Source organism: Gossypium hirsutum, chromosome D02 (genome assembly GCF_007990345.1).
Source record: "Gossypium hirsutum isolate 1008001.06 chromosome D02, Gossypium_hirsutum_v2.1, whole genome shotgun sequence".
NCBI lineage: Eukaryota > Viridiplantae > Streptophyta > Magnoliopsida > Malvales > Malvaceae > Gossypium > Gossypium hirsutum.
This window is the reverse complement of record NC_053438.1, coordinates 16,162,004-16,234,092: the sequence shown is the minus strand read 5'-3', so window position 1 is coordinate 16,234,092 and position 72,089 is coordinate 16,162,004. Positions and strand designations below refer to the sequence as shown.

Genomic DNA, 72,089 nt, shown 5'->3' with positions numbered 1-72,089 from the left:
AAAACATATTCCCATAAACTAGCCTATACATGCCATATTTACACAACTTCTATGAGTTCAAAAGTACCGACAAATCGACTAGATAGTGTGATGCTTATCTCCGATGTCATCTGAATCGAGCTAGCTAACGAACCTCTATAAAACACGAAGAAATAAATTCAGTAAGCATTAAAGCTTAGTAAGCCCGTATAATAGAATTAAACTTACCATATTGCATAATTTAAGCAATTAAATCAATATGTCCAACTCGAATATTCAAATGCCTATCACACATACACCTCAATAGGTTAGAGTCTTAAATATGCATATAACTAACATTTCATCCATGAATGATTCAATTTGGCATTCAACTCACATAGCATTTCATTCATACATTTCATAAAATCTCATTTCCAGTTCCATACGTCCTCATAACACATCTCATATTTCATCTATGCAATTCACATAGATCATATTCCATTTCATTCTCAATCATATAATCGGTAACAATATAGTACTCGTTGAACCTAATAAAACATCGAATGATACTCAGGTGATACACACTATGTGCATTAATCGGTAATCCGTCAATTCATTATCATTTTCGCTCTTTCAAGCCATGATCGGTAAACTCATTCCGAGCTGAAGAACGGTAAGCTCTATTGAGCTAAAACGGTAAGATTATAAGAGCTGATATATCGGTAAGCTCATACGAGCTGTGGTGAGTCCGCAACAAATGCAGGAGACCAAAACGGTAACCCTAGTGACATGTCACTCGTATCCTACGATTTTCTATAGTTCAAACGGGGCTCGGTATTACTCAATACATTTTAAATTAAGCAATTCTATATCGTTTATTTCAACCATTCAATTCACATATATATACCTATTCATTTCATACAATTGCAATTAAATGAAAGTTCGATTCTAATTATACGAACTTACCTCAAGTTGCTCAGATGGAAATTATCGACTATTCGTCCGCTTTTCCTTTTCCCCGATCTAATCTCAATCTCGGCTTATATTGATATATATTATCAAAATAAACTTATTTAATCAACTATTTATTCATTTTAGTCCAAAACACATATTAGGGCTATTTTACACATTTGCCCCTAAACTTTCACATTTTCTCAATTTAGTCCCTATTTCAAAACGACACAAAATACACATAATTTCATTAAAACCATGCTTGGAAGAATCTTCTCCAGGTCCCTAGCAGCCCATTAATTCCATTTTTTTCACATTTCAACCCCTCAATTTGCAAATTTCACAATTTAATCCCTATTTGACATTTTTGTCAAAAACCACTTTACAAAACATATTAATCTATCAACAACTATTCAAAACCATCAAGCTATCATCAATGGAAACTCACAAATTCATCAACCAATTCAAAAATTAGGACATGGGCTAGCTAGAATACAAAGCAACGATCTCAAAAACGTGAAAATTATCAAAAACCGAGCTCAAACCATACCTTAATCAAGCTATGTATGTGCCAAACCCTAGGTGTTCTTCAATGGAGTTTTTCTTCTTCAACATTTGGCCAAGGAAGAAAGATGAACAAAATTTTGGCTGTTTTTTTATTTATTTTATCTTTAATTTACTTATTTACTATTCTACCATTAAAAAATTAGTAATTACACCAAATGCCACTCCACTATCATCCACTAACTCATAAATGGCCTATTTACTAATTAAGGACCTTTACTTTAATGTTCTATAGCTATTAGACACATTTAGCTTATAGAACACAACTTTTACACTTTACACGATTTAGTCCTTTTTACCGAATTAAGCATTCAAACAGTAAAATTTCTTTATGAAACTTTCACACATATATATTCACATGCTGTAAATACCAAAAATAATATAAAAATAATTTTCTGACCTCAAATTTTTGGTTCCAAAATCACTGTTCCGATTTAACTAAAACCGAGCTGTTACATGTATAACATATATATTACTTGTAATGCTAATGTTTGCATGCATAATGTTTTGAATTGGGTGTTAAATGATTGTTTTGTTGTAAATTTGACAGCAATTGCTCAGGCAACGACTATAGCATCCTGTAGCTTGGACCCTACGATTAAGTCAAGCGAAGGATGTTACATGTGGCATCAAATTTTAAAAATAGCAGAACTTAACTAAACGAAGGTAACAATTATCATTTGGTGAGGACTTAAATTTCAAAATTTGAAAAGTACTGAGATTAAAAATGACCAAATTAAAGTATGGTGACTAAATCCATAACTTCATAAAGTATAGGGACTAATAGTGAATTTAACCTATGTAATTTGAAATTTTTATTAATTTCATTGGTTAAATTATGTTATTAGTCCTTGTATTATATGTAAGTTGCAGATTTAGTTTATATTCTAATTTGGTTGTTTTTAGTCTTTGTGTTTTTTGAATTTTGAAATTTTAGTTCCAATCGAACGTTAGCAATTAAATTTGATAAGTCAAATTCTGTCTGCTCTCCAATTTTGATCATTTTTAGGCCTACTCCTTTTTAATTTGAATTTTCAATATCGATTCAAGTAGTAGTTGTTATATCTATTAACTAAAATAATGTGATTTTTTTGCTAGTGTTATGTGGAAATAACAAGCTAACATGGCATTACACATGTGATAATATGTTTGTTGCACATAAGATTTTGGAAATTAAAAATGTTAACTTGGTGAATTAATGAGTACTATTTGGATTAGGATTAAAATTTTAAAATTCAAAAAATATAAAGACTAAAAATAGCCAAATTAGAGTGCAAATGTTCATAAATTGAGTTTAGTTCAGGCCTATGCATTATTTTAATACCATGTATAGTTGTACATATTAATTTTGTCCAGGCTTGCTTGGCTTGTCCATATTTTTTTTTATTTTGAAAATGTAATTATTTTTATTTAATATTTAGTAATATATATTTTACTAATACTATATATGTTTCTTTTATTGAATGTAAACATACATTATTTAACATTTATATTATAGTATATTTAATTTTTATATTATATAAATTATATAATATATAAAATAAAAACAACATAGCATAGCATAATAAAGACCAATAACCCTATTTCCTTACTTTATTGTATTTTATTATTTTTCTATAATATTTTTTTGAGTTGTCATTAATTTATTTATTTTTTTTGGTGAAAAAGAAATTACAACTCAATTATCAAACATTAAGAAAACTCATCACATAATTCTTATCGACCAACTGCAACCCTGGCTCCCAATCTCTCCTAAGCTTGACTATCCTGTCTGTAATACTATTCTCTTCTCTGGGAATATGTTGAAGATTCTAGTGGCTCAGAAGCTTAAAAAACAAAAGTATTCTCGTAATTAAAGCAGAATTAGAACCTTCACAAACTCCTTTATGAATAAGGTTAACAGCTTCAAGATTGTTTGTTCGAATGATGACTTTCCGAAAGCTGCGATCAAGAGTGATTTGCAACCCATCAAGAATGCCCCATAATTCCGAATCAATAACTTCGCAATTACCCAAATACCTTGTAAAGCCAACAATCCAAGTCCTATTATGGTCTCGCAGAAGTCCTCCACCTGCGGCAAACATATCAACATAATTAACTGAACCATCCGTGTTCAAATAGACCCAACCATTTGAAGAAACAAGAACGAAATCCTATCTTGAAATTTTAATGCCTTGCGAACCAGACAACGAAACATACTGTTTTGCCCAATATAGAGATGCTTTGACAACCTCATTAATACTACACGAAAGGCCTTGAAATGTGCGAAGGTTCTGATTCTTCCACATGCGCCAAATGATAATCCCGAAAAAACAAGCCCAATTGACTCCACCCATTAGGTTTACGGCTTGCTGATTTCGTAAATTAAGCTCCATCCATTTGTATAAAGACCCTGCAAAAAAATAGATTATTTATATGGAGGGATTAGCTGCATCCAAATATCCCTTGTCGTTGTGCAATCCCATAGAACATGAATGACACTCTCATAATTATGGCCACATGTACCACAAACAGTATCTGAACCCAATCCTCTTCTTATTATTTCAACATTTGTGAGCAAACGGTGCTTAATAGCAAGCCAAATGAACACTCTAACCCTTTGTGGTCCTTGATATTTCCATGGTAATTTCCAAACATCCTCTTTCATATTCCATGGGTCTTCTCAAAGTTTCTTATACGCACTTTTAATTGAGAAAGCGCCAAATGTACTCCCCCCCAAATAATTCTATCCATACCAGAATTTGGTTGAGGTGGCGAAACCCCTACAATCTGATGAATGATATCTTCAGATAACCAAAGACAGAAGAAATCTAAATTCCAATCCCCATTTTTTGTGACCATATCACTAAGGGAACAATCCATATCCAAGCTAGAATTACAATCTATCTTTTTGTACAATGGCCCAACATTAGGAACCCAAGAATCCTTCCAACAGTTAATATTACGTCCATCTCTAACTGACCAAAGCAGATTCTCACGTATGAGCGGCCAAATCTTCAATAAAGATCTCTACAAGAAAGAACATAGTCCCCTTGATAAAGATTCAAGTAATCCACCTTGAACCCCATACTTAGACCAAAGGACATTAACCCATAAAGAAGAATAATCAGTCAATAATTTAAATCTCAACTTCATCATGAAAGAAGTATTATGATCACGTAGAAACCTTATACCAAGACCACCATGCGATTTAGGTTTGTATATCAAATCCCAACTTACCAAAGCAATTTTTTATTACCATTAGTGGATCCCCAAATGAATTTTCTAACCATAACTTCGATCTCCTCACACAAACCTTTCGGGATCATCATCGATTGCATAAAGTAGCTCGAAATTGAAAGCAAGACCGCTTGAGCTAAAGTAATTCTACCTGCAAGAGAGAGTTGTCTAGCGTCCCAACTACAAAGTTTACTCCTCACCTTATCAATGACAAAGCGCAAAGTATTATTTGTAACCTTCTCATGAAAGAGGGAAATCCCTAAATACAAACTAAGATTCTGCACCACTTGGAACCCAAAAAATCCACTAATACGCCTCTGAATATCTTCATCCACCCCTTTAGAGAAAAACATATTTGACTTTTATAGATTAACATTATATCCCGAAATACTACAAAAAGTATCTAAAACTTCCGTGATAACCCGTGCCTGCTCCTCCTCCGCTTAGCTAAAAGAACAAAGTCATCTGTGAAAAAAAAATGAGAAAGGGACAAACCTGATCTAGTCAGCCGGATAGGTGACCATCTACCATTTGCCCTAGCTGCATGGATACCATGCCCTAGCCACTCCATACACAAAATGAAAAGGTACGGTGAAAGTGGGCATCCTTGACGAACTCCTCTTGCCAGCTTGAATTTCTGGGATGTCACTCCATTCCAAAGCACCTGCATAGTTGAACCAGAAATAGCTGACATAATGACATTACGAAGAAAGTTAGGAATACTTGCAGCCTGTAGAGAAGCATCAATGAAATCTCAACAAACACAATCATAGGCCTTTTCAAGATCAATTTTAATAGCCATCCATCTTTTATTCTTTTGCTTACTTTTCATAGAGTGTATGACTTCTTGTGCAATGATGATGTTATCATTTATGTTCCTTCCTGCGACAAATCTTGCTTGTTCAGGTTCTATGATCTTCAGAAAAACCACTTTAAATCTATTAGCAATAATCTTTATCACAAGCTTGTATAAGACCAAAAAAGACTGATAGGGCGAATCTACGAGAAACATTCCAGATGTTGCACTTTAGGTATAAAGACAATAAGTGAATTATTAAGGTCTGGATCAATGTTATCACCAGAGAAAACCCATTTAACCCACTCACAAATGGAAGGACCAACAAGCTCCTACTGACTCTGATACAATGTAACACCCCCTAACCCCAAACCATCACCGGAACAGGGTTACGAGGCATTACCGGACATATCAAACAATTTACACATAATTTAAAAATAAACAACCAACATATTAAAATAAATCATAATTCATATAAATTTTACTAATTGATTTCATTCATTCATTTTTATTTTATAAAAATTTTGGCAGCATTTCGGCTTATTTTTACATTAAACCCCCTGCAAAATTTCAAATATAAACAACCCAATTCTAGTATTTCAACCAAGGCATTTATATATATATACCAAAATACCATTTATCAAAGTGCACCCAAAATGAACATAACATATAATGTTTCCATTCTAAACTAAACATTTCCAACTCAAGCCATATCACATAGCTTGATCAAACCCCAAAATTCATACAAAAAAATTAACTATACATGCCATATTTACATTAATTACAAAAGGTCCTAAAGTACCGAAAATTGCTTGGATAGTGTGATAGCAAATCTACGACCTAGTCCAAAATCGAGCTAGCTTCCGAAGTCTATAGAACATAAGAAAATAAATGAAGTAAGCATTAAGCTTAGTAAGCCGTATAATATAGAATTAAACTTGCCAATTTAACATTTAAGCATTTAAAACAATTAAATTCAACTCATTTGTCCACAAAGTCTATTCACATCACCATCCACGAGTTAGTCATATAGCTAAATACATCATGTCATCCATATAATTCATATATTCATAAAACAAATAGTTCATGTAAATCATATAGCATTTATATCAATTCCATTCTATTCGTGTAACTTGTAATTCATCAGTAATAACAGAAATTTTTCCGTATCAATAGTAACTTATACATATCAATGGTAATTCATCCAAATAATTATATAACTTATTCATTTGATCAGTAACAGTAATTATGCCCGTTGAACCTATTAGAACATCGAGGGATACACGAGTGATACACTATAAGTGTATTTATCAGAAATTCATCAATTCGTTGTCATTTTCGCTCTTTCGAGCCATGATCGGTAAGCTCATCCCGAGCTGATAAACAGTAAGCTCTATTGAGCTGAGCCGGTAAGCTCCGTAGAGCTGAAACGGTAAGCTCATACAAGCTGTGGTGAGTCCGCAACAAATGCAGGAGCTCGACCAAACGGTAACCCTAGTGACAAGTCACTCGTATCCGATGATTTTCTAAAGTTCAAACGGGCTCAGTATTATCCAATTTCATCAATTAAGAAATGAAAAATCAATAGCTCAATTTCTCAATTCATATGCGTATTTATATATTTAATATAATTGAACACATACATTTAAATACTCAAAATTTAATATTCAATGCCTATTATTATACCAAATCTATATAACGTATATAGTATTTGTAACATTTCATTTGCATTCATGTAAACAGTAATATAATATCATATCGGTAATTTAAAATTCAAGTGGATCATTCATTCAACTTACATACATTCATTTTTGGACAATTACGAATATTTAATAATTCAATTCTAGCTACACGAACTTACCTCGTATTTGCTCGAATACTTTCGTCTACCCGTCTAACTTTTGTTTCCCCCGATCAAGTTCCGGTATTTGTTTATCTTGATCTATATAAATTCAAATTTAACTCATTTATTCACCAAATCAATCAATTCAATCCATATAAATATATTTTGGCATTTTTACAAAATAGCCTTCATATTTTCACATTTTGACACTTTAGTTCCTAATTCACAAATACACAAAATATACGAGATTTCTTTATACGTATTCTTAGCCGAATAATATATATCTTCTAATCAACCCATATTTTCATTTTTTTTTATTAAATCCCTAAAGCTCATTTTGTCAAAATTTACTTTATAAAACTTGTATATATTTCAATACTCATCAATAGTCTAGCATAATACTTCAAAATATACTAGTATTCAACAATGGCATATTTCAAAATCATCAAAATTTTCAAAAATTGAGGTACGGGCTAGCTAGAATACAAAGCAACGATCTCAAAAACGTATAAATTATTAAAAACGGAATAAAAACCATACCCTAATTGAGAATCTAAACTTGGCCGCATATAAAAGCCATAACTTTGGCTTTCTAACTTCAAGATCGTGCAGAAAGAAAATGACTCTACTTTCTGTTTTGTTTTTTTTACTTTAATACACTATTAATAACCATTTTACCAAATTAACATTAATGAAATAAAAGCATAATTCACATATTTTAAGGTCATTTATGACCATCACCACTATCATTGGTCCAATAACATAATAAGGACCTCTCATTCAACTTATCAGCAAATAAATACTCTTAACTTATAGCATGCTACTTTTACATTTTACGCGATTAAGTCCTTTTTATCAAATTAAGTATTTAAACAGTAAAATTTCTTAAAGAAATTTTTATACTATAATTCCATCATGCTGTAAAACTTATTAAAATAATATAATAAATATTTTTACTCGGTTAAGTGGTCCCGAAACCACTGTTCCGATTAGACTCAAAAACGAGCTATTACATATAAAATAACGTGTAATCCATCACTGCCAAGTGCTTTTAAAGGCGCCATATCAAAAAAGGGCCTTCTTAATCTCCTCATCAAAAACTAGCGTACTAAGGAATTGGATCTCTTCCTGTTCGAGAGACGGGAAGCCACCACACCCAAGACTGTCCGTTCTTCTTGATTGCTCGCCTTAAAGATTCTTATAAAAATTAACCGCTTCCTATTTCAAGTCATCCTCATCCATAACCCACTCTCTCATTTGATTTTTAAGGGCAACAATACGATTATGCTTCTTTCTCTATAAAGTTCGCCTATGAAAGAATCTTGTATTCTAATCCCCAAAAACTAACCAATCACACCTAGCCTTCTGCCTCAATAAATGCTCTTCTCGAATTTCTAACTTAACCTGATTTAAAAAAGTCGAGCTTCTTCGATCAATCTCCTTTTGAACATTATCCAGCTTTTTCTTCAAAAGATTCTTCTAATGCGTAATGTGACCATATACCTCCTTATTCCATAATTTCACTTGATCAATGAAAATAGCATGGGTAGTCGACATATCCCCTAGAAACTCCCAATTCTTTTTATCAAAATCTGAAAATCTTGATTGCTCAACCCAACCGGCCAAAAAATGAAAAGGCTTCCTTGAGAAAGGCTAAACATCAGGTATAAGAGTTAATTTAAGGGGTCTATGATCTGATTTAAGCTTTTGTAAATGCAGGACTTTAGACAAAGGAAACTTAAGGCTCCAAGCATCATTACAAATCGCTCTATCTAGTCTATCAAAAACTCCCCCTCTACTCCAAGTAAAGTTTGGACCACTAAACCCCAAATCATGCAGCCCCATGGAATCCATGAACTCACTAAAGAGAGCACATCTTTTCCCAATGACTTGACCACCTCTTTTTCACAAGCAGCAAGGATAGCGTTAAAGTTTCCAATAGCTAACCATGGAGTCTCATCCACCAACACAATATATTTAAGAGCTTCCCATAACTGCTTTCGCTTCTGACCATTAGGACTACCATACAAAAAATTACCAAAACCGGTTGCCGATAAGAATTTCCTAAAATTTTAAGTAAAATAAATTAGGAATGATTACCCAAAATATCCACAGAAATAGTATCTTTCCATCTTATCCAAATTCCACCAAAGAAACCCACAGCCTCCACACGGTGCGAAAAATCAAAATCGAGCGTAGCAATAACAAAATCAGCTTTGACACCACTTACCCCATGTTTCTAAAAGGCCAACCAAATCAGGCTTATGGTCTCTATTATACTCTAAAAAAACACGAGGAAATTTCAAACTAGCACAACCTTGACAATTCTAGCAAAAAATAGTAAAATTCATTTTTAAAATAAAAATCAAAAATTAAAAAATTAAAAATACCACCATATTATGCAGATGTGGAACCAAGGCCACCAATGTAATAGCCCGATTTTAGGCTTAGTCGGAACAGTGGTTTCGGGACCACAAATCCGACGAAAAAAAAATGTAATGGCTTGAATTTTCAGAGGTGTCGGAACGGTGATTCGAGATCACTAAATTCGACAAATTGGTAGAAAATATTATTAATTTAGTAAGTATAAGTTAAATATGAAGTTAGGAAAATTTTTGAAATAGTGAATAGTGCACTAGAAATAAATATTAAATAATTAGAATCGAAATGAGGTATCAAGACCTCGGGGATTTTAAACTGAGCCATAAATATTTTTATAAATATTTATGGAGTGTTAAAAAGTTAGTATTAAAGTTTCGTTAAGAAATTTTAAAGTTCCGATAATTAATTGAACAAAAAGGACTAAATTGTAACAAATGCAAAATTTTGGGAAATGATTAAATAGCTTAAATGATAAAAGGAAGAGGGCTTAAAAGGCAAATAGACCCAAGGTCTATTTGGGCTGGACGGCAGAGGCATGAAATCAGCAAGAAAGTAAGGAGAATTAAGGGCAAAATTGGAAAATTGCAAAATTTGCTTAATAAAGTTAGGACCCAAGTGGAATTATCTAGATTTCTCTTCATTTTTCTGAATTCTCATCAGCTAAAACACCATGGAAGGGCTTCTTCAAGCTGGTTCTTCATATTTTTATTACAAGTAAGTTCAATTCTTGACTATTTCTTGAAATTTTTGTATTTTTATGACTTTTACAACTAGGCCCACTTGTTAAATCCATTAGTTTTTGATTTTATGAAAGAAGTTGAAAGTTGATATGAATATGTGCTGGAAGTATATGATGATTTAGCATGAAATTAGAGCTTTAAATTGTTCATATGCTGATTTTATTGAAAGAATTGAATAGAAAGTGAATGTTTGGGACCTAATAGTAAAAGAGTTTGAAGATAGAGTTATATGTGGAAATTCTGAATTTCAATAGTTGTGTAACAACTTATAATGTCTAGTAAAGTACTAATTGAGAAAATTAGATTAATTGAGGGGTTAATTGAGAAAGGACCGAATTGTATAAACTGTGAAATTTGGGGCAAAATGGAAATCAACATTTTGCACTAAAGCAGTTTTGGACAGCAGCAGTAGTGTAACTTTGAAAAATCACCAAAAATTGTAGAGATTGAATTAGAGGATGAATAAAATATGAAACTAAAGCTTATTGAGTCTAGTTTCTTATAAAAGAAATGATGTGAGCAATGGAATTGTAAATCATGAGATATAATAGATTTTGTGAGACAAGGTCAGAATGAATTCGGGTTCCCCTGTTCTGACTTTGGAAAATCATTAAAAATTGTACAAAAATGATTATGAGTTATAGTTTATATGGTTAGAATCCTTAATGAGTCTATTTTTAGAAGAAACAAGCTAAAACATCATCCGAATTCTGTACAATGAGATAATTAATTTTTAGTGAAGAGTGGTCGGAACTGTCAGACAGCGAAACAGGGGAAAATTTAAAGAATAAACTGTACTATTTGGCTGAACCAAAAATTATGAAAATTTTATGGTATGAAGATATGTGAGTCTAGTTTCAGGGAAAATTAACGGATCTTAATTTGGAGCTCTGTAGCTCCGGATAAAAATAATTTAGTGACTCTGACTCGGATAAACAGCTTTGAATATACATGTTAGTGAATATTGAAATTATGATTAATGTTGTTTAAGTGTGTTATACACATTAAGGATGTGGAATGGAGAGGAGGAGGAGGAAAATTGGGAAATATATGAATGATTCGTGTATAAATGGTCATATGTTTGATTATAACTCATAAACGATGAAATATGAATGATGCTTATTTTTGTGCATTATTGGTCATGGTTTAAGCTCATGTGTGAAAATAAAGTTTCATAGTATGTGTGTATGGTATATTCAGTATATGATTTGGCATGAAATAATACCATGAATGGTTTATGAATTAACACATGTTGGTAAGCCTGATATATGAATAAATGATCAAATTGAGCGGAACGTCGGATTTGAGTACTTCTGATCAAATGACAAAGTGATAAGTGGTAGCTTTAGCTACACTTATCTGATCAAGTGACAAGTGGAAAGTGATAAGTAATAGCTTCGGCTATACTTATCTGATCAAGTGACAAAGTGATAAGTGATAGCTTCGGCTACACTTATCTGATCAAGTGACAAGTGAAAAGTGATAAGTGATAGCTTCGGCTATACTTATCTGATCAAGAGACAAAGTGATAAGTGATAGCTTTAGCTACACTTATCTGATCAAGAGACAAAGTGATAAGTGGCTACACTTATCTGATCAAGAAACAAAGTGATAAGTGGCTACACTTATCTGATCAAGAAACAAAGTGATAGGTGGCTACACTTATCTGATCAGGGACAAGTGATAAGTGATCATACGTAAGACCATAGTTATACTATGGCAAAGTGAAAGTGAAGTACTCAATTTTCCGTGACCGTTCCCTAATTTGATTAAGGATGGTAAGTGACAAATGGGCCCAAAAGAATTAAAGTAAATGGATAAGTGGTAGTGTATTTATATCAGGACGATGTTGTTATTCAAACTAAGGTGATATTTTCATTGCTAAATTGAGAATTTCATAAATGTGTTATTGAATGGTATAATCAATAAACATTGAGTTAAATGGTAAATACGTATTAGTTTTGAATTTGATGTCATTGAATTGTACGTGAATTAAATGGAAATTGCTAGTGATATGATTTAAATTATGAGCATGAGAAATTGCGAATTGAATGAAATGGAAATGAAGCATTAAATTGCATGAGTATGTATCGGGTCTCGCAGGCCCTAATTATTATGATTATAATATTTTGAGGATATATTGTGAAAAGTTATAGAAACATGTTAATTATTTTGAAAGTTTTAATTTTGATGAAATTTTATAACTCGGTTAAATACGTTTACAAGTGTATGTGTTTTGGTAATGCCTCGTACCCTATTCCGGTGTTGGATACGGGTAAGGGGTGTTACAACCAATCTGTCCATCAGCACTGCCACCAGTTTTAGGGGTGAGCATTTGATCAAATCGAATCGAAAATTTTCAAGTTAATCCAGTTTTCGAATCTCATTTTGTCATCCTAATTTTATTTGAAGTTTTCTTGAATCGAAGTCGAGTGAGATGGAACTCAAATCGAATCGAATATATTTGTTCGAGTTAAATTTTAAAAAATAATTTTGGGTCCTTGTAACCACTGTCACCCATCGTAATAAAATTTGTCCACCTTAATCAATTTTTTATTACCTTTCATCACCTCATAATTTATTTATTAATTTTTTATATATTGGTTAGCTTCTTTGCTTGCTTAGTTGTTTCAATTATCTTTAGATTCTTGTCACTATATATTTTGGAATTAAAAAATATATTAAATGTAAAAATATGATTTTTTAATAAAAGTTATTTTAAAAATAAAATGTGAAATTAATACCAATATAAAATTTTAACACGGATATTTTATGGCATAATTAATAATTCAATTTTAATATAAATATTCAATATGACTAAACAATTCAATAGTATAAATAATATAAAATGTGAAATTTAATTTAATAATATAAATAGTATATATAAATAAAATTATTACTATTTATGTTTAGTGTTTTTTTTGGATAATTTTAATTTTTTATTTGAGAGTAAAGGGTGAGAAGTAAAAGTTTAGGGGGAAAATAAAAAGTTTTGAGGAATAAAAGTTTGAGGGAAAGTAAATAGGGGGAAGTAAAATTTTGGAGGGAAAATATTAAAAAAAAATTGGAGGGGGGAGGGTTTGGGGTAGATGGGAGGTGGGATGGAAAGGGAATAAAAGTTTTAGGGGAAAAGTGGGAGGGAGTAAAAATTTTGGGGGAAAATAAAAGGTTTTGAGGGTTTTTGGGAGTAAAATTTTGAGAAAAATAAATGGGAGAGTAAAATTTTGGTGGGAAATGAATTTTGGGTAGATTTAGGGGTTGATAGGGGAGTAGGGGTGTGCAAAATTCGGGTAAAACCGAAAAAATTCGGTTACCAGACCGAATTCGGTTAACCGGTCGGTTAATCGAATTTTTTCGGTCGAGGGTTGGTTAATTATTTTTTAATTTTTCGGTTAACGGTTAATTCGGTTCAAAATCAGTCAGTTAACCGAATTTTTTCGGTTTAACCGAAAAAATTAATAAATAAAATTATAATATATAAATAGGCCCATTGTTCACCTAAACCCAATCCAAATCCAAGTATTCAACCCAACCCAATTACCCAACCCAATCATAAAAATTACAAATAATTTAATAAATAAAAATAAAATTCTAAAACTAAAACTAAAACTAAAGTCTAAAAGTCTAAAAATAATTTAATTATGTAGTGATTCAATTCGGTTAATTCAGTTAATTTGGGTAATCCGATTAATTCGGGTAATTCGGTTAATTCGGTTAATTTTTAACCAAAAATAAAAATTATATAATTTTCGGTTAATTCGGTTAACCGACCGAATTAACCGAAAACATTCCGATTCGGTTAATTTTTTTTGAAAAAATTTCGGTTCGGTTAACGGTTAAAAATTTTGAAAGGTCGATTAATTCGGTTAATGTTATTTCGGGTCGGTTAACTGGTCGATTAACCGAATGAACACCCCTATAGGGGAGGGGAGTAAAAGTTTTGGGGGAAAGTGGGAAGGAGTAAAAGTTTTGAGGGAAAAGTAAAAAGGTTTGGGAGTTTGGGGTAAAAATGTAAAATATTATAGTTTGATATTCGAATTATTCGAGTTATTCGAATTCGAAAACTCAACTCGATTCGAACTCGAAATTTAAAAAAAATATTCGAGTTGATTCGAATAACTCGATTAACTAGAATAACTGGATTAGTTTAACTCAAAATTCGAATTTTTTTTATTTTTTCGAGTTGAATCGAGTTTCGCTCACCTCTAACCAATTTCATCAGCTCCAAGCCCAACTTGAGAATTGATGAGATTAGCCATGGAGCTTATAGCTTTTGTCAAAGGAATTCGAGAAATTCGAGCGTTTTTTAATCTTCCTCCCTTTTCTTTGAACGTGTGATTAAGAGAAGCTCCACCACGATTATTGCCAACTTTATTCTCTGAACCACGCCCTCTGGAAACAGAAAAAGATTTATTAGTATTGACCAAAATATTTTTTTATTACCTTTGAACGATTTTGACACATTATTTTCATTAATAATAACAGTCAAATGGTGATTTAGGTCTAAAAGATTCGCATCTAATTTAACCACAGTCTCACTAGGGCCTTCGAACATGGATTATTGAGAATCAATTTATTCCCCTCATTTCCTAAAGAAACCGATTGCACTTCCACAAGTTCCTGTTCTAGTAAATCATTAGAAGACATCCCACCAAAGCATTGCTTATCCAAAATAATATTTTGTCCATTCACAAACGTGCTGTCCAGTCCACTAGGAGTTAACCCATCAGATGCTAAAGGACCAGCCTGCCCAGGCGTTTCCTTTCTTGGTCCACTAAGCTTCTCATTCGACGGCCCACTTATCCGTGCATCACCCATCTTTATTTGCGCTAAACCTGTAGACGGAAGGAGAGAAATAGATTTAGAAATGGAAAATTTATTTATCAAGTCCTTATCCTTTTGGGGAAACCCATCTGACCCTATAGGCCTTTTCCCCAACGATTTAAAACTAATACTCCCTCAATCTGACCCGTCTCAATATTTCCTGGTCCGCTAGAACTTGAGCCCAAGATAGGCCCAACCGAAGGCCTAAAGCCTGCCTCTGCCCCACGGTCCACTTTAGCAACATGACTTAAAACCCCTTTAGTACTAACCCTACCCAAAACCCCTTTAGTATTAACCCTAGCTCCATTATTTCTCATACCTAGGGGTGAGCAAAACTCGATTCGACTCGAAAAAATCGACAAAAATTTGAATTTCGAGTTAAACGAATCGAGTTATTCAAGTTAATCGAATTATTCGAATCAACTCAATTTTTTTTTTCGAATTTCGAGTTCGAATCGAGTTGAGTTTTCGAATTCGAATAACTCGAATAATTCGAATAATTCGAATATCAAACTATAATATTTTACATTTTTACCCAAAACTCCCAAACATTTTTACTTTTCCCTCAAAACTTTTACTCCTTCTCACTTTCCCCCCAAAACTTTTACTCCCCTCCCCCCTCAACCCCCCAATCTACCCAAAATCTATTTCCCACCAAAATTTTACTCTCCCATTTATTTTTTCTCAAAATTTTACTCCTCAAAACCCTCAAAACATTTTATTTTCCCCCAAAATTTTTACTCACTCCCACTTTTCCCCTAAAACTTTTATTCCCTTCCCATCCCACCTCCCATCTATCCCAAACCCTCCCCCCTCCAATTTTTTTTTAAATATTTTCCCTCCAAAATTTTACTCCCCCTATTTACTTTCCCTCAAACTTTTATTCCCAAAACTTTTTATTTTTCCCCTAAACTTTTACTTCTTTCCCTTTACTCCCAAATAAAAAATCAAAATATCCATAAAAAAATCACTAAACATAAATAGTAATAATTTTATTTATATCTACTATTTATATTTTTAAATTAAATTTCACATTTTATATTATTTATATTATTAATTTTTTAATCATATTGAATATTTATATTAAAATTGAATTATTAATTATGTCATAAAATATTCGTGTTAAAATTTTATATTGGTATCAATTTCACATTTTATTTTTAAAATAACTTTTATTAAAAAATCATATTTTTACATTAATATATTTTTTAATTCTAAAACATGACAAGAATCTGAAGATAATTGAAACAACTAAGCAAGCAAAGAAGCTAACCAGTATATAAAAAATTAATAAATAAATTATGAAGTGATGAAAGTTAATAAAAAATTTGATTAAGGTGGACAAATTTTATTACGATGGGTGGCAATGGTTACAAGGACCCAAAATTATTTTTTAAAATTTAACTCGAACAAATATATTCGATTCGATTCAATTCGAATTCCATCTCACTCGACTCGATTCGAGAAAACTTGAAATAAAGTTAGGATGATAAAATGAGATTCGAAAACTCGATTAACTCGAAAATTTTCGATTCGATTCGATTCGATTCGATCGAATGCTCACCCCTACTCATACCCACAGCCACACAACTATCATCCTTCTCCCCCAGAAAACCCCATAAGACTCTCCTAAGTTGCCACATGGGACATCTTCCGCAATCAACGACGAAAACCTAGACCCCAATGTTCCCAATTTTACTACCCCGTTAGCCCGAGAATCTCTTTGACCACGCCGTGATTTCCCCTCGACCAACATCCACAGCCCGTAGTCAACTTTTTTTCCTTCCCCACCCTCACCGACGTCTTCACCGGAAGACGTCACCGCCGCAACCACAGGGCTCCTCGAAGCCAGATTTACCCCCACCGATAGGCACAACTCTTTAACATGCCCATATTTTCTGCAACTGAAGCAAACCATCGAGAGTGCCTCATATTCAACCCGTTGCACCGCGCCACCAACCAAAACTTGAGAAACCAGTGGTTTATCAAGATTGATGAACACAACCAAGTGGGCAAATCTTCTTCTGGTTCTGTTATCAGTTTGTAAATCTAATTTGAAGACTTTCTCGATTAAACCTCCAATAGCTTCAATGATTTGTCTTTTGTACAGGTAACCCGGAAGACCCAGCAGTCAAATCCAGACCATTACCACGCTGGGGTAAGGTTGTGCTGGATTAAACGATTTCGTCCATGGTTGTACCATAAGATATTGACCAAATATGATCCATGGACCTAGATTAAGACTTTGTTATAATCGTCAATGTCCTAAAACTTAACCAAAAAATATCCATTAATGATATCCATTAGATGAAAAGATTTTGCAGGTTTCTAGAGATTAAGGATACAGTTGTGAAGCACGTTGTAGCCAATGTTGCGCCCTAACAGCTTGTGAATGACCGTCAACTCCATCTCTTTAAACAGTATGTCCTTAATACAATCCGAGAAGGCGATTGCCGGAATCCCATGGACGTATTCACATCTCCTTCCATTAAGACTTTGTTATAATCGTCAATGTCCTGAAACTTAACCAAAAAATATCCATTAATGATATCCATTAGATGAAAAGATTTTGCAGGTTTCTAGAGATTAAGGATACAGTTGTGAAGCACGTTGTAGCCAATGTTGCGCCCTAACAGCTTGTGAATGACCGTCAACTCCATCTCTTTAAACAGTATGTCCTTAATACAATCCGAGAAGGCGATTGCCGGAATCCCATGGACGTATTCACATCTCCTTCCATTAATTCAAAATCACTCTCATTCTTTTCGAAACTCCCTTCAAGATTCTCATTAGAGGAGGCAACACCTCCCCCAAAAAGTTCGTCTTTAAAAGACATAATCGGCTATTGATCAGAATCAACGACCATATTGGTGACTTCTTCATCGACCATTTCCTTGAATATTACTTTTTTAGTATTCCGATCACTGTCAGCACAAGGATCTCTAATAGTACCGTTGCCAAAATTTTGCGTCTCCATAAAAAAAGTCTTTAGTTGTTATTAATTTATTTATTTATTAATGGGTTAAAAATAAAATTAGTATTTGAACTTGTCTACTTCTTTCAATTGATATTTATGATTTTTTTATCTTAAATCGGTACCCGAACTTTTTTTAAGTTTAATATCGGTAAGTGTAGGACATGTGGCAAAATAAGATTGTGACATGTGGCATAAAAGATGTCATGGTAACATCATAATTTAAAAAAAAATTAAAAACTTTTTTTTGACCTTTTTTTCCTTTGAGAATATGTAAGAAAAACGATGAACAAAGTTCAAGAGATTTTGAACTACTGTTATGTTTCGATTCAATTTTTCTTATTTGACTTATACATTTGGAAGATAGAAAAGCTATTCTGGGGAGAAATTTTAAATGGTCAACTTTTTCCTCCTGCTATATCATTTCCTCTTATTTATTTTCACAAACATTAATGCACAATCTTCACCTCCTTTTTCTCTCTCCATTATACCCTCAAACCCCAACACCAAAATCCTCAAATTCACCTCATTAGCTTCCATTACAGCACCTGCAACAACCCCAAAACTCAAACTTAGTCCCCACTCAATGATCCAATTCGAAAACTAAAAATACCCCATTTTTTAAACATGTATTGAAAAGGGTTTTGATTAAACAAAAAGAACAACCAAAGAAGAAACAAAGAAGCTTTTGATTAAAAAAATTGAAAGTCTTTTAAATTTAAAAATCTAAGAAAAAGAGAAATGAAAAATATTTAAAAAGTCTGAGCAATGAAGGAGATGAAGTCATGATTAGGGGTGAGCATTCGATCGAATCGAATCGAATCGAAAATTTTCGAGTTAATCGAGTTTTCGAATCTCATTTTATCATCCTAACTTTATTTGAAGTTTTCTCGAATCGAGTCGAGTGAGATGGAATTCGAATCGAATCGAATCGAATCGAATATATTTGTTCGAGTTAAATTTTAAAAAATAATTTTGGGTCCCTGTAACCACTGTCACCCATCATAATAAAATTTGTCCACCTTAATGAAATTTTTTATTAACTTTCATCACCTCATAATTTATTTATTAATTTTTTATATATTGGTTAGCTTTTTTGCTTGCTTAGTTGTTTCAATTATCTTCAGATTCTTGTCACTATGTATTTTGGAATTAAAAAATATATTAAATGTAAAATATGATTTTTTTAATAAAAGATATTTTAAAAATAATATGTGAAATTGGTACCAATATAAAATTTTAACACGAATATTTTATGGCATAATTAATAATTCAATTTTAATATAAATATTCAATATGACTAAACAATTCAATAATATAAATAATATAAATAATATAAAATGTGAAATTTAATTTAATAATATAAATAGTAGATATAAATAAAATTATTACTATTTATGTTTAGTGAATTTTTTTTTGGATAATTTTGATTTTTTATTTGAGGGTAAAGGGTGAGAAGTAAAAGTTTAGGGGGAAAATAAAAAGTTTTGGCAAATAAAAATTTGAGGGAAAGTAAATAGGGGGAGTAAAATTTTAGAGGAAAAATATTAAAAAAAAATTGGAGGGGGGAGGGTTTGGGGTAGATGGGAGGTGGGAGGTGGGATGGGAAGGGAATAAAAGTTTTAGGGGAAAAGTGGGATGGAGTAAAAATTTTGGGAGAAAATAAAAGGTTTTGAGGGTTTTTTAGAGTAAAATTTTGAGAAAAAATAAATGGGAGAGTAAAATTTTGGTGGGAAATGGATTTTGGGTAGATTGGGGGGTTTGGAGGGGAGGGGAGTAAAAGTTTTGGGGGGAAAGTGGGAAGGAGTAAAAGTTTTGAGGGAAAAGTAAAAAGGTTTAGGAGTTTGGGGTAAAAATGTAAAATATTATAGTTTGATATTCGAATTATTCGAATTATTCGAGTTATTCGAATTTGGAAACTCAATTCGATTCGAACTCGAAATTCGAAAAAAAAATTCGAGTTGATTCGAATAACTCGATTAACTCGATTCGTTTAACTCGAAATTCAAATTTTTTTTCGATTTTTTCAAGTTGAATCGAGTTTTGCTCACCCCTAATCATGATGCATTTATGCCGCGTGTCACAATATTATTCTGCCAAGTATTCAAAATTTAACGGTATTAAATTTAGGTAGCAATTTAGTTGACAGGAAAAAAAAATCGGTACCAATCTAAAACAAAAATACCATAAGTACCAAGTAGACAAGTTTATATTCTAATTTTACGCTAATTTTAATAATAAGCAAAAATAATTAAAAAATAAAAAATAAACGAAGAGGAAGGGAAAAGAAGCAGTCCGCCTCCGCGCTCAAAACAAAAATCCAGCTCTGCCCCTTAACTTCAATAGATCTCAGCCCTTTCTCTTTTCCCAGCATGTGATTTTCCTTTTCCAAAAAGAAAAAAATTATTTTGTCAACTAATCAAATGGCTTCGATCCGTCGGACTCTTTCGCCGGCATATCATGACCGTTCGTATCAGAATGGCGCCGGGTTCTCCTCTCCCTCTAACAAGTTTTTACCCGACGGTAGCAGTAAACATTTCTCCTCCTCTTCGCATTTACCCTTTTTATTCAACGCCGTAAATATAGTGTACCGCAAAGGGTGGCGGCGGTCTTTCTGCAGGTGTCTCTTCTTTTTTGTAATAGGGTTTGTCTTCGGAATTGCTCCGTTCGGATACTCCGATACCGATGTCCGAGCCAAGGATTTTACTTTCCCCGAACTCAAACCGCCACATGCCAACCTCCGATTCGGCGATCAGATTGTTACTTCTGTTTCATTGAGCGTTAATACGAAATTGTTGGAACCGAAGGAATCGACCGATATAATCGAGCCGTTAAAGCAGTTAATCGTTGTCACGCCGACTTATAATCGGGGATTTCAAGCGTATTTCTTGAACAGGTTAGGGCAAGTTTTGAGGTTAGTGAAGCTGCCGTTGGTTTGGATTGTGGTGGAGGAGAAAGCGGCGTCGCATGAGACGGCCGAGATTTTGAGGAAAACCGGGGTTATGTATCGGCACGTGTTATGTGCGTTCAACTCTAGCAGCTTGAAGGATCCAAGGGTTCATCAAAGAAACGCCGCTTTGGAACATATCGAACGGCATAAGCTCGACGGGATCGTGTTTTTCGCCGACGACGACAATGTCTACACGCTCGAGTTGTTTGAAAGCTTGAGAACTATCAGGTAACTTTAACAAATTAATTTATTCTACAAAATTGGGGTAAAAAATAGGTTTTTGATATGTATTTCTTGGCGTGCAAATAATTGTTCGAGTTGATTCTATTAACAGCTTTGTTTTAATAGGCTATTAGTTAGAGATGGAGGCAGTGGAAAATTAAATTGATTTTGGTTATGTAGTTGGTCATTCACTATCTGTAAATGATTGCCATCACCTAATGTGTTAGGGCTTTTCGTTTGTGAATCAAATCAACCTGTTGTTTCTTTAGTATTTGAGCTACTAGATCTAGTTTCATTGACATCCGAGCAAATAGCTTGAGTTACTAGATCTAGTTTCATTGACATCACCTAATGTGTTAGTATCGGTTGCTTATGATATGTCAATTTAAAACTCTTAGCGTCTGATTAAAAGTTTTCCTTTTCTGAATGGTTAAAGAAGATGTTAATTTTTACATGTTTTTTCTTAGCTTAGAATGATGTAACTTGTTACTTGAAGATTATTGTAAATTGAATTCTGAGTCTATCTTGTTCGTCAGTAGGTTAGAGACTGCAGAGAGCTATTCAATGGTGTAATTATGAAGTAGTTTTTGTGTTCTCCTAATTTTGCTTACACACGGTCATACACCAATCCATAATCTTCATCATCTTCTTTTGTAGCCGTTTCGGAACTTGGCCTGTTGCCATGCTTGCACAAAGCAAAAACAAGGCAATTCTGGAAGGTCCAGTATGCAATGCAAGTCAAGTAATTGGATGGCACACAAATGATAAAAGTAAAAGACTCCGTAGGTTTTATGCTGATATGTCAGGATTTGCTTTCAACAGCTCTATATTGTGGGATTCAAAAAGATGGGCGTGCCCCTTCTCAAACCCAATTCGACAGTTAGACACAGTGAAGGAGGGTTTCCAAGTATGAGTTATGCCATTGTGTTTTATACTTTCACAGTTAAGCTATTATGTAATATCTCTTCCAATGTTGCAGCAAGATTCTTTGATTTGCTTATTGTTTTTTCTATACAGGAAAGCACATATATAGAGCAAGTGGTGGAAGATGAAAGTCAAATGGAAGGTATACCACATGGTTGTTCAAGGATTATGAACTGGCATCTCCATTTAGATACAGACAATCTTTTTTATCCCAAAGGCTGGTTACTAGAGAAGAATCTAGAGGTTATTTTGCCTATTAAGTGATGGAAGCTCATCTCTACAGTTCTTTTTATGCGGAGGGCTTAATTGGGTATGAGATTTTATTCTGCATTTAATGTAAATTCTTCCTTTCTGTAAGCTTAACTTATCAGACAGAGAACCCTTAACGGAAAATTGAAAGACAAAAATACTCATGAATAGATGGTGAAGATAAAACTAATGAAAACGAGTGTTAGATCAGTTATCTCTTGAGCTGTTGCCTCTTTTGAAGTTGATGCAAATCATATTTTTGCCTTGGATTTTATTTTTAGTATAGATATGTATATAGTGTCTGATTGGAGCTATTTTCTTGCCACAGTTCTGCCCATAGTTTCTGCTGGTGGCACAGTAGTTCAAACTTATCTGACCAGATTTGCCATCATCGTCGTCATCATATCGTAGCGTATGCAGATATTCATGTGACATTGGCAAAGAAACAAAAGGTTTGCAGTATTCTTTCTAGAGTTTTGAGTATGAATATTCTTCGGAACAAATTTTGTTCATGTAGAGTTCTGGTGTTTTGGGGGTTTAATTTGGTATTTTTCAGGAGCAGTTTACATACACCACAAAAGGTGGGGTTTGTTGTGGATCCATTGTTTATATACCCTGTACTTAAGCATCGTTGTATGGCGATATCATACTTGTCTGAAGGCAGCATTTTCCTTTAACCTCGTCCTTGTAGGCTCATGATTTCTCTTGTGTTGTTTTGAAGGTATTGTTTTCAGAATTGGGATGCTTGAACAGGTTACATGTTGAGAATTCATTCAATTATTTCAATATATATATATATAAAAAGCCTGGCTTTGCATAATATGGGTAAGAAACTAGAAAGTTATGTGTGGATTGAGGGTGCAAAAGAGTAGGCACTCACAATCGGATCAAATGTTTTATTTGAATGGTTGGTGCCGTACGGTCTTGAATTGTTTAGATGCATAATTAATTATTTGGCCATTTTATCTTTTATTTCACAAACAAACCACGGTAAAATATCACAAATCCCCTTCTACTATATTTTACTCTCGCTACTGAAAAATATGGGTAAATTAACTCCTCTAGGGTAGATGAGCAAAACAGTCCCCTTTAAAATTTAGTGTTTATATATAAGGTACAAGACAATTTTTGCTATTTTATTGGAAGTAAACTAGAAATTTTTTAGTCTAATAGGACTAAAGAGTTAAAAAAATCTTAGTAACAAATTAAAAAAGTTAATTAAGTCCTTTAAAAATTATAAATTATAAACAAATTTTTTATAAAATAAAAATACCGGTTCAATAAAATCTTAGGTTATAAGATTTAAAAAATTTACTTCCAATAAGAATAGGGGTCAAATTGAATAAATGTGTAAAGGTTGAAGGTTGAAGGGTAAATTTGTTATTATACTTTATATATATAAACACGAAATTGTAACATTTGGGGTTAATTTGTCTATTTTTTTCAGTAAAATGACTAAAATGCAATCTAAAATATATTATAAGGAATTTTGTGATTCTTTTACCAAAGAAAGCAACTATTTTTCATGAAAAAACATCCAATTAAGTTTATGATTAATTGTTAAAAAATTCTTATAAAATAATTAAAAATCAATTAAGTATCTAATTAAAAATAAATATTAATTGAGCTTCAATTTAGTCTTTAACATATTTTTTTTCATTGAAGTTTTTGACATGTAGTTAAATGATGATATGACTGATGTGTTATGTAAAAAATATATGACAAATATTGATATTTAAGGCTTAATCATATTTGTAATTATTTTATGAGGGTTTGATTTATTTTTAATTATTTAAATTTAAAAATTAATAAAATATGAACATGTGTCTGTTTTTTTTTACTTTATTAACATAATCGTTAAATTTTAATTCTGTTATTTGATTGTTTTAAATTATATAAAATTAGTTAAATTTCAATTTCAATTTTTATACTATATATAAATTAAAATTTAATCTTTATATTTAATTTTTGATGTAGTATCTTTATATTTATAAACTGATGAGACAATCTAAATTATTTATTCTAATTAAAATGTTGAAGTGAATTTTAAGAATTGTTAACACTATTGAATTTCACCAACAAGTATTGGGTATAATAGTAAGTCACATTGCATCCAAATATGAAATATAAGTTTGAACCTTGGAGATAATATTGTTGGAAAAGAAAGCTACAAATTTTGAACATGAACTATAAAATAGACATGAGAAATACAAAAAAAAAGTCATCGGATTTCTATATTAATTTCAATTCTACCAACTGGGTTTTTTTCAAAATAAAAAAGTCAATTCTATCGAGAACGTGAACCATAAAACGGACATTAAGTGAACGATATTAACAACTGAACTTAACAACGAATTTAACTTCTACTAAGTGAGTTCTTTTTATATTTTAGAATGTCACACTAGTAAATTTAACAAAAAAAATTAACAATATTAACAACTGAACTTAAATTTTTAAATTTCAAAATTATTTGGATCATAAAATGTTCATGAAGAATAAAAAAGAAACCATTAAATTTCTCTATTAAATTTAATTATACCAAATAATTTTTTCCTTTTAAAAATTTTAGAATGTCATTTTTTTAATTTTTAAAATATTACACAAATGTATTTAACCAAAAAAATTTAATGATATTAATTACTTGACTTGACTTGACTTTAATTTTTAATTTTTAAATTTGAAAATTGTTGAATTGGCCTAAAATTACCTAAAGATATTTGTATCATTATGTTTAAGGTATTTGATTGTTTTGGATATATTGTTAAATTCTTCATTTGATTGTTCATTAAAACTTTGCTATTTGTTAAATTCTTTTGAATACTTATAATTATTCCTATGTGATTCGTAGAACCGAGCATTAATTATTTGTAATTCAATTATCTTTTAAAATATATTTATAATTCAATTGATACAAGAAAATAGTATTTAATCATGAACATGAAGCAAAGCAAGGCCCGAATCGGGTAAGGATATCATAGTAAGTAGAGGTATTTATAGGCCAAATCAGGCGTAAACATAATAATAACTTTATACTTGCTCAAATCTAGTCCAACTCAAAATATGTCTAAAACTTATCCAAGTCAGCTCATATTTATAAAAGATTAGTTTAAGTCTATTTTAATCCCGCCCATATTTTTAAAAGAATAGTAATATTTATATTATTTTAATTTAATATTCAATAATTAATAATTTTATATAATTTTTATTTATTAAAATTTTTTATATAGTCATCTTAATATTATTTTAATGTTTACATTAGAATAATATTATATATTTAGTACATATTTATTTTTTTAACATGTTATAAATTACATAATATATAAAAATAACATAGTATTAAGTATTATAAACTTAAAAACTGGTTGGGTCATGATGGATTCAAACATTGAATGTTCAAACCCGAGCCTAACCCATATTTTAAATGAGCCTAATTTTTTTGTCTAATCTCGTTTTTCGAACCTAACATTTTTGCCCAAATCCTCTCGAATTTTGAATAAATGTTCAAACCTGAAAAGATAACCTCCCCATAATTTAAAGAGAGGCAGGAGTTTGGCAAGCACTGGTAGTTGCAGCTACTTGTTGCACGCTTTGGCTATAATACATGCATACATGTCATCAAAATGTACATGATTCGTCATCATTAGGTTAAACATAACACATTTGCTATGGTTTCCCAATCTTCTTGTTTCATAGATTCCATTTCTTTTTAATTTGGCTTGGTTAATTGAAAATTCCATTACTAGTCAAAAAATATTAAATAAATAAATAAATAAATTTTTCCAAAGGTATAGTTATTTGTTTGAGCCAGTCTTGAGCAAGAATTTTTCTCAAATACAAGCTCAAGTGACCTGAATTATTAATTAATAATAACATATATATGTATAAACATAAATATAAAAAATTATTTTATTATCTTTTAAATAGTAAAACTAGCTATCCAACTCAACTGAATTGTTTGATACATGAATTTAATAGCCAATAATCGAGTCTAATCAAACAAACATGAGCAGTCCATTTTCTTTTTTAAATCGCGAATCGATTTTGAGCTTCGAAAACGAAACGTGATCGAGCTTGAGCCGAACTTCAAGTCTCACACTTTGAATGAAAAGCTCATAGTTTCATACGGTTTGAATACAGTTCGGCTCAACCCCAGATAACATCCTTCATACTAAAAACAAACGTGCATATTTTGGCATTTCAATAAATTCTAAGATAGTTTGCCTCTAGAAGATTACGTTCAACTAATAAGACAGCAACCAGCTTAGGAAGTTCTTTAGAGCTGACAAACCTTGCATTGTGTGTAAAGATATCCGCTTTAGTCCTTATATTTCATTGCTTCTTTCTCAAAACCAATAGTCGGAAACTGTTTTGCGTACTCCTCCACTTCTTGTCGGAGCTTAGCGATTTCGGATTGAAAGTTTGTATCCGACTGTAAGGTTGCTACAAAATCCTTCAACTTTGTTCCTGGATTAATCATAGTTCAAGGGAAATATGTGAGCATACTTTCCTTTATTTCAACGTATAAAAATATTGCTGTATAGGTGACAGAGGAAACTGAAAAAATATACCTTCCGTCTGGGCCTTGATTTTCAAGGCTAATTTCACAGCAGCGTCAAAGAAGTCAGCTACCTTCTCGAAATCTTCCTCAATGAAACCCCTAGATGTGAGAGCTGGGGTTCCTGAATCACATTAAAAAAAAGAATTTAAAATCCAAGGGACCTAGCAAACCACCAAAAGAAACAGATGGCGTAATGACCAAAGGTGTGAAGGGTCCCATACCCATGCGGATACCACCAGGAACCATAGCAGACACATCCCCTGGAACAGTGTTTTTATTGGCTGCAATATGAACTGATTCCAATACCTTCTCAACTCTTGAGCCATCAATACCCTGTTGAACACCATTCCAAAAGCGAGGAAGTTATTATTGTTTTATAATTTTATACTTCCATTACCAATTAAATAGTTCAAAAGTGTTTGAAATTGGAAAAGAAAAATCATCACGATCTAAGTACGGACAACATAAAAGGTAAAAGAATTTTCAGTAAATCAGTTTGAGAGGAAAAAGAAGTCAAGAAGCTCATACCTTGTTTCGCAAATTGACCAAGACTAAATGGTTCTCAGTCCCACCAGATACTAGTTCATAGCCGTTCTCCAGCAACCTCTACAAAAGCCGAAAATATAGAATTGCAACATATCACAGTTAAATCACTCAAGAGTAAACACGATAATGCTATTCATAATGTTTCACTTAAGCCAAGTAGTGAACTTGCATCAATGGGAGCTGGATCATTCAGTTTACCTGAGAAAATTTCGAGCAATTACTGAGAACTTGCTCTTGGTAAGCCTTGTACTCGGGTGTTCTGACCTATAAGCACATATGTCAAACTCAAGAAACCTAAAGACTTCTGGTTAACTTGTATCAAGATATTGTATGGCCTGAGCTTGGCATAGTGTGTTTAACTTGCATATACACAAAAATTTTTTTATCAAAGAATACCTGCTTCAATGCAACTGCTAAACCAGCTATGGTGTGATTATGTGGTCCACCTTGAAGACCAGGAAAGACAGCTTGATTAATTTTGTCTTCCAAGTCATACATTACCTGTAGGATGGAACTCAAGAAATTAAATAAGTCACTCTTTCCTTATTTTCCACCCATCAAACTCATAAGAGAGAGAGAGAGAGAGAGAGAGAGAGAGAAACACACCAAAACTTAGAACATACTCACCTCTTTCCCTTGTTTGTTAATCTCTTTGACTCCCTTCCTGAAGAAAATCATAGCACCACGTGGACCACGAAGTGACTTGTGTGTTGTGGTTGTCACAACATCAGCATATTCAAAAGGAGATGGAATAACACCTGCAGCAACCAACCCGCTAATATGTGCCATGTCAGCCAACATAATTGCTTTCTGCTTATCACAGACCTGTCAATAAGCAATTAGAGTCTCTTAGTTTCTTAAAGGTGAGTCAAAATTTCCACTGATATATGACGTCTTCCAACTGCAAGTGAAGGGTGTTTACCTTGCGTATACGAGCATAGTCATAAAGGCGAGCATAAGCACTGGCACCAGCAACTATAAGTTTTGGTCTGAAAAGCACTGCACTTTTTTCTAGCTGCAAACATTTCAATTCATCTAAATCAACTATTCAAAAGAGACTCTCAAGTTTCACCTAAGTCAAGAAAATACTTGTATGCAAGAAAACTTTGTGCAAAGAGATTTTGACACAGATAAGACGTGTAGCTTCCACTCCACTGTTGAATTTCATTTATGAAATATATGCAAGTTCCATACATCAGAAAAATCCAAACAATTCATTGAAATTTATTTTAACTATAAGATATAATTATTTCCTTCGTCAAATTATGCTTAAAAGATACAGCATGTAATAAGTATTCACAAAATGTTCTAGCCATGAATCTCAAAAGGGTTGTGAGAAGTAAGAGAAACATTGATCAGAATGTGCATTCCAGGTTTTGAACTTGATAAAGTTGTCAGTTACACATGTCTAGATTATCCAAAATGCAGACACTCTGTTTCTGAAGATGCATGAAATTTAAGAAAGAGAAATTCACATCTCTACCAACATAGAAGAGAAGAGAAGCGCTACCTGATCATAATCAATATAACCTGTACTCTCGTTCAATCTATATGGCATTGTCTCAAAGAATATTGACACAGCAGATATCTTCTTAGTGTCAGTCTGCATGATGCAAAGAAGAATCAACACTTGAGTTTCAAACACTATAAACACCAGTTGATTGGCCATAAAGTAATGTTACCTGATATGCTATTTCTTTAGAAAATAAATGCAGATAGAAAAAAAAAAAACTAGAATTAACAAGAGAAGACAAAACTATAACCAAGTTCAGCATAAAAGCTTGTGATTGATGGAATTGATAAGCACCTGATAACCATGTGAAAGATGTCCACCATGGGGTAAATCTAGTGCCATAATTCGCTCATGAGGTTTCAACAATGCAGTATAAACCTGAAAGTTAGCAGGAGATCCGGAAAGTGACTGCACATTGACTGCATAATGAAACAGATACAGGATAAGTTATATGCTACCTAGAAAGTAAATATTCTGTACACAGAATCCTTCGCATGCTCAAAATAAAGGGTGAAAACAGATATTTAACTAAATATAGAAAAGGGTTTGCACGATCCATTCACCTCCCCACTTTGCAGGATCCAACCCAAAAGCCTCTAGTGCACGCGTTTGACACAAGGACTCAGCCATGTCAATGTATCTGATCAAATAGAATTAACAACATTAGACAGTGACTTTAACCAATTAATCTATGTTATTCAGACTGACTTAAAGAAAAATGAAGAATCAGAGCAACATAGTTATCAATAATTTATACTAAAAAGTAAAACCACATATAACATCTCTAGCAATGCATCTTATTTTCCAATTCAATCCCCTGAAAATTACAACCAGTCTGAAATCAATTTGTAGATGAACCCACATCCATTTTTAAACTGATATTAGCAGTGAAATAAAATTAACAATATGCAAAATCAAAGTAGATCGTCTTAACTCGTTTCCTCCGTAGTATCTAGCACCAGGATACCCTTCACTGTACTTGTTGGTCATGACAGAGCCCACTGCTTGCATTACCGATAGGGATGTAAAATTCTCTGATGGTATGAGTTCTAGTCCCTATTACACATTAAACAGAAAATAAGAAAAAAAAAACGATTTGATCTCTTAATCAATCAAATACCTGACTGAAGTTATAGAAAAGGAAATAGATTATAAAATAAAAATCAGAAATGCGAAAAAAAGGCTCGAGATTTGAATTAACAATAAAAACACCTTCCATTGCCTAGCTTTCTCCAGTTCGATTATGTTAGCAATTTCAGGATCGATTTCCTCTAGCGGAGCATTCAACTGATGTATCCACTGCACAACCAAACACGTTTTTCCTTTATTTATTTTATTTTTTTGCATAAATCACAATTAAAAAGATCAAAGATCTAAAGCTCCGTTGAAAATAATATTACTAATGACGCTTACATTAGCACGAGCTTTCTCTTTCTCTGCCGCAGCTGTTGACTGCAAATGAAAAAATAAATCAGAAAGAAAGAAAAAAAAATGAAATGAAGTTTAACTAAAGAAGGAATGGAACAAAAAAGAAGGAAAAAGTAGAGATGTAGAACCATATAATAGAGGGAGCTGCCACTGAAGAGAGGTCTGATTGGGGACTTGATGGAGGAAGACAATCTACGAAAGCTCATTGCCACCGCCATTACTCGCGTCTTGGCTCAGCTGTTCCAAGGGGGGAAAAAAAAGTGTTTGAGAGTGGGTTGGTGGAGGACTGAAAATGTTTGTTTGTGTTGGGATTATTATTGATATTATATGTGTAAGTATAGAAGTGCGGGCTGTAATATGTCAGATCCAAGTTTGTTCGGGCAGGACGGGGTTGGTTGGTTGGTTGCTTTGCTTCTGCGGTGTAACGTCACACTCTCAATCTATAGAATATGGGTTAATATGATATTTTTTTTCCCTTTTACTTCAAATTTACAATTATTCTTGTATTTAATTTTTTTTTCAAGTTTTTTTTTTATACTTGAATGTGATGATTAGATTAGTTTTATACCCGAATTTAGTTTTTCTTAAGATTTAAATACATAATACAATTTTATAGTATTATATCATCAAACTTTTATTATTGTGAAAAAAGTGTAAGTATCAAAATGAACTCAATTGTTATATTGAAGGATGAGCAAAACTCGATTCGATTTAAAAATTTTAAAAAAAAATTGAATTTTGAGTTAATTGAATCGAGTTATTCGGGTCAACTCAAATAACAAACCCTTCAATTCTTGTCAATTTTGGAAATATCTTAACAAAAATTAAAAAAAATCAAAATATTTTTTTAAAATTCAAAATATTTATAAAAATTTCAAAAAAAATTTTTTTTTTTAATTATAAAAAAATTCTAAACAATATATAAAGAAAGTTGAAATTTTAAAAAATGTTAATTAATGATTTAATTTTATCATACTAAATTATCTTCTTCTTCTTCAAACTTTTTCTAATATGGAGCTAATTATAATGTAACAAGATTTGAATGTAATATATTTAATTTTTTTAATTTAACCCAAACAATTTCACTCGACTCAATTTTAAAAAGAAATCAAATCGAGTTAGAATGATAAAATATGACTCGATTAACTCTAATTTTTTTCCACTCGATTCGATTAAACGCTCACTCCTAACTGCGAATTAAATTAACTCGAAATTTTTCAACTCAAAAACTCAAAATTATATTTTAAAAATTGAGAACGGTAGTAGTAGGTGACTGGATCTAAACGTTGTGGTTGGAAATCTATAAAAGGTGGCCAAACTAATCAGAGAACAAAGTCTGGTTCATTATCACAATATAGTTATTCCTTTTTAGTGTATTTGAAATGGAGCAATTAAATTGAATTTTGTATTTTTGGTATAATTCAAAACTTCCCATATCCTTATCCAAAACATTAAAAATCATGCAGCCCTTTTGCATATTTTATCTTACATGCTGCCTTACAGTTAAATATTACTTACAGAATACCATTTGTGATACAAATACACAAATTCTCTTCATTTTTCTTTAATATCTTTTTTCTTTTAAAATAGAATATTGGACGATTTGAGTAACCAAACCGTCTCTCTCCAACAAGCCCATTAGATGTCATCCTGTCTACCATCCCAAACTACTTCCAGCTTCTATTCTAAACAGTCTCCACCGTAGGGACAGAATCACACTCGACAACTACATTTAGCTGGTTGGGACATCATTACTCTCCTTAAACATAGGGGGTGTTAGATATACCCCAAAAAAAAATCAAGCCCTCTTCGCTAAGTTGGGTGGGAGACTGATGCATGAGGACTCAAACTCGTATAGCTAAACACTTTCTGAACCCCAACAATTCACAATTTGTAATGAATACTTCTAATCACTGAGCTCCTTGCCAAAGATTACTACTTTACTCACCTCAAGGATCAATTGGGTTGTTCGCAATGGTAGGATGGTCTGGATTAGGAACAGGCCCGCTTAACCAGGAGGAAGGTAGCTGGAATTTCAGCCAAGTTAGAGAAAATGGGAGGAATCTGGTAATACATTGTTTTTCTGTGTTTATCCCACGAGATTTCATGGCCGCTTCTCGCTTGCAAGTGTGTATTTATTAGCCCTAAAAGACTGAACCACAATTCTCATTTGTGGTAGCTCATTTGGAAAGCTAAGCTCTCTCTGAAACTTGAGATATTCCTTTGGAAATGTGGCCTCAATGTGGTCTCCACCAAGTCGTTCCTCTGACATAGGAAGCTAACGACGAAAGACTCGTGTCCTCAGTGTTTATCTGCTCAGGAAGATATACAACACCTATTTAAGGATTGTCAGTTAACTCCTCGTGTTTTGAGAGGGAATTTTTGCTTCTACCAAAGTCCCAATCATTTTTTATGTTGAATGGGTAGACTAGACAGTAGATAATAACTTTGCTAAGGTCTGGTCTGTAAAACCAAGGATCTATTAGAAGTTGTTATTTGCCTTTACCCTATGGAAAATTTGGATCACCCGCAACGCCCTAATACTTGGAGATGATTGCCCAAAAGAACATAGTCCTAAAAGAGTTTTTCGCTATCTCTAGCGGTAAATGAAATACATCTACCCGAGTTTGTTGCTGTGTCTTGAAAACCACCTCCAAAGAACTGGTTTAAACTTAATACCGATGAAGCTTCTCTAGAAAACCTTAATAGAGTGAGTGCTGAGGATCTCATAAAAAACCATTTTGGGAATTAAGTAATTGGAGGATATCTGCATATCCAAAGAACAACAAATGTTGAGGCCGAATTATAGGCATTGAAGGGCAGATTAAATTTGGCGAGGGACCTAAATATTACTCATAGAAATAGAAGTGAATGCCACTACCATTAAACATTTTACGTCTACTGATACAATTTCTAATATCCACTAATCTTTTTTGATCACCGAGTGCGTAGTGTGACTTCTAGGTCATTAAAGCAATAATTGTACAAATGCTTTAACATGTGTTGGAAGCAATTCTCAACTCGGTCTTTTAGCAGCTCATAGTTCACAAATTATTTTGTTTATGTAAGACTCTTTTAGTTGTTTAACCTCCATATTAGCTAGTGATATGCAAAAGAGTGTATTGTATCGAACAATTTAGTAATTTCCTTTTAATGACATCTAGTTCCTTTAATTGATTAAAAAAAACATACTACAAAGCCATTAGAAAAAGTACTTACCATTAGTATTATATTATTTACCAGGTTCACCTTTAGGAATGTGGTAGGGTAAAAAAAAAAAGGTTTTGACAAACAGGGAAGGAAAAATTACCAAAGGTAGAAATTTGAAGCTTCAGCTCATACATCCGGTGTAGGGTTCTCTTAAAACAGGTAATCTCATGCAAAAGTACAAAAACACAAGAAGGAATAGGAGGAGAAAACCTCGTATATTGATGAAGGCAACTATGATATCTGTACATACAAAGACAGTTCTTTTTAAAAAATTTACCATCCAAGACCTAGTCGACACAATGGTCATATTGGCAAAAATGATCAGTTCTCGGCAATTAGAGCCGAGCCATCACCATTTGAGAAAGAAACTACATTGCTTTGTGTAGTAGGGATAGCAGTTCCAGAATTTGAGTCATTTGTTTCACATTCTCCCTATATCATGAAATAAAAGGCAAAGCAAAGCCACGTTTATGTTTTACAAAGTGCAAGGGATAATAATTTAGATCAAGAAACCTAACAAGTTTAGGTGCTAAGGAACACACCTGTTGAACAGGAACTAGGGAGAGATCCTGAGTTTTCTTGGGAATATCCCTCAAAGTTCCCTGCATGAAGTACAATTCTTTCAAACTCGACATATGTAGCTTGCTGAATGTTCAGCAGATGAACTATCAAAACTAAAAAGCAAATAATAATAAATCTCATAAAGAGACAGCAGAGTGCAGACAGAACTTAGAGGCAAGAATCAAAATTGAATAGGTAAACAATGGGAGAGGGTTTAGTGGGAGGGAATGCATTGTGTCCCCTCTTACATCCCCAGACTTTTCCATACCCCATCCCAGACAGAAAAAAGAGTTCTTATCCCTGTCCTGTCAGTCTCCTTAAACGTTATAACAGCACAATACTTTTTGTGATAGAGAACTTGTGCACATGGCAATTAAACTTTTCAATCGGAATATTAATTGCAATCATCCCAATAGATAAAATCTTCAAGGAGCAATTTAAAGTGATTCACTCATCTAAAACTACCCAATATATGAAAACAACCGCGATTACACATGTAGCAGCAAATTTTCTCAATGGTAAACAAGAACCATGGACAAAATGAAGATATGTGAAGTGTAAATCACAGTAGAGACACCTACCTTGTTTGCCCAAAAAAGTCCACATGCGTTGCATAGAGACCTTGGACCAGATGGACCACGTCGCATCATTGGAGTGGACTTTGAGCTAATGCCACAGTGTGTACATCTGGACAAGTGAGAAAATGACATTACTCCATAACTACGATTATTATAGCATATATTGATATTTTACCAGGAAATGTAAATGTTATGCTAATTCCAGATTAAGAAGATGAATGAGAAATCGAGATGTATGAACAGAAGTAAAAATAAAACATATTTACCAGATCTTCGCAGAAAGAAAATGCAAAGAATAACAGACTAGAAGATGGTAGAAAACTCACATGCCATCAGCTAGGTTATCATCCTCCTGGGAAGAACCCCAGCTGTGAGCTCCTTCGGACTTCTTGGCAGATGTAAATTGACCCTTATTACGCTGCATCCTAATGCACTCAAAAAAATCAGAAGCAAGAACTTACTAAATATGGAATAAAGAAAAATTTGTCAACAAGGACAGATCATCTCTAATGAGTTTTCTAGGCCCCCATTTCGGTTTAATAAAGCACACTAAGATAAGATATTAAGAATTCAATTCCATCAACTAACTATATGCATGTTCTTTTTCTAAATTATGCTTTTAACCATTGGTAGAAATGTAAACTTCCCTAGAAGGATAAAAAGGGCATCCTCTCTCATTTGTCTGTGTTGTTCTATTACCTAGAGCAGCCAATTAAACCTGGAGGAAAAATAGTATTCTACACTATCGTTTGATTTCTTCAATATCTTTTCCCTTCAGTAAGACCCTTATTGCACTTCAATCATTTCTTGTACATAAGTATGTCAAACTGAAAAGATAGTTTAAAGTGACAACCAGTTAAAGTTAAACTTGCCTGACTGCTACAGTTCAGACTTCTTGTTTCCACTTTAGAAAATAAATCCCCAATATTTTTGGATACAAGAAGCTATTAGTGAATTGAAATTGCATTATTGTACAGCATCCTCACTATAGATGACGGAATTACAAATATGAGTTCATAAAGGTTCCAGAATTGAAAATTTATGCCAAAATCTTCCAATTTAAAAAGCACCGCATAAACTTATAATCGGTTTTAAAAAAAGTGACATGATTAGACATGCCAGATCAATGCTTATTCGGTTATTCCCTGTGGATATTATGCTCTATCACATTTTTCTGCTTGAATTGATAATTTTGTAGCAAAATGAAATATGCTAAGGTCAGTCACAAGCACCAAGAAATTAATTATTAAACTTGGTAATACCAAATGGGTTGAAAAATATCCTTACACAGTCCAGTGTTCTAAGACATATTCACTTGTAACACTGATTTGTTAGTCTATCAGTTATGTTTTTACTCCCTAGGTCCTTAAGAGTTTTTCTAACAATTTTATGGTATATTAGGCCTTATAAGAGTATAGGACTTTATAATATCTCATTAGCACAATTCCTAAAATCTTATCTAGCTGGGCTGCTACCAGTCTGCAATATCCTTATTTATCACAATTTAGAATTGGATGATAATTTATATTTATAGTCTACTAAAGCACAGCAAACTCTTTATAAAGATCCTTGGTTTATAACAATGAGCGAATAGATTCAGAAAAACAGATAAACTAATCTAAAGTTAATCATGTATTCGGTAATAATAAAGAAAAAATTGGCTCAGATTCAAATGCAATGATTATGTTAAATAACATATAAAACGGAACAACATAACTTGCAGAAATACAAAATTTATGGAAAAGGTCATATGCTTCACCCATCCAGCATAGCCAATCTATTTCTCAGAGTTTAATAAACCATAACCTTCTTAAAATCCTATTTCTCAGTAATTCCTCAAACCTCAAAAGCCCATTAATACTAGTTCTCAGGGTTAAGTTTCTAGCCTCAATTGCAAGAACAACATATTGAATATCAAAGTTGAAAATAACTGTATTTAGGGAAGGAAAATGCACACCTAAGAGCAACTTCTTGACGAACACTATACCGGACTTTCTTATCAAAGCATCGCTCTTTTCTCTTCTGACGAAATCTATCTAAAGAGGCTGCTCTATGCGGTTGGTTAGATCCTCTCGGAAAGTCCAAAACAACCTAAAAGGAACAAGGAATAGATAAACTAAAAATTAAAAAGAAAAATAAATTCAAATTCTAGATTAAACAAATTTAAGAGAATTACCCTTTGGTTCTGAGCTGACATTTCAACACCATGGGGACCTGAAGTCAGTTCACTTCCACCCAAAAGTAATAACACCGCATGGAACTGCAAACAGTACGACCAAAATGAAAATCATTACGATGTGCATTTCATTGGGGGGATAATATAGAAACACGAAAGGTCAAAAGTATGATATTGAAGTTGCATTTTTCGGTTTGATAACTTGAAGTAAGAGGAAAAGCAATCACATCTTTCTACAATTTAAGCCAACGATTTTTGGTTCTTCAAAAATCAAACCATTCAGCAAACCCTAATTGGCCTAACTGAGAAAAAGTTGTTAAGAGAAAAAGAAAAAATGTAATATACCTTCTCGGGAGTAATAGCATCGAAAACATAGACCTGGCCACGAAAGGAAAGAGTGAGTTGGCTGGCACCGTCGACACGTTGAACGATGGCTAAGTCAGAGGGGGTGGAAGTGACATAGAGGGGATCGGCGGAGACGTCATCGACTCCGACGCCGTCGTCAAGAGGATGAGCATCGTAACTAACGCTATCGGCCGGTGCTGAGGCAGAAACATCGTTGTCGGCGATCGAGGCAGGGATGTTCATGGGCTGAGACTGTCCGTACATTGAGGAAATTGAGGATGTGGAAGCATTACAGTGAAACAAAGGGGAAAAGGGGGGGGAATAATAGGGACAAAAAAAGAATTAACCCTAATTAATCCAATTAAGTAATTAATGATGAGGAATGAGAAAATAAAAGAAAAGTACTTGCGTTTTATTAGGTTTGTTGTGGGAGATATATGTGACGTCAGAAATGGTGTCTAAGTTAAAAAGAGGAGTGTTGTTGGTCCGACCGACACCAATGAGAAAGTGGGGCCAGAACGAGACGATGTCATTTTAAAGGCCTTTGCCCATTCTAATTTCCATGTCCCATTCGAGTGTGGTCTATCACAATGCCAAGCTCCTTTAAAATTTTTTTTCCAAAGCATGCAAATTTTATGAACTCTAAATCAATGTTAAATTAGGTAAATTTTATCTGAAAGAAATATGCTTGAAAAATAAGCGAGTATGCTGTATTTGGAGATAGAAAGGAAAATGCATCTTACAGAATATGCTGAATTTTTTTTTTTTTTGCGATTGGAAATTAAAAGTTTGTAAATATATTTTTTTCTGTGTTTGAGATAAACATTGTTATAGTTTTAAAGTATGCTTAAATTTACGATGATGTCGTGGAGCTGGGTGATCTACGAATTTCATCTACCATGTGAGTATGGAGCCATCAACCGAAGAGCCAAATCGAATTGTAACTCAAGGTCTCAATTGACAGTGATTATACGGTCTCGGGTTGAAGTGTAACTAGGTCTTCAAGTTTACAAAAGTTATGCTGTCAAATGATGGAGCATAACTAAGGCCCTAGTTGACAATGGTTATGCGGGCACAACAACTAGTTTTTCCTCGTCAGAGGAGGATGCTTTATAAAACCCATACAAAAGTCAAAAAAGAAAAATCTAGTGACGTTTTAGTATAATCAAGTAATTCATTTTATCCATCTCCACCGAAAACGATGAGCCCATTACTATAACCTGTGACAGAATTGGAGTATAACATGTTTTAGTAACAGGGTCACCGCCTTCGATTGAAATGGACAAAACGAATTACTTGATTATATTGGAAGGCACTTGTGTTTTTCGTCTTTGACTTTTTTATGAATTTTATAAAGCATCCACTTCCAACTAGGAGAAACTCGTTGTTGTGCCCGTATAACCACCATCAATTGGGGCCCTAGTGATGCTCCATCCTTTGACAATATAACCTTTATAAACTTGAAGCCTTAGTTACACTTCAACCCGAGACCGTATAATCACCGTCAACTTGGACCTTGAGTTGCAATGCGATCCCGACTTTTCAGGTGATGGCTCCATATTCACATGACAAGTGAAAATTGTAGGTTATCGAGCTCCACGACATCACCGTGAACCCAAACACAACTTAAAACTATGACTAAGTTTTCCTTAAAGAAAAAAGAGAAATAAATTTGTAAACTCGAAAATTTCAACACGCAAGAAAAAGAAAAAAAATAATTTAAACGAGATAGAGATATGATGGAGTAAAGGGATAGGAACGGTCATTTATATAGGTGATGGGGTAGGAATAAAAAAAGGAAAATTTTAATTTTATCTAAGGAATCCCAAGTTGCAGTGTATGAAATTTATCCCAAGAATCCGAGGTTGTAGTGGGCTCAGAGGCAGAAGCAATCAAGTTAGGGTTAGAGTGAAAACATTTATTACAACGTAAATTAAAATTTAACAAACTAAAGAATTAAGCATTTGAGAAATATTACAAATAACATAATCATCGGTGTCTTGAATGTGTGCTATAACCGAGTGTTCGTCAGGTACGACTAAGGTTCTGTCGAACAATTTAGGTTGGCGACTCCTCATCTTCTTCGTCTTCATCTTCACGTGCACCTCGATGTTGATTTCCATATTCATTTCCTTCGTGGTTAACTATGTCTGGGTTCTGGCCGCCCATTTTACATCCCTCTTGTATGAATAGGTAGTTGCGAGGATGACCCACCTCGGTAGAACAACGATGTTGGGGGTGTTTGTGACACTATCGACAGATAACTATATGGTGTCTCATAACCTGATTGCAGTGATTAAGGTGGCAATTGTCTGCAATACCGAACATGTTGGTGTTGTTGGCGACATTAGCATGTAATATGGTGTTATTGGTGGCAGTCGTGTGAATATACACTTGGAGAAAATGTTGATACAATGACTGATGGTGCGTGCTGTGGTGCTTGTGTATAATAAACTGGGTTAGAAACAAAAATATATTAACTATATTGACTGGGAGGTTGCACAATAATTGAGTCCTCGTATGGAGCTGAAGCAGATGTTGATCCTCCCGGGGCATGTTCTCCCTACCTAGAATTGACGGGCTCTTGTCTTGGCCTCCTACGATGACATTGCCTACTCCTTTCTGCAATCGACAGTAGATACGACTTGCTGTTATGCCTAAACCAATCCATGTAATCCAGAGATGTCGCCAACTCCGGTGTGAGAAATGGTTTACGCGTTGGCAAATAATCGTACGTACATTGCCACATCTTGATATGCTTATTGTGGAATATTAGCCAATCTTCCTTTAGTCTCCCCCAGAAGTCAATCTTGTACAGGTCATCGAGCTCCTAGGGTGGTGGCGAAATATGTTGCATACACCCAAACTGCTGCATCACTCGGTCGAATTTGTGCATCTTGACCGTTGCAAAAAATTATCAGTGGCACTTTAACATGCCAAATGTTGTAGTTGGCCAAATATTTGGTCGGGATGCATTCTTGAATTTTTGGATCCGCATATGGCATTTATACAAACTGTAGTATGAATTTATAAATTTTAGCATGTGCATTTAATTTCAAATGATGGGATCAATATTATAGAACTTAGAAATCCATAAACTAACCTCCTCTTTGATTTGTTGATCTAAATCTAGTCGGATATCCTCGAGCTCGATCAGTATACCTGTATGTCTCGTGAGATTGTTCCACCTATTCAAATAATATGTTATTTCACAATTATAACAGTGAAAAATTATAACGATAATGATATTATCAAATGAATTTTACCTTATTACAAGTGAGAATTCATAAGCGAGGACTACTCGGGGTGTAAAAATGGTATTCGATACCATGCCCACGATTGAAAAAGGAGCATGCAACAGTTGATTTTAACTTTTTCTGGTTTCATCACTCGACACATTTATCGGTACAATGTCACCAACACCTATGATCCCCAACTAAGTCGTCCCATTTCTTTCAAGTCGGCTAGTAGTAGTAGCCACCTTAAATGTACCAGATTTCGAAATTTATTTGACATAAATAGAGCCCTGATCAACCTTAAGAGGAATTCGCTCGCGAATTATTCTTTTTCAACGTCACTCGTGGAAGCCTTGATAGCTTTGAAGTTGTCCTCCAACCATCCCATCTTGATCCGACTATTCCTAAATTTGTTCAACACCTTCCTTAGTAGTTGCTCACATGTTACACTCTAATCGACACTCGCCATTGGCCCCGTAACGACTTCCCCATTGATCAGTAGACCAAGTTGTAAACTAACGTCCTCGAATGTAATTGTACACTAATCGTAAGGAAGATGGAATCTGTGTGTCTCCGGTCTCCATCTTTCCACTAAAGCACTTATAAGTGAGGGATCCAATTTAGTCCCCCCGAGCATGCGAGCCACGTATAAGAATCTCGCGTCTCGCAAGTGTCCATAAATGACATCTGATGCACCTCAACTAAATTTGTGTATGTACGTCTCTAAAATTCAATCTTCGGCCTAAGTATATAAACATAAAAAAATTAATAATGTTAACAACATAATAATTAACTATTTAAAATTAAATAATTTAATAATATTTTCTTACCATTTGTAATTGAACGCTGAAGATGTGCTTGCTTTCCAAATGAATAAACTAATTTGCCATTTTACAAATTACAAGGATTAAAATATAATAAAAAAGAATAAGACTCAGATAAATATTTTTTAAAAAATAATTGAGAATTGAGTATTGAATTGAAAAGAAGAAAGTTTGGAGAGATTTATATAAGAAAATTTATGATTGCTGGGGATATTCTAACTGTTGAAAAAGTTATTATTAGAAGGAAAATGCGTCAAGACACATTTTCTTTTCTCTCCAAATTCAGCATATACAAATATATTGCAAAAAGAACACATATACAAAAAAAAGTTCAAATTCAGCATATTTCTGTAAATCAACCCTAAAATGTCAATAAAAAACTTCAACAAAAATATAAAGATACATTTCTTAAATTATTGCAAATATACATTTTTGGGTACAATAATTTTTTGTTCTATGGATAAAATTAATAAGTAGTTCTTTTTCGTTATTAATTTATCCTTAACTTTTTTTAAAGATATCCAAATATGCATGCCGCTTCTTTACTTGTAAAGTTTAAATTCTAATCGTGATTAATGAAAAATATATGACATAAATACTTAATGATAACAAAGTACACCTTTTTTTCTCCATAATGGGTCGTGTCTCCTTTATATCAACAGCAAGAAACCTCAAAAAAAAAAAAAAATCTCTATACTATTAAAAAAATCAAATAAAATCAAATTGATGTCAAATTGAAATAAAACTTACAAGTTACTATTTAAAAAAATCATTTACTACTTAACAAAACTAATATTTTTGAAGTTTGATTTTGTAAATGAAAATTTTTATTTAAAATTAAACTGCAATTAAAAAAAAATTCAGAACATTTTTTATACAATAAATGACAACCCTGTTATAATCTAAACTTATTTAATTCTTTTTAGTGGTACAAGGACTAAATTAATCCACTTAATAACAAAAGGACAAATTTAATCCAGCCCCTATAATACAGGGACCTCCCAAGTACTTTAACCAAAAGAAAACATATCATAAAACGTCCCAAAATAGATCTGGCAAAGATTAAACATGATAGCGTCACAACACAGAACGATAACATGAACAAGATACCAGTATACAGAACGCCGCCGCAACACAATATAAAATTACTACCGTATCACAATTTATATGAATATATTAAATACTCTAAAAACAATAATGTCACGACACAATACAAAAAAACCGACATGGATTTATGAATTATCTATTCATTCAAAGGTGGTGACGAAAATTATTCATTCAGAACCAGGCACTGTTGCATACATGTACAAAGTTTGGGTTGAGATTTTGGATATTTTTCTATTTATAAAAGCAAAAAAAAAAAAAAGTATATATATGAGCTGAGAGAGTTGGTAATACAAAAGAATTGAAACCTAACCTAGTTCAGAATAATATTGTACACATATTCTGTCTCAGCTCCTTGTTATGATCTAAAAAAGACAATTGAATTTCTAAAAAGTTTGCACATCTTACCTTCCTATTTCTTAATGTTACAAAATGGGTAAGAATCCTGTATGTTGGAAAATAAAATGCTGTTCAAAGACTAATCAGTATTCTTCATCATGTGCTAAATATATAGATCAGCATGGCCCCAGTACCTGGAAATGGAATGGATAGGCTTTTCAAATGCATTCCTGTTAAAAATTGGAAAAGGAAGGCAAATGAAGAAGATGAAAACAGAACATAAAATGCCAGACATTTGTTGAAAGAAAAGTAGGATATTGAGCTCAAATTCTGCAACTAAATGCTTTTAAGTTATTTTTTCAGGCTGAGATTTAGCAAAGCTGAGTCTCCTAACCACCATTGCCGATGTCTAATACTGATAAGCAGTGAAACCCTATTACAAATTCCAACATGTCCTAAAATACCTAGAAATATTCAAGTAAAATAATCACTTAAATTTGTTACGGCATTTTCTGAATGCGTGCAAATATATAGCATTAGTTCTGTTCATTTGAGGTCCAAGGTACGAATCTGGACTGTGTACACACATGTATAGTATCAATATGAACATAGAAAATGAAAGAAACGACACATAAACCATATTAAGCAGATTTTGATCTTACATGCTGAAAATAGTCATCACTACATGCATGTAGTAGATTAGTATTTTTAAAGAATGAAGCTTATGCTAAGAATTATATTAAAATGAAAGAAATGACTAGAAAAAAAAACATCGGTGACCAGAATACCTGAGATCAGTAACACCAATCAAACCGTAATTGTCAAACCAGTCATTCCAATCCTGAATCATTGCTTAGCCTGCTAAAGAAACTTTGGTTTTTGGATTCCGGGAGACGCTAGCTTTACGGTGTTGAGGGTTTTCTATAGAATACACAAGAAGACTTCCATCTTTTGTCCCGGCCAAGAAGCATTCTTGTGGAGTTACAGTTAGGGAGGTTATTATCTTCCCTATCCCATTATATCTTTGAACAACCTCAAGTGTGCTCATAGAGCGAACAACAATCTGTCCTTGGTCACCAGCACAAACCAAAAACTCGCCACACCCACTGAGTTCAACACAGTTAAGACGCCCATTGGATTCTGAAGAGGCAATATGTTTTCCATTAATAGAATAGAGGTGTAAACTGAGATCACCATCAGAATAAAGTACAGTCTGTCCATGCCGAGAAGCCACAAGTTTCGACAATGCACTTCGAGATGGATGTAGTAAAGATCGGACATATCTTCCATCTCTCAAGGTATGGAAAACACAAGTTCCATCTTTTGACCCGCTAATAACTATATCAAGCTCCACACTGACATACAGGCATGTAATTATATCATCATGACCACACAGAATATGGAAGGGAGTTTCAGCAATGACACAATCTGTCTGCATATTCCGAACTCTCTTTTCTGGGATTCTGACACGGAGAACTTCCCACACCATGACTGTAGTGTCGTGACTTCCAGTAGCAAGAATGCTTCCATCAGCTGTAACTGCAGTAGGTTAATTAATCCTAGTGAAACCAGACTCCAAGAAGCACTAGTAACACAAACTAACAATTCACAAGGAAAAAAACATTTAGCAGATACAGATCATCCTCATCTAGACTCATAAGATGATACAACTCAAGTTTTATGTTCATGTCTGTCCCTTTGTTTCCTTTTACGCATCAATACCCTATGAACCTTTGAATTACACAACCATCTTAGCACCACTACTTGAATTTTTTTTTTTAAATTTCTCATTATTGCAAATGTGACCCACTTTAAGAAGAAACGTTTTTACATAAAGAAAAAAAATGATTACTTTCAGCAGATTGCAATTATTATTAGGAACTCGAGGTTCAAAAATAGAATCCAGCTTTACATTCCTTTTGTCAGCAGATTTACGAGATTCCTTTATAAGTAAATACCTGCAACACAGCTGACAACATCTTTGTGATGTCGTACGCTCTGAACCATTCTTCCATCACTCAAAGATATGACTTGAAAGCTGTTTTCCCAATTGCCACATGATATCAGAAAGTTCTCAGCTGGTGTTTGCATTATCGCAAAGCATTGTGCTCCCAGTTCAACATTTTCTGCCAGAGGGCTCCCAATTTTACGAGGGGAGATAATATCAGAACCCACTCCAAAGAAGGGATCCTGCGGATTTTGAAAAGTTAAACAAAAATACATCAAAGGTAATTTGAAGGACATCCAAAAGATCTTTAAAAAAAAAAAAAACTTATAACTAAGAACTAACCTGAGAACCTGAGAAGGTGAAATTTCCACCAGACTGAAGTTGGGTTGTCAACCACATCTTAACAGATAAAGTAAGACCCTGGTTCACAATGACAATGACCGAGTCCAATAATCCAACATACAAAACAGCTGATGGTGGATAACTTATACAGGAAAGAACAGATGTCAAATTGATAGAAGCAGGTGCAAAATACAAAGGATGAGCAATTGGAATTGGAGGCCCTCTTCTTGGGTGCCGTTTGCGGAAAATCTGGATTGGTGTCTGACCGAAATTTGCAATTTGATCTTCAATTGCTGATTTCTGCAGCTCATCATCCATAGAGTCCAGATCAACAGCACCTTCATAAGTTAAATAATAGAAGACATTTGCAGCCTGCAACCCAGGTATATTTTAAATGAGACAGTTTAGAGTTAAAAGAATAGAAAAGGAAAATCAATATTTGGTTGTCGAAAGATGTCTTTGCACAGAATACCTCCACTGCTGGTTTTCCGCGCTGCTTGTAACCAAATACCAAATCAATCCAGTGGTGGAGATTTGAGCTAACATACTCACTTTCAAGGGCCTCTCTATTTTTAATAACGAATAATTCAGTTGACCCCTACAAAAAGACAAGCAGAAGTAAATTTCTTAGCAGGCTATCTAGGGTTAAACTAAATGCTCAGCAAAATACAATTCCAACTCATATATTAACAAGGATTCTTCAGCTCAGCAAGTCAAGGAGTCAATGGGAGCTTAACTCCCAGAAAAAAGAGTCTTAAAAAAGTATACAAAGAAATATATGAAAACACACACATATACAAAGTTACTAAAGAAATCTTAAAAGTATAAAGCAAGTCTAGTTCACAAATTCTCATCAAATTAAGAAGCATAACTCCTAGAAAGTTCACCCCTCATCTCATAGGACTAAGGATGCGCTTGGTTAGGTGGATAAGTATGAAAGGAGGGAGTGGAAAAGTGGAAAGAAAATACAATTGGAGTGTGCTTGGTAGAGAAGAAAGTTGAGAGGAAAGAAAATAGGAGAGATGATGGTTTTCTATCCTAATATAGAAAAACCAATCCTTCCAAATTGGAATGATAAGAGAGAAAATGAGAGAGAGGGAGAGAGAGAGAGAGATGTATGCTAGCTCAAAATTATGCATTTTTCAAATGCTTTATTTTCTTTCCTTTTATTTTTCAACTCTACCAAGCAACGGATGGACAGAAAACTACTTTTTCTTTCAAAATTTCCATCTTCCCTATCAAGCACGTCTAGGGAAAAAAAATTATTTTCTATCTTTCTATTTTTCTACCCCTTCAATTTTCCATCTTTCCAATCTTCTTTCAACTCTACCAAGCAAAGCCTAAGGGAAACATGACAATGTTTTCCAACCATCATCCACTATTTTTACAACACCCTATTGTGGTAGATATTCAATTTTGTAAGGTTACATATTAATTCGTGTTGCAGTCTGAAAATAAAAATAATGCTAACTGATCTTAAATAATTCTATCTTATCTTCCCTAGGAATTTTCATTCATTTGTTTCTGTATGATTTCGTATAAATCAGGCAAGGTTTTCTTCTTCTATTCATTTTCCAATGGTCTTTCTGTCCTTCTGGGAAATGAGCCACATCTTTGTAAATCTTTGCAAAGCACCTTTCATTGCAAGATTCACCATTATCCCAACTTACTCACAGTCATTGTTAACCTACTCATCTCCATTATCATGTCAACAAAAATTATAACATAAATCGTTTCCTATTAAAAAAAGGTAAAAAATATGCTCATTCTGCTTATCTTCTTATGTGGCTTTTTACTCTTGCAAAAGTATTGCCAGACACACCTAATATATAATCTTGCGCATCTTTTCTATTTTTTTTTCCCCATAAATAATCTCACAAATAGATTTATTCAAAATTCAATCAATAGAAACATATTTCATTATGGAATATCTACAAATGCATTAGAGCCTTGATAATTGTTACTTTTACAATATTTCTCATGATAGGCCCTGTACGAACAATAAAACTCTGTACCCATACAGTTAGAATCACAATCCTAATCAAGGGTGTTAGTGAATTTGAAATGATACAAACTATTGGACAACCTGAGCAAGAAAAAGGAGTTACTGGAAAAACAAGCCCGTGAAACATTCTAAAATGAAACTGTTAGATTTTTATTGCAGAAGTCTCTATCTCCTTGACAGAATTTATAGACATTCTCCTGTGTAACCAAGCATCATATGTATTTATTCCTCTTAAGACAAATCAAATAACCTTTCTGACTACTAAATAATTCTCGAGCAAATGAAGGACAACTATAAACTCCAAAAAGTTCTTGAAGCCGAAACAGCCTAGTCAGAAACTTGGTGCTATATAATTTATGAAACTTGACATCCTCAATGGGAATTCACATACCTTAGCCCAGGGAGGGAGAGAAACATCATTTATGGGTTCACCATCTTGTTTCACCCCAAGATGATAAGAGTTCGAATTGATAAGAAACTCGGGCATGTAATAGAACTCAGGAATCAACTCCTTCACGTCACTTGTATTAGATAGGCAATTTCTATATGTGCTTTCAATGCTTTGAAAAAGACGATCTGCATGGTCAAATTTACCACCCTGACGAAAAATGATAAATTAGTGGAGCTGGTAAACCAAGAATCAACGCAATTTAAGTGATAAACGAGGAAAGAAACCAAATTGCATATAGGACACATTGAATGAGAAAAGTAAATTATTCATAAGTCTGTATTTGAACCATATTTAATGCATTCATACCTATGACTACTAGTATACACTGATCAGACTTTGTGTGACACTACTGCAATGACTTTACACTTTTCAGATTTAGTATGACATTACTGCCATGACTTATCAATTAATAGCTAAAATTCACCCATAACTCTACCATTCATCATACCCTTGAAAAACTAAATCCTAATATTATCTCATAATATTTATTCATAAAACTACTGCTGTGCTTTTTCCAGGCAAAAACCTAATATTATAAGTTTCCACCTGTGTTAAGCATTAAGGTTAAAGGGTATCTTAGTCATTTGTACTACTTAATGTTCTCCTTTAAATAGAGAGACTACCATATTGGTCGATTCCTGCAGTTGAACGTTTCAAGTAATGATAATTTAAGTGTACTCAACTCCCCTCCATACGAGAGTAAATAAAAGATATATTGCTACTTGCTACCTGTCCCAAAAAAGCGCACTTTTCAAAGATCACACTGAAAAAAGTGCTTCTGACACTGTTTTACAGAAGTTTATCAGCTAAACATCATTGCACCAAAGAAACAGTCCGATCACCAGATATTCCTTCCTCCTCTTACATCATATAACATTATCAGATGAGGAGGTCGATTTACATACCGCACATCATAAGATACCTAAATTTGTGATGCCGTGAAGAAGATACCTGTAAATTACGGTGAAGAGACGTAAAAGGTTCTAACCGAAGGAGGTAATAAAGCACAATCCCCATGCTTGAGTAATGAGACCCATAATAGAAACTGCACCAGGAAGTACAAGCACAGCAGCCCATAAGACAAAATTAATTAATCAAACTCTAAAGGAGAGAACTACTTAATGTACTGAAACCAGGATTTTACCTGGGTATATCGGGATCGCAGAAGTTCCGATACCTGTCTTCAAACACCTGAATCAAGAAGCATTATAATGAAATATTAGGAAAGAAAAAGAAAACAGTGATGTAGAGGATTAGTATTTAAGTACGCCATTCATTAAAAAAAAGGCAAAATTAACTGACCTCAAACCGTTTCGAGTCCAGTGCTCCAACAGGCTTGGAGAGATCCCTAAAAGTCGATGACTTGTTAAAATCAAGAAACTCAGATGAGTAATCAGCCAAAATCCAAGGAAAGACAGGATACTGAGTCAAATCATTATATGATCTTCCTGCAAGTGTGTTGAGAATCATCAAATACTCAAAATTCGTTATATCCCTTCTCCTCCAGCTCTCCCTTGCAGTTTCTGCCATTTCCAATGCCACACGTCTATCAACAAATGAAATAGGGTCATTCCTGTCCCTACTACTTCCTCTTCGTAACAACAGCTCATTTCTGGTAGAGACTATCAGGGTTCCAATCTCCTTCGCATCCTTCTGTGATGCGAAGTTTATAAATAAGGGAGCAATAGAATCACTGAAGAAAATCTCGATAGCAGTATATCTAAGCAAATACCGAGTCCAATGAACAGCTTTAATCTATGGCCAGCAAAGTAAACAAGAAGAAATTAAATTAATGATAAGATATACAAGCAATGCAGCACAAATGAAACAATTATGGTTCCCTACCTTTCCAATACTCCATCTCCTATAACGCTTTACATTTTTCAATTGTTCTTTATGCAAATTTTCGGCCTCTACATTGTCAGAAGTCCCCTTCTCAGAATTTATATCAAGAGGAACGGACCACTTAGTAGACTTTGGCTTTAGATCACCCCTCTCAAAATGGCCTGATGCATTTAAGTTCTTGAAAACTGAAGATCCTACAGTACCTTCAACCATAAACTCGCCAAAGAAATGCAAGACATCTTTCATGACTGCCAATTGACCTGCCAATTTTCTTTTTGGTGTCACAAGCACACATGGAAGTGACATAACAACCTGCAACATCAAACCACAAATTAACAATGAATTCCAGATGTTTTACCGAGAAAAACACACAGATTGACTGTTCTTATACCACCAATAAGACGTACCTCATTAATTTCAGTTTCAGGTGAAGGTGCTGAAAACTCTTTTCTATCTTGAACAATATCCATCTGATCATTGATGGTTTTAACTACTTCCACACTGTGACTGTCTGAAGGATCCTCAAGAATAACCGACTGTACACTTGGTTCAGCACCACTTTCAACAAGTTCAGAGCTCCCCTCATCAGTAATCCTGCGTACACCTTGGAGCAGAAACTGCTTCATTTGCTCAGGAATGTGCCCAACAAAACTAGATTTGCTCTCGCTACTGGGAAGAGAAGCCTCATTACTAGGGGAAGTGGAAGGAGGATGACACATCTTTTCATCAAAATGATAATTCCGTCTTAACTTTAGTCTACGGCGCCATGTATCTTCCGTCTTGTCAAGTTTCCAGTGTATCACAGATCCATTTGGAAATGGATTGGCAGACCAAGGACCTCTTTCATCGATTAAAGTTCGTAACATGTGCATCCATTTTTCCTGTTAAGCAAAATTTATTATTTACACACATGAGCACAAGATTCAAAAGTAATAAAAGGAATGAAAGCAAAAGAAACAATGACAATGAACCTATTAAAGAAACTATGGACCAAAAGAAAGAGCATGTTCCAAAACAGAAAAAATCATTTAACATACAGCAACATTTTGCTGCTGCTCCTCTTGCGCAAGCAGGAATGCAGCCCTTCTCCTCTCATCTGAAGCAAGAATAGTGTGTAAGCTACTTTGTATCTCATCCTCAAATGCCGTCTGGTTATGAATTTCTAAAGAAGAATTTTCTCCCATCGTAGCACGTAGCTCCTGCAACTGTCTGCTACGGTCGTGTTCTAACGTTTTTACATACTTAGACTCGTCAGAAACCTGAATCATGAAACTAGAGAACTGAATGGGGGATAACCTGGAAAAGGGGGCAGCAGAATATGGCAAAGCCAGTTGAAAAAAATATCACATAAAAAAAGCAACAGATTCAGTGTTAGCATTATATTTGCCTGCCTTTCTGCAATGGCAGCATCAATAAAACATGCAATGCACATATTTGATATCTCCGTGAGGGTTATTGGCATTGACCCTTGGAGATATGTCAAAAGAGTTTTCTCAATTCAGAGAACCAAAATGTTCATAAGAGTAAACAACAAAGCAGAGTTTTACACCATTTCATATCTCATTTTATTTCTTCCATCAAAGTGAGACTTAATAGAAATAGTTTGAAAAATCAAAATATCACTTGAAACCATGTGGGTATCATATGGGTTGAATTATCAAAATATCAATTGAAACCGGGTTTTTATCTCTAGTGTAACTACGGTCTACATAAACAACACAAACTTTGGAAAAATAGACTGAGAACCATTCGTAATCTACTGGAACTTTAGTACAGCAAAACATTCATGGAACTTCCTAATTCCAGAATATTGTCAACCATTTGAAATATAAGATCAGAAAATAAATATAAGATGTGATTTCCATCTGACTGAAACAGGTAGTAAACAACAAATCTTAGTGAAACAAAAGATGATAAATTTGAAGTTCAGAACAAACCGCCGAAAGCAGTCGATCCTTCTGAATTAGATTGTGAATGGAGCCTGTTTCTTTTGAGTAGCTGCTTGAATCAAATGAGTCATCCCGGGCAACCATGCTAGTAGCAAGCATTGACTTTCCAGAGTTTATAGTTTCTCGAATCACGTGTGCTATTACATGGAAACGACCACCATTATCTAACATTCCATACTGGGATCGTACAACGAGCAAAGACCTGAGCACCATGTTATTTTATTGTTACACTTCATGGAACAAGCATAAGGCAACAGAAAGCACTAATCCATATCCTTTCTTAAAACTCAAGATAAACGGTTGTATGACACACAAGATATTGAAACTTGGGCATTAAAAAAATACCAGATGAAGAGCTGCAATCGACTCTTGCTTTGCTCATCATCAGTGGCCAAAAAGCAAGGCAACAGTGAGGTGAATTGTTGAACACAGCGCAAGGCTCTTTCCAGGGAGGATCTACAGAGGTATAGGATTAAAAGTCGAAAGACAATTCTTGGACACCTTTCCCCCCTTAAAGCCATGGCTTTATCAACATTTTTATTTGGTTTTCCACTCAATGCATTGCCAATGCCTCCAGATACAACAGCAGCCATTTCTGCAGCAGGAATATTAAGAGATTCTACCAAGCCACGTGCTCGTTGGCCAAGAGATGGACCAACAGATGCTGAATTTCTGAGTCTTGTCTTGCTTGGACCCATTCCATTCATCTCACTAATAACAACCCATATATTGTCAACTAAGTTCCACCAATTATCAGTAGGTATGTCCTCTCCACTTGTCACTGCCTGCCCGTAAGATTCCATATTTCTGAGAATGGAAGATTCACAACAAGATGAAGTTACTTTCTACTGGACAACTTATATGATGGAAAAATACCGTCTCCATAAATCTCCATATGAGGTTGAGTTCAATTATAAAGCTTCTAGTAAAAATAACAGTGCAATGTTTCAAACACCATTTTGGATGGTGTACAAAAGGAAAAAAGCAACAACTACTATTCCAACAAGTACATACTCAAGGAAAGCATGAACATTGTACTGTAAGACAAATATCCAATTGTTATAAAGTTTGAGCCAACTTGATATTCATCATTCTGTTTCATGAAAGAAACAAATGCCAACTACTAGTACCCTAAATCATCACAAGAAAATTCTAAGCTTATAAGAACTTTTTAAAAATTGTATAAAGTAAAAACTTGCTTCTACTTCTCCTAATTATATTAATTGATATTCCCATAGAGTGAAAATTCTATAGCGAATGGTGGATTTTATATTAAGATAATTATGCAGAGCCATATATATACATCCTGCAGAAAACAAGGGGGTAAATCTTTTTCACCAGAAAACCACTAGTCATTCCTTACTAAAATGAAAATAGTTCATTGTCCTGAACTAGAAAAGCAAAACAAGACTTATTTGCTTTTGACCAGAGAAAGAAAATAAAAGATAAAAGAACAATGCCAAAGGATTTATGAAAAGATTAGAAGAGTAGAATAGCCCATCATCTCTAACTTTGAAGTTAAGAAAAGATAGAAGATAAAAAAAAGCCAATATCATACAAAATAAAAGGAAACCTCAACGCAGTGACTAGACAAACAGAGTGGACCATAGTTGGAAGAAATCATTTAATTTCAATCACCCACACAGATTTCATCACAATTACGACACAAACAGATAATACAAAACATATTAGTTTCAGAGATAATGAGTGAAAATCAAGCTAGCAGTACCCAGATACTTTGTCATCAAATTCTCCTTGCAAGACCTCATGCAACAAAGAGTCATATTCTTTCTGGCTTTCAACCTCTAAAGAACCCAGATAAGAATCAGAGCTATTAGCAGGAAACTGTAAGAAACAGAGAAAAAAATAATATCAATCTTTAGTCTGAAAAAGAAAAAGAAAATACATAAGTAGGAAAGACAAGACAAGTCATAAAGCATACTTCACTGTAGTAACATGTTTGTATGTGAGAATGTGGACGCACAAAGATAAATCTTGCTTGGTCTTTCATGGAAGGACAACTATTTTTAAATTCTCAAATGTTTGAATGCCTAAATATCTAATAAAGGATAACATAATCTTCATCTTATATGGAAATGCACATAATTAAATTGGGTATGTTAGGAATTTGACAAAGAGAATTGGAAGAAAAAAATTCCCATGACAGGGCAAATAAACCAAGGATAAATATAATATAGACACATTCTCAAGTAAGTAGGTACCGGAAGCTTATTGCCAACTGCAGAGATAAGCATCTCATCAACAAGTTGCAGAAGATATAATGTATTGTCTCGACAAGGCTGTGAACTAAAAATATTCTCCTCAGAAGATAAATCTACCAGCCTTTGAAGCAAGTTTTCATAAATGTCACAGAGCAAGCATCGGAATGATATGCCAACCTACCAAGGACAAGCATTAAAGCAAATTATCCATTAATGGAGAAAAAAATCACAAAAATAAAGTAGACTAGAATAGATATGTAAAAGAAAATAAGGAGTTTGACATACTTGCTCACAGTGCAGAAGTAGAAAATTCACAGTCTCCTCTAATTGCTGCCAGCCACCTTTCATAAATTGTATATAGTGACAAAGAACAACTGAGAAAACCCTCATCACAAGATTTTTCTCATTTATCTCATAGTCACCTTGATGTCTTGAATCAGACATATAGTTTTTTACAACGTCAAGTTTCACAGAAGCTGTTAACCAAGCATTCCAACCATATTCCTAAAGGCAAATTTTCAACAATTAGATGGCACTTTTAAAAGCATACACGGCATACATATGATATCAAAAATCAATTGTATGCAGTAGTGCAGTACCATTAACGTTTCTATATTCAGAGGATTTGAATCAAGAAGGTCAAGTAGATCACAAATTATTTTCATTCTTGCAGATGCATCTCCACAGCTGGATAGGTATCTAAAAATCAAAAGCAAAATCTGAGGAAGGAGAAAGTGAGAATTATTCCCTCTGCTCTTCTGCTTGTCAACAAGGCTATTTTTCTGTAACACCTGTAAACAAACATTTTTAAGAAACAGGTAAGGTGGAAAATTATCAAAATAAAGAGAATAACAGAAAATTAGCTAACAAAACAAGGAGGGAAATCCATGATTGGTAGACCACCTGTCTCGGGCTAGCGCCACCTAGAAGAACATCAAACAAAGTGGCACACAAATTATCCGTCAGTGGAAAGTTAAACAACCTATCAGATATAGCGAAGAAGAGAAGTTGCATCCTTGAACTGGTCTTTTTGCTGTTTTCAGAAAGACTCTTTGATCTTCCAACAGCAAGATTGAAAAACCTTGGCCCCTTCTTCTCTGATGGCAAACCAACCAAAAGTCTCCCTAGAAACTGCAAGCTAAGCAATCTGATAGGCTCATGTTCCCTACAAAAAACAAATTGTACGGTGACTAAAGAGAAATTCACTCTAAACCTTTGATTTAAAGCAGATCACTTTTACCAATTCTAGTTAAAACAATTCAACATTCATAGGAAGAGAAACAGATCAACATATGAAAATTATAAGCAAATTAGTGGAGTAAAATTATACTTAAGCACGCATTTGGTTCAGAAACTGGATCATTTTCTGGCAACTGAATGCTTCTCTAAATACACATTTGGAGTAAAAAAATGGTTAAAGTTTTCTATCAAAAGACCAGTACACGATGTTGTCTCAGACCATGGCAGAAAAACAGAAACATATTTCAAAAAGAATGTCCTGTTTTAAAGTTGAAAATAAGAGGAACAAAATTCTAGGATTCCAGAGAAACATAAGCTAGGATAGACAGCAGAACCACTGTCCCAACCATAAAATGTCCAGGAGACAAATTAAATTTTCAGATTTCTCCTCAGAGAAGGACATTATTTAAGAAAACTCAACGTTAGTAGAGAAGCATAAAGATAAAGTTATACATTTTATGAAGATTAAAGTAAATTAAAGGAATATACAACAAAAGTGAAACTATTACAATAAGAATGCCGGAAGTCATTATTCAATGAAACAAAGGTCGTTGTTGTCTCTGATGACAATAAGTTTCCACATTTCACTCTTTCAATACATAAGGCCTACCTCTTTAGGAGATTGACAAAAATGTGACAGCCACCTAATAGATTTACTTGTTCGATGAAGGACTCAAGCAATGGTTTTTGAGAAATAGCACGTATAACCATATGCAAAACATCCTCAATGCATGTCATATCATGGCTTGTTTCAAAGAATGATACAAGAGCTTTTATATCCGCTGAAGCAATGTTTTGCCTGCATACAACATGCAACAGTATTGTAAGAAAACTGAGAAAATAGGATAATCTGCTATGCATCTCCATGAAAAATGAAGCAGCTGATCCAATACTTCACATCTGGCAACATCAGATGCCCTCACCCAGTTGACAATGCGTACCTGAGACTCATTTCGCCAAGACTTAATAAAAGAAGGTGAATTTTATGTATTTCTTCTCTACCAGGTCTTTCTCCAATAACTTGTTTAGTAATAGGATGTAGAAGTTGTTGGCCTCCAATGGAAACCCGAGATTTCACGCTATCCCAGTAACACTGTTGTATTATGTCAATAACACGTGGAAGCTGGCATAAACTTTTAAGCAGCCTCAGATCTTTATCAAATTGTTCAATGAGAAACATGTACAGCTCACGCTGCACCATGTAAGCTGTGTATAGCCAGATATGGGGATTAAGAAAAATGGATGATATGGCTTCTTTCATTAGCAGCTCTGACAATCCTAAAGAGGAAAACGAAAACATCAAAAGAAATTAGATACATCCTTAAATGGGTATAAAAATAACAATAAAGATCAAAAGAAAATTTGCTATGAATAATTCCTACATAAAAACAACTCGATATAGTTCATTATGCATACCAGAGGATGATGATACAACATTGAACAAACTCTTCAATGCAGAGAGTGTTTCCATATTGAGTTGCTGAGGTGGAAGTGATTGCAATAAAAATCCCAGTACTGAAAATCCAGAAAGAAGATGCATTTGCTGCTGATTCGCTAAATTCTCATCTAAGACAGAAGCAATCAGCTCAATAACTTCAGCAGTCAAACGTTCTTTGGCAACCGGAAAGAGTAGTGTACGTTCTAAAACTCCAGTTTCACCATTTTCATGTCTATCGGACTGAGTGATAAGAGGGAAAAACACAGATATCCCTCCAACACAGTAAATTATCTCTTGGAGCAAGCGTCTAGAGCATAACTGTGTACCAACCATTATAGTAGCTTCAAATAGAGTCTTATCTGATACAGGATCCAATGCAGGTGAGACATTAAACAATATCTTGCCATTACTCGCCTGAAAAGAGGAATCAACACCTCGATTCAGCTAACAAAAAAACAAAATTACCTTTTAGGCATGCATGTGTGTGCTTCTGTGGACATATTTCCAATAAAGGGAGAGAAAAGAACCTGTGCATTGAGTCCAAATACGATTTTGGATGCAAGACCATCTTTTGTTCCAAGAATTCCACTAGGCATAGGGTTATCACCAAATGCAGTAGTTTCACTATCTAGGAATGAGTACATATAGCTGGGTCCAAGGGAATGTACAGCCTTGACTTGCTCAGAAGAAATGGCATCACCAAACAAATAAAGTGGACCAATCTGTCCAAGAAAAGGAAATGAATCCTGAATGGTCTCTACAGGATCATCTTCTTCATGTCGAGGCAAGACAATTTTTGTACCAATAGAGCAGCTAGTCAATATCTCACTCACTTTTGCATATCTGAGACATTAAATGACGGGATCAAGAGGGAACTTAACTGTGTTGAGGAAAATATTAATCTTGAAGTTATTACCTATAAAACGTAAAATGCAAACACAGAATGATTAAAGGTGGCATGTTACCTGCATCTTTCAGAGGATACAAGATCACCGTCAAGATAACATCTCAATAGGCTACCCCCAGAAAAGGCTCTTCCTATGGTATGAGTAATACAAAGAAAGTGCCATTTCTTCCTGACTAGATTAACATGCATCTCAAGACTCTGTTCTTTCAGGTTGATAGTCTGAAGGACACGAGAAAAACATTAATAGGTGCATGAAATTGGAAGTAACACCAAAGACAGAGGAAAACAAAGTAAAACAAAAACAAGCTGTTTTCAGGTATCTTTGCGTTTCAGTGTTTGGGGGAGGGGGAAGGGGGCCTGCTTTTCTATCTAATAGTGAATAAACATGTAATGTGTTTGGGAAGAAACTTCCTAGAGATAAATATACTGCATATCTTTTACCTTATAAATAAGCTTATCTTCAGCTAGTGTTGCTAAGCATCCTCTTCCATTTTCAGTTAGAAATTTGAAAAGGCCCATTGTTCCATTCATGGGGAAGTTCTCCACCCTAAGCCAACATGAAAAAGAAAAACCCTTGTTGAGAGGCCATTGCACGGGTGTTTTAATTATGATACCCTACAAAAGGAAATTACAATATGAATACCAGGTTCCAATTATAGTCATATGGCAACAATTGAATGGAACAAGTTCCAAAAATAACTAAAAGGAATATGGATATCAGAAGAAATTGTTCAGAAATTCTCCCTAAGACACTAAAAGGACTTACAGAATCATCCCCATTGAGATCAAAGAAGGCAGTTGGTCCCTTCTCATTTAGCATTGACAAAATACAGGTCAATAATAATGAGCAGTACTGCTGTTGAGTCCCCACTTTCTCACTTCGAAGGAGAGCAAAGATCTTGCGCATATCCTTCCCAGATATGCTATGGCCGCCAATAACCTGAATCAGTTGTGCAATTTTCAAAATGACACTGTCATCACATTCTTGGACAAACCAATCAAGAAGAAAATTAAGCATTCCTGCCGCAACACATGAAGCTCGATTGGAAAGGGAATCCTTAAGCAGCTGCTGGAAAACACTGAGACCATAGTGCCTCAAAGACTCACTGCTCTGGCCAATCACAAAAATAGCAAATAATGACATCAATATTCAAAAGGATATTGAGTAAGAATCAGCTATAACAGATTCTGGGAAAACTTGGTATCATCAAATAGAGTAGAGAATTACTAACCTTCTGAAGAACACTCAAATACAGTATAACCACATCTTCATTCTGAATCAAAATGGATCAGGAAAATAACCAATTTAGGGACAACAATTTAACAATCACAATGAGTAAAATGACAAAAGATCATGAAATCCATTCACATGACCAGACAAAGGATGTGATGGCGGATCAAAGAGACTTCTCAGGGCATTAATTCACCTTTATTTGAGGGCTTCCATTAATTTCAAACTTTCCATCGACAAGCATATCAAAAAGTGCATTTAAAAGTGCTTCACTTGGATGCCATTGACAGAAGTCTAACAACAAACTTTGCAATGTCTGATAACCCCTGCCAACAAGAGCTCTAAATGCTGCCTGTAAAATTAATTATTGAATTAAAAATGGAAAATAAGAGTAACAAAAGCATAATTGCAAAGACACATTAACATTCTTAAGACAGCAATGATATAGGAAATGTCGACCTAATTTTAGATTGGTGTGCTTTAAAAGCATGACAGAAGTAACACCAGTTTCCTAAAATGACCCAGAACAACAAATTGTGATTACAATGATCTAAACACCATGAACAATTAAAATCCTTAAACATAAAAAATTGAACTCAATTCACCACCACTTCTAGATGTTTCAACTGTTCTAATGACATGAAAAATTAGTTCTAGTTCTAATATTTACTACGCAGCCATTTATCATCTCAAGTTCAAACAAGCAATTTCTTGCTACACAGACCAAAGCTCAAGGATTCCAACACATGAATCCATATTAATTTCACAATAAAGTTTGAGTGCAAATATCACACAAGACAAAAAGACTGCAGTCATGCAAACCGGACACTGCCTTCCTGAGATAAACATGCATGTTGTTGAACATTAAGCTACATTTTCAGAAAAGCCATACCAACACCAGCTACAAAGTTTTTTAGTGTTCTCATGTACTAAAACAGAAAAATATAACACAATAAGAGTTTGAGTGCAAATATTACACAAGACAAAAGGACTGCAGTAATGCAAACTGGACACTGCCTTCCTGAGATAAACATGAATTAAGTTGAACATTAAGCTATGTTTTCGGAAAAGTCATACCAACACCAGCTACTAAGTTTTTTGGTGTTCTCATGTGCTATGGCATAGAAAATAATGGTGGCCACACTAAGAACATAAAATCTCAAGTTCAAATGATGGCATACAAAAATAAAGACAAAATAGTACTGAAGCAAAATCCTTCATCAAGAAAGACTAAATCTTTGCAACCTTCAGGATAAACATGGATAAAGCATTTAACTACTCCAGAAAAACCATTGACTCTGGAAACAGAAAAAAAAAATTATAAAAGGAATGAAAATTACCTTTGAGGCATCATTCTTTGCAAGCAGGCAAGTAAGAGTTTGTAAAACAACCAAAACCAACCTCTCTTCGTTTGCTTCATCAAGATTGCCATTTAACAAAGAGACTACATGCAAAAAGCATTCTCCATCTCGAAATAAAACCTGGTAATGCTGATGAAACATGAAATGCATAAGATATTTGTATAAAACTCAATGGCCAAGCTTCCAAATACGCAGACCTTGGGAAAAGGCAAGTCAAGGTGAGCAGTTCATGGAACATACCAGTGGATCAGTCTGGAGTATATCTATCATTCCAATCAATAGCTTAATAGACAATTCAGCAAAGCATTTTTCACGCTCCTTTATAACAGTGAAGGTTTCAAAATATTTTGAGCATATGTACAACACCGCTTTTCGATCTTCTTCAAACAGTGATTCAATCTAAAATGATAGGGGGGAGAAAAAGTAGAGTCTTAGCAAGCTAATAACTAAAATGACCAGAACAAAACTTTCTAACAGCCAAAAAGCATACCTTCATGAGGTCAAGAATGTATCTGAAAACTTGATTTCTCAAACCTTCTTCCCAAAACAATTCGAACAAACAATCAATGCAGGTAGAATCATGCAAAACCAAAGTTCTAGCATCATCTGCTACCAAGAAAAATTCCGCAAAGAGTTCCATGCATGTTTCCATGCATTTAATCCAACACTGTGATGTTTGACTAGAATAAAATCTCTGGTGGCCATGAGACAGAACCCCTTCCAAATAATCATTATCGATCACAGGACCCATATTTCCCGACATTTTAGATTCATGGGCTAGAATGCAAGCAACTTTAAGAACTCTGGAAACTGCATTGAGTGTCTTAAAGGAAGCAACAGTTTTCTCGGATGAAAGCTGTAATATTCGAAGCAAACTCTTTGCAACAACACTGGCAGTCTCAGGATTACAAGCAGATTGTTCAAGGGCTTCCAGTAAAGCAGACAATTCAGGCTGTGACAACATGAGGTGAAGGTAAAAAGTAAGTGATGTTCCAAGCACAAAAAATAGAGGCCTTTAAAAACAATCAAGAAAAAAATCCTTTCAGATTATGGGTAGGATCGTAGAACAACTAGAACATTCATGGGAATAACTGTCCAAGCACAGATATCAAAAACATTAAACATGAACCCAGACATAAACATCATAAACTACCATAGGGGTCCACTAAAATCACAAAACCATATGAAAGGTATCAACTTAAATATTTATAATTTTCTTAATACCCTGAATATCATATGTATAGAAAATTTTTTGAATCATAGGCAAAAGAAATTAACAGCACATGCAAGCAAAAAGGAAAGATACCAAGTTGAAGAACATCATACATATAGAAAATTCTTAATTATAAAGAGAGCATTAAGGTAATTTCCCAGCACTATCATAGTTTGGGCTATACCGAGCATTGTGATTCAGCATTTTGGTATCCACGCTGGACCTACCAACCCACTTGAATTCACAAGAAACACGAGTATACAAACATTGGATGAATAATTAAAGGGGAGTACTGAAGACTTCTAATAATGCCCAAAACACCTGACTTGCCCACACTGACCCTTGATCACCCAAGTCAATCTCAATCTTATATCTACATTATCCTAACATTCAGAGCTATTTATTATAACAAATCTATCTAGCTAACAAATTATTTATTCAAGCATGAAACACAGTGAAGATAACTGTTGACAAGAAAATAAACCATTTCACAGAGAATATCTCAGAAGTGACAAGAACATACCAAGTTATGGATACTCCCATTAGAAGTTGCAGCTAACTCCACAAATGAACTTGCTTCTATCTGAAGAATTTGAATCCCAGTACTCCCAGAAGCAGAATATTCTTCAACCTTTTTTGGAGATCCATCAGGGCATGGAGTAGACCCTTCATAACATTCCTCAGAAGATGATCCAAAATAGAAAAAGTTCTCAGAGAAGATAAGGTCCCAAATTCCCTCCTTGCGAAACACCTCAAGCAATGGAGCTGACGAAGTCAAAACCTTCTTGAAAGCATTAAGAGCACAATGCTGCAAGGTACTGATGAAAACCCTACAAGAAACAAAATAACAGGGGGGGGGGGTTACTAATGCGGAAAAGAGAACAAAGTGCTAAAGGGAGACAGAAGCATAGCTTGCAGGAATCTGAACAATGCTTCAGGGCACCACAACTAAAATAGAGACAGAAAGGAATAGAATAATTTTACCATAAATGATTTGGAAATTCATTTTGATTGGAACAAGCCCTAATGCATGGGAAAACTTGGAGAAGAACCCTCAATACCCATTTAACTGAAAGTTCCGCATAAACTGAAGAAATTGATGTGGGAATCCGACCAGAGGTTGCTTGGCCATGTTGAAGTTTAACATCTTCTGCAGCAAGAAGAAATGAGCAAAGTACTCTGCTCAACTTGACAACGCAATCATTCCAAAGCTGATTACAAGGAGCCTTCTCAGGTGAAGGAGCAGAAGGCTCCGCCAAATAACTTTCAGCATTATCATTTTTTAAGTTTAAAGTGGATGTTTGACTGCCTTCTGGCAGAGCTGAATGTTCCATAAGCTGTATGTACTCTTGAAACACGAAAGCAGGTGAACAAAAGCTATTTGCAAATTTATGAACTCTTCCATTTTCACATAGAAACTGCAGATTATTCACATTCCCAAAGCTGATGATTTGTTAAGGTCATTAATACATGTTCAGGCATACCGATAGCATAAATTGTTAAATTTGGGCAATAAATTCAGAACAGAAACCACTATTCTCACCGATTTCATTTGATAAATAAGATCCGCTTTATAGAACATTGGAGGAACAATGAAATAGCACATTGTCATTGCTGCACTAAACAAAATCAGATTGAAATTTCAAACAAGACAGTCCATCCAAAAGTGTCCTTAGTCTCAAAAGGAAGATGACATGAGTAAGTAACAGGTACAGCATGCTAGCAGAAACACACTTATAGCAGATTCAACTATATGAGCAGGAGATTATATAACTCCAATAGCATACAAGGTTCACAAATTTCAGTTAAAACAAAACAGCATACAAGATACTAAATATGAGTGATATATAGGATACACAGCCTCCCGAAGAACTTCCAAAGAAAGAACATGGAGCTCAAAAATTTTCAGCAAGCTATATTGTTCCCTGCATAAAAGTTTAACCACAAGATCATAATATCAAGAAAGAGTAGATAAGGAAGGAATAAAATACTCCTCTACAGATTCATAGACAATAAATTCTTCACAGGCAACAAAAAAAGGAAAAAAAAACTTCAAGGCTTCAGAGCTGGAAAGAATCAACTAGAGAAAGTTGTAAGATCATTGTGCATTGACTTTGCAGGGAAGCTATAAGATTCCCAGATATGCCCACCAGAAATTAAGATAACCTACCACACTTTTACCAGATACAAACAAAATGGCCATCACATAAACAAAAAGCCATCACATAATCAAAACCAATACTCAAACAAAATGGCCTAGGACAGGATACCTTAGCCATTACTCTGGCTCTATCTACACGGTTTAGAAAGCATAAAGAAAAATCTTCTAGGAAGTAACCTAATCATACAATATGCACACAACTTCACATGGAATGCATCCATATAATTCAATTCAACTAAAAGGTTCAAGTTTTAAACATTGGAGGGTGGGAGTAGGAAAGGAAGAAAAATAAACCAGAAAAATTATCACATGATATGCTTAAATTAGTTATTGTTAAGCATCCCACCTAAACCAATTGGCTACAGGTGGAAAGGCCAAACTCTAATGCAAAGGCCGCAAGAAACCCAATACTTACGGAAGTTGGATAACACCACTAAACAGTTATGTAGTCAATTGACCAAGAAAAAAGGTGGACTGGAAACAAAATTGATGGGAACTTATAAGAAAGTGACTAAATGTATATCAGAAAATGGTCTAGTTCTTTTTCTTCAACCAAACAAAATGGTACCCACTGTTTTTCAACTAGCATTCTCAGTATGCTATTTCATACGAAGTGTTCAACATAGTATCAAGACACCAGTTAATTCCCAAACCAAGTTAGAAAAACTACCTTCGCCCATCAACTTGTGTTGCACTCTTTAAGAGTAGCATATTAATTGATGGAAGTGTAAGTCCATCCAACAGAACTTCAAGCCCCCCAATGCTTTTGAAATGATTTTGACCACGTGGATTATCACACAATGCAAAAGAAAGGGTTCTCAAAGTCAAGAACTGAAGTGTCATATCTGTCCACTGTTCTTTCATACTCAACCTTCTGATGACACGCAACAACTCTGAAAAACAAGAAGCTTTCATGAACAAAAAATCAAATGCAAACAAACAGCTAATAGGAGAGGGGGGGAGGGGGTGAAGACGTATCAAATCAAAAAGCACCCAAAAGAAATAAATCTTAAACACATAAGCATTAAAAAGGAACAACCCAATGAACTATAAGGAATAATAAAAGTGTACCAACTGATCAAATTTGGTAGCCAATTATAAGGGTATCATTTCAATTTTCAGGCAAAACCATGAATAACCATATTGAACCTATTGGTATCTTTGCTTTTCAGCTGCTTTTTACTTGTCAAACAAAAGAAAATGCATATGGTAGCCATAGCAAATGGTTCACATGTTAGCAAGTTATGTATAATGATAAACAAAATTGCCTACCTTACCTACTAACCAATTAAGGCCACCAGCTTCCATCACTGAGACAACTGCCTTCCGATGCCAATGTAGTGTTCTTTCAGAAAGGGAATCTTTTAAACTATCAGGGTCAATTGAAGACATAGCACCAATTACAGAAAAATCTTCAGTAATACTATACATCTGAGCTTTCTCATATACATTGGAATTTAAATCAATAAAACAACATATGATTGACACCACATATACAAGTACTCGCTGCAAGAACCCCATTTTCTCTACTATCAAATTAGAAAAACTTTCATCAGCTGGAATTGCACCAACCACTGTTTTGAGTTGGATAACTGCCCCTGAGATAAAAAATGAACTTGGAATTAAGCAATGAAATTCAGACACTTCCATGTAAAATCTAATCATAACGACAAACAAAAATGACAAGTTCATATCAGAATTAATGGGAAGATCAACATACAAGTAGAATCCAATTAAAGAATCTTTAATTCCTGTATTTACCTAAATGAAAAAAGAAATTTTAACTAATTGCATTTAACCTTCAAAACAATCCAAGACCTGATGAATAATGTTCCATAAAGTTATTTACATAACCAGAAACTAGGATACTATAAAAAGCATTCCACCTCCAATCACATACAACATTGAATTTCAGTATCAATGGACCAGAACAAAAAGTGCCAGCTTCTCAAATAACATTATGGAGGCATCAATAATACTAATCATACCTTTCATCAGTGCTGTAAGTTTCTGAATTCCACCATAGTAACCAAAAACTCTGCAATTATGCAACGAGCGGGTAATAATTTTTAAAGCATCCAAAACAGGTAATCCTTCAGAAGTGAAGCTTATGGAAACTGCCGGAAAATCCATTCCTGTGCGTCCCACACCAGTATTTACTGGATTTACAACAAAGGAAATAAAGCACATAAAATGACATTAGATATTTTACATTAAATATTTAATCAATCTATACATAGGAAGAGAGACTCATAAAAAGTAGGAAGATTTAAGCGACGACATATAACCATATCTACGAAAAAATATCCAAAAAACAATGCCCTCTGACTAATTTTACTTTACAAAACAATTTACTAAAAGCTTTCCTGAATCCAATAAAGGACATAATGACAGTAACACGGAGTACCAAAAATAAGAGGTTTTTTATTTACAAGAGATCCACCCAATAGAAGTACCAAGTTAAAAAATGCTTCAACTTGAACTAGAACACACAAATTTAAGTTGCACATGGAGCTTCTTCATTTTTTAAAAGTAATTACTTCATTAATTTTATATCATTTTGCAGAAAGGACAAATATTTTAGAATCATGGGAGTTTACTTTTTCCATTTCTTTCTGGACATTCCAATTTCTTACTGTTTGCTGTTGTCGTCTTAAAAGTTCTCCCTATCAACAAATTTGTCTGCCCAAACAAAAGCAACTCCAACAGAAGATATAAATAAACTTACACTCAGAGACCAAAGTGGTTAATTGCCCAATCTCTTCAATCAAAGTCAAAATGATTTCAGCAGGATGCCCAGCAGAGCAGCCAACTACTATATCATTAACTCTCGTAGAATACTCAGCAATTGAAGCAGCTTCTGGTAGCTGGCCACCATTATCAGGCTCCCAGTTCTTGAATACTGTTAGAAACTGCTTGAGGAAAACATGAAACGACCTTTTCTTTTCCGCCTAAAATCGAGCAAACCAGGGACAGAAATCCATTAACAACACAGAAGTTATACCCATCAATGTGAAAGAACCTCAAAGATGAACATTAATCCTTTGAAATGAAAACTTTAAAGGAGAATGTTTTGATAAATAAAAGCTTACTTAGAAAGACCTGAATTTAAGAAGGGAAAAAGAATAAATTGGTAAGACAATTGCCAGAGCCAAAAGTGAGAAAACATATAAAAGGGACAGTAAAATTTCTTGTTCAGAGGCACTGGAAACCCTCTAAAATTTTGAATTAAACACCTTGAGAGTAGTTAAGCATACTATAAAAATACTACATAACTGCAAGCAAACTTCCAACACTCAAAAATCCAAGAAAGGTATCTTCTCTAACTTATTTAGCAGAATGAATGCACTTCCTTTAAAGATGGCCAAATTGTAATCTCGATTGTATGTCATAGCCTAAGTGAGAAAGCATGTAAAAGAGATACTTAAATTTTCTTGTTCAATGACATTGAAAAGCCTCTAAAATTTTGAATTGAACACACTTAGAGTAGTTAAGCATACTATAAGAATATTACATAACTGCAAACAAACTTCCAATGCTCAAAGATTCAAGACAAGTTTCTTCTCTAAGCCTTTTAACTTATTTGCAGGATGAACACACTTCCTTTAAAGGTGGCTGAATTTCAGTCTAGATTATTTTCGCATCCGTTTATGCTGCTAACATAACATTATTTTTCTAGGATTAAATCTAGAAAAAAGAATGCATGACACATATGAACTGATATGAGTGGGTAATAAGTTCTACAACGGTTTGGTGTAATTAGAAAAGATAAATAGAAATCTGAAAACTTCAGACATGGGGCCATACCTTATCAACCGTGTTCTCATATCTCTCCCACAGTGAACTCAAAACTGCCTCATCATTTCCTTCACTGGAAGATAGTACCCCAAAGGGGAAAAGATAATAATAAAGTTCAGCTTGAATAAAATGATAAGGTAAATCAAGTGCATCCAAAAGCACCAAGTGGATTAATCTAAACCTCCAAACAATGAATTAGTACAGCCGGACTCCCGTCAAATAAGGAACTAATCAAACTTCTAGAACAGTAAGTTTAAACTAAAATGCTACAGCATTCCCAAATTCTACTCACTCAAAAACTCCTTTGTATCACCACATATTTAAAAGGTAAAATAAAATAACAACCATCAATCATCAAGCATCAGTACCTGAAGCGAATCCTTGGAGTAGGAGGAGACAACCTCTCCCCTTGTGCCCCTGGTGAATCTCCAGTTTGGCCACTAGATGTCCGACGAATAAGGTCAGCCACACCTTTCATAATATTCATGCTGTCCGCAAAGATTTGCAATAACTACAGCTTCACAATCCAACAATCAATAAACAGATGGCCATCCCAGACCATCACTTTTAGCCAATATCAATCCAGCTGTACATATCACACCACACTGAAATGCTTCAAAATAGTAACCTAGGCAGTTATAAATTCAGTTTATCAAATAACTCGGAACAGATAATTTATTTATTTACTCTTTTTAAAAACTTACTATCACCCCTGTTGTAAATCCACTTTCCTCTTCTTCTACAGAAAAATTCTACGCCGAATAAAATGGAAAGAGCTAAGTCTTTTTTTTTTTGCTAAGCCGGTAAAATTATTAGTTATGAAAGTCATTTAATTTAAGTAATACCGATGGTAGTTATTACATTTCCATGAAGATAATAAAATGGAAGACATTACAAATATACTTTAAAATGGAGAAACATTCAAAAACACGCTATTGAAGATTAAGAATCTCGAAAGTAAAGAGAAATGAAGAGAAATCTCGTGGATGATAGTCGATCATTCAAGCAAAATCAAATTAAAGACGATAGAAATAAAGCAGTCGTTAGTTGCGGAAAGTAAAAGTACCCGATCAGATCAAACAGCTTGAGTCTTGTCTTGAATTCTAGGGTTTATGATGCAAGATCTGACTTCTGATTGTTTCCTTGAGCTTATTTCAATGGAGTTCAATGAGAAATTTAAAGAGAGAAAAAAACAATTAGCGAATACTAAAATAAAAAGAAATAAAAGGGACAAAGAAGAAGGTTAAAGGCAAAAAAGAAATAAATAATTATCGGAGCATTTGATCCATAGAATGAAATAGGCCTAAGCCTTCCAACTTAAGCCTTCCAACTATACCACTATTTCCTTCTAATTCAGGATTTCACTTTTGTTCATAAACTATTAAAATAGTTATTTTTGTTTTTGTTTGATTCAAGTTACATTTTAATTATTTATGTTTAAAATATTACGTTTTAGTCACTTATATTATTGTGTTATAACATTTTAGTCACTAAGCCGTTAATTGTCGTTAACAATGAAACGTTAAGCTGACACGACACGTTAAATCATCATTTCTAACAAAAATTTTAGGTTAAATTATACAATTGATCCCTATCTTTTTTTCATTTTGAGTAATGTAATTCTTTTCTTTTATGTTCTTTAAAATTTTTTCTTTAATTTCCATTCTCTTCTGTTTCTCCCTTTGTTTTCCTCTTTTCTCCATTTATTTTAATATAGCTTTTTTATGTTTTCCATTTGTTAAAACTAACCCCTGTACTTTTATTTTTTTTGAACAATTTAATTTTTTTCTTTTTTTTTCTTTATTTGTTAAAGCCAAATATCTTTGATTACATACTCTATGTGTAAACCTAGATACCATTTTCGATCACTACAAGATGAATGAAATCGATCCTATTGAATTAATCAATACCAATTCTTCTTTGATATATAATAGAACACCAAGCTAAATTCTACCAAAGACATTGATTTGCTTACCAAATTGATGCCAAGAACTAGAAATAAAGCTAACCCTAATAAGATCAGAAGGTTTAACCAGTATCATGATGATCTTCATTGAAATATCAGGTTCAAGCAATTCTATAAATCACCACAATAATCCATTTTCGGATCCTTTGTATAGCTTCACCAATAACTGTAAAATATCATAAACCCCAATTCACAATTGTCTATAATAAGCAAAAAAAGATTTAAAAAAATCTTTATTTTGGGTTTTCATTGAAGATCAATATAAAATTGTTACCCTAAGCTGAAAACATATTAAAAACTAATCAAAAGGAAGATTAAATAGAATGTACAGGAAATACTCAATACCAAAATAAAAGTATAAGGTCTGGTTTAACAAATGGAAAACATAGAAAAACTATGTTAAAAATAAATTGAGAAGTGAGGAAAATAGAGGGAGAAGCAAAAGAGAATGAAAAATAAAATAAAAAGTTAAAAAACATAAAAGAAAAAATTAAATTGTTCAAAACGAAAAAATATAAGGACTAATTGTATAATTTAACCTAAAATTTTCGTTTAAAATGATTATTTAACGTGCCATGTTAGCTTACTATTATACTGTTAACGATAATTAATGACTCAGTGACTAAAATGTTACAACACGATAATGTAAGTGACTAAAACATAACATTTCAAACGTAAGTGACTAAAATGTAACCTAAGGTAAACAAAAGTGACTATTTTAGTAGTTTACCCTTTGTTATATAAACAATTTTCAATTTCAATACTTAAAAGAGTTTTTTTAAATTGTACCTAAATTATATTTATTTTTTAATTTAGTACCTAAATTATGCTTAAGTTATATTTTTTAGTCTATTTTTGAACATGCTTTAAAAAAATTAATAGCCTATCAAATAGCAGGCCAAATTAACTATATATGCCAATTTTTTTTTTTTGCTTTTTAGGCCTTTTTTTTTTTAATTTAGGTAAATAGGCTGCTCTTGGAGAGAGAAAGTGAAAGCGCATCTAGTTGGGCGTGCTTTCCCTTTCTCTCTCCTAAGGTTAGAGTTTTTTTAATTATGTTAGGGTTAGTGTTTTTTTAAGAGTTTAGGGGTGAAACCGCGAAAGTTTATAGGCAGATTTGAGGGGTTAGGGATGTGATATACATTTCATATGTCATGGTGGGATAAGACCATTACCTTAGAAACCTTGGGGAAGTCAAGTTTTGGGGTGATAGTGCTTGATACGGTCACAGGTCGAAGTCTAGGTGGAGGTCTCAGTCGGCGTCCGTGATGTGGTCACGGGCTCGATTATAACCGGGGGCCAATTGATGGTTGTTATGCAGTCACAAGTTCAAGTTATTTAGATCACCAGAAATGATGCCTTATGTATACCATACATAAGATTGAGGTCATAATCATAGGAAAAAACAAAGGGATTTCTGGTGTAATCAACGTAATTTTTTCTCTATTTCCAAGCAGGTGATTTCTTTAACATTTTATTTGTTATAGTATGTCCAAAGACCAATCATGAGATGATTGCAATTACATACATATTTTACCTTATTTATTAATATAAGGCATTGCCATTATTATTTAAGTTTCTTTCTCTGTGTATATAAATAAACTAAATTGTAATAAAGTCCTAAGAAAATATTATTATTCTTAAAAAGTTCTTAGTCAAGTATTATTGTGGGTTTGGACAACAATAATGCATTGAGACTAATGTGTAGTTGATTGATGACAAAGTGTTGACATTGATATAGGGATGTCAAAATCAATACATGAATATGTTTTAGAGAAAAACATATTGGATTGACCTACTATGAGCATGTTTCTTGGATAATTATGTAATAGTTACAACATTACTCAAAGTGATAATTATGTATATGATCCTCAGACTTAAGATCATCATTGTACCAGCATCGTGAGTTGCATATTTTGACACAGTCAAATGTCTACTATAACAGGTTATACTATAAAGACTGATGTTGGGCATGTCGCAATCTATGTAGTGGGAGATGATTGATAGAGATAGGATTTATCCCTCCTACATAATGGGAGAAATATCTTAGGCCTCTTGATGAAGTGATGAGACTAGAAATGCATGGTCATACTTGAATAAGTTGATATGAGATATCACACTTATTTGTTTATTATAGTCTACTCAGAATATCAAGAAACATGATATTGGACTATGCAAGTGTTACTATTCTATGACTTGTGTCCAATCTAGATATTAAGGATAAAAGGATATAATACATGAAAAATTATCACAGAAAGGTTATGTCGAATCACGATTTCTTATAACTTGCTGATAACACTAGAAAGAACCTAAGTTTTCTTCCTTACTTATTAGTTAAATTGTTCCAATTTAGTGTAATAGCCCGATTTTGACCCTAATCGGAACAGTGGTTTCGGGACCACAAATCCAAGTCTAAAAAATATTTAAATATTATTTTATGTGTTAATTGTGTGTGAATTTACATGTGTGAAAGTTTCGTGAATTTATTTTATTGTTTGTGTGCTTCATTTGAGAAAAGGGCTTAATCGCGTAAAATGAAAATTTGATGATTTAAATAAGAAAGTGCCTAATTGTTGTTGTCTTTATAATTTGGAGGCTTTATGTTGTAATTTAGCCAATAATAATAGGTAGTGGACAGCATATTGATAATACATATGATTTTTATATATTAAAAATAAAAGTTAAAATAATAATATAATATAATGTTATATTAAAATAAACATAACTTAAAAGCCATGTTTTCATCTTTTTTCAAACCGAAACAAAAAGAAAAGAAATAAGAAATAAGAAAGCTAGGTATTCGGCCCTTGTTCAAGCAATTTGAGGTATGTTTCAGTTTCGGTTTTTGATAATTTTTACGTTTTTGAGATCGTTGCTAAGTTATATTCAAAGCCTATGTTTTAATTTTTAAATTTGATGATGATTTTGTGTTTTGCCATTGATGACAGCTTGTGATTTTTGTTGTTTGTTGATGAAATATTAAAGATATGTGAAAGATT

At 33.8% G+C, this 72,089-nt stretch overlaps 4 protein-coding genes across 11 annotated transcripts; 1 reads left to right on the top strand and 3 right to left on the bottom strand.

Annotated features, from left to right (window-relative positions):
• The first annotated feature begins 20,434 nt into the window (after positions 1 to 20,434).
• LOC107910341 (probable beta-1,4-xylosyltransferase IRX9H) lies at positions 20,435 to 23,332 on the top strand. Of its 2 annotated transcripts, XR_001687601.2 has the most exons (5): positions 20,435 to 21,429; positions 22,081 to 22,330; positions 22,441 to 22,657; positions 22,925 to 23,048; positions 23,153 to 23,332. XR_001687601.2 is itself a non-coding variant. In XM_016838163.2 (4 exons), exons 1-3 carry the CDS (start codon positions 20,675 to 20,677, stop codon positions 22,609 to 22,611), a joined length of 1,176 nt encoding a protein of 391 aa, XP_016693652.1. In that variant the 5' UTR covers positions 20,435 to 20,674; the 3' UTR covers positions 22,612 to 22,657; positions 22,925 to 23,332. The 2 variants fall into 2 exon arrangements, 1 of the variants encoding a protein (XP_016693652.1); XM_016838163.2 differs by having other exon boundaries at positions 22,925 to 23,332.
• Positions 23,333 to 26,478: 3,146 nt separating this feature from the next.
• LOC107910342 (serine hydroxymethyltransferase 2, mitochondrial) lies at positions 26,479 to 31,042 on the bottom strand. The gene is made up of 15 exons (XM_016838164.2): positions 30,770 to 31,042; positions 30,627 to 30,665; positions 30,426 to 30,512; positions 30,148 to 30,269; positions 29,777 to 29,853; positions 29,508 to 29,632; positions 29,211 to 29,303; positions 28,623 to 28,715; positions 28,328 to 28,525; positions 28,097 to 28,201; positions 27,899 to 27,964; positions 27,683 to 27,760; positions 27,376 to 27,487; positions 27,165 to 27,275; positions 26,479 to 27,060 (listed from the first exon to the last, which is right to left on the bottom strand). The coding sequence occupies exons 1-15, from the start codon at positions 30,857 to 30,859 to the stop codon at positions 26,912 to 26,914; spliced, it is 1,545 nt and encodes a 514-aa protein (XP_016693653.1). The 5' UTR covers positions 30,860 to 31,042; the 3' UTR covers positions 26,479 to 26,911.
• Positions 31,043 to 34,049: 3,007 nt separating this feature from the next.
• LOC107910343 (GATA transcription factor 25) lies at positions 34,050 to 37,913 on the bottom strand. Its single transcript, XM_041088502.1, has 7 exons — positions 37,512 to 37,913; positions 37,167 to 37,250; positions 36,948 to 37,081; positions 35,317 to 35,415; positions 34,994 to 35,099; positions 34,394 to 34,453; positions 34,050 to 34,283 (listed from the first exon to the last, which is right to left on the bottom strand). The coding sequence occupies exons 1-7, from the start codon at positions 37,773 to 37,775 to the stop codon at positions 34,173 to 34,175; spliced, it is 858 nt and encodes a 285-aa protein (XP_040944436.1). The 5' UTR covers positions 37,776 to 37,913; the 3' UTR covers positions 34,050 to 34,172.
• A 4,889-nt stretch (positions 37,914 to 42,802) lies between these two features.
• On the bottom strand, positions 42,803 to 68,389 carry LOC107910345 (BEACH domain-containing protein B). 7 transcript variants are annotated; one of them, XM_041088495.1, is made up of 41 exons: positions 68,191 to 68,389; positions 67,493 to 67,710; positions 67,134 to 67,197; positions 66,055 to 66,277; positions 65,315 to 65,485; positions 64,604 to 64,924; positions 63,997 to 64,219; positions 63,022 to 63,090; positions 62,150 to 62,608; positions 61,689 to 61,995; positions 60,443 to 60,904; positions 60,193 to 60,351; positions 59,932 to 60,081; positions 58,788 to 58,943; positions 58,593 to 58,634; positions 58,127 to 58,471; positions 57,802 to 57,975; positions 57,419 to 57,579; positions 56,981 to 57,296; positions 56,432 to 56,867; positions 55,957 to 56,293; positions 55,626 to 55,814; positions 54,680 to 54,941; positions 54,376 to 54,567; positions 54,062 to 54,280; positions 53,777 to 53,953; positions 53,284 to 53,399; positions 51,900 to 52,361; positions 51,543 to 51,756; positions 50,643 to 50,864; positions 50,013 to 50,486; positions 49,606 to 49,917; positions 49,063 to 49,515; positions 48,905 to 48,951; positions 48,712 to 48,805; positions 47,701 to 47,907; positions 45,777 to 45,902; positions 45,305 to 45,676; positions 44,973 to 45,204; positions 43,803 to 44,553; positions 42,803 to 43,244 (listed from the first exon to the last, which is right to left on the bottom strand). In XM_041088495.1, the coding sequence occupies exons 2-40, from the start codon at positions 67,609 to 67,611 to the stop codon at positions 43,868 to 43,870; spliced, it is 9,750 nt and encodes a 3,249-aa protein (XP_040944429.1). In that variant the 5' UTR covers positions 67,612 to 67,710; positions 68,191 to 68,389; the 3' UTR covers positions 42,803 to 43,244; positions 43,803 to 43,867. The 7 variants fall into 7 exon arrangements, with proteins under 7 accessions (XP_040944429.1, XP_040944430.1, XP_040944434.1 ...); XM_041088496.1 differs by having other exon boundaries at positions 42,803 to 43,208; XM_041088500.1 differs by having other exon boundaries at positions 43,803 to 44,547.
• Between the last annotated feature and the right edge of the window lie 3,700 nt (positions 68,390 to 72,089).

Bases quoted from the DNA above. Each gene is read 5' to 3' on its own strand.
- LOC107910341 (XM_016838163.2), top strand. From the start codon at position 20,675: ATGGCTTCGATCCGTCGGACTCTTTCGCCGGCATATCATGACCGTTCG. The intron at 21,430-22,080 runs GTAACTTTAACA...CTTCTTTTGTAG, and splicing joins GAAAGCTTGAGAACTATCAG to CCGTTTCGGAACTTGGCCTG. The intron at 22,331-22,440 runs GTATGAGTTATG...TTTTCTATACAG, and splicing joins CAGTGAAGGAGGGTTTCCAA to GAAAGCACATATATAGAGCA.
- LOC107910342 (XM_016838164.2), bottom strand. From the start codon at position 30,859: ATGGCGGTGGCAATGAGCTTTCGTAGATTGTCTTCCTCCATCAAGTCC. The intron at 27,488-27,682 runs GTATGAGCTTCT...GGTGTTCAACAG, and splicing joins TGGTCAATTTGCGAAACAAG to GGTATTGATGGCTCAAGAGT. The intron at 27,276-27,375 runs GTATGGGACCCT...AATGTGATTCAG, and splicing joins TCCTGGTGGTATCCGCATGG to GAACCCCAGCTCTCACATCT.
- LOC107910343 (XM_041088502.1), bottom strand. From the start codon at position 37,775: ATGTACGGACAGTCTCAGCCCATGAACATCCCTGCCTCGATCGCCGAC. The intron at 34,454-34,993 runs GTAGGTGTCTCT...TACTTCATGCAG, and splicing joins GACTTTTTTGGGCAAACAAG to GGAACTTTGAGGGATATTCC. The intron at 34,284-34,393 runs GTGTGTTCCTTA...TTCATGATATAG, and splicing joins CCCTAGTTCCTGTTCAACAG to GGAGAATGTGAAACAAATGA.
- LOC107910345 (XM_041088495.1), bottom strand. From the start codon at position 67,611: ATGAATATTATGAAAGGTGTGGCTGACCTTATTCGTCGGACATCTAGT. The intron at 57,976-58,126 runs GTAAGTCCTTTT...TTCCTTTTGTAG, and splicing joins ATCTCAATGGGGATGATTCT to GGTATCATAATTAAAACACC. The intron at 45,677-45,776 runs GTATTCTGTGCA...CCTGGGTTGCAG, and splicing joins GCGGAAAACCAGCAGTGGAG to GCTGCAAATGTCTTCTATTA.